Here is a 71,757-nt window from a genome sequence, read left to right on the forward strand (position 1 = left end):
GATGTTATTAATCAAAAACAAAAGATACAAACAAAAGATACACAAGAGTTCTTGGTGATCCCCAAGTGATGAGACCCACAAGAGAGAGTGCTAAGATTGGAGAGTACCAAGCATGTGATCTTCATGCAATTAAGATGCAAATGAGAGGAGATCGTAGGGGTAAAAGTTAGGGAATGACAGTGAGTACTTCATTGGTGAATCATTTTAAGCTCTCATTGGATTATTGTCTAAAGACAGGTGCAGAAGTTGGGCATATGTCAAAGGTCTCATATTTCAGTGTTGTTGGTTGTTTAATGTATGATATGGTCTGCACTAGACCAGATATGGCTCAAGTTTGTAAGTTTATGTCAAAATTAGGAAAATGTCATTGGAAAGCAGTCAAGTAGATTTTCAAATACTTGAAGGATACTTTGAATTATGGTATAATGTTTAACCGTGAATAGGGTGATTCTTCTGTTGTAGGAGATTGAGAGTATATTAATGATATGGATGATACTAGATCCTTCTATATTGACGAGTTTTCTAACACAAATATATAATATTACCTTCTCTCTTTTTTTCATTAATAAAAATTCGGTAGTTTTCCATGTGTTTTTGAAATTGGAATTTTGAAGAAAAAACAAAATTGAAATGAAAAACATATTTTAGCTACTCTACTTTTTATATTTTGATCGTACCTGATCAGAAGAATCGTCGCTGGCTGCTCAGAATTGGATCTTCGAGAAATGAGGAGGGGGTGTACCTGCAAGGTACTCCGATGCCAAAGTGAGAAGACGAGCAAAGGAGCGCAAGTACAAGCTAAAGTGAGTAAGAAGTGAATACCTGACCCTCTAGTAAAAGAGGGTATTTATAGCCCCCAGCGCTGGGCCATGATCTCGCTATTGGGTTGGACTTCCAAGCCCAACTAGGAGACTGCCAGGTTTCCTGAGCGGAAATATCGGAGGTGCGTGAGTGCCCTCTGTCCTGGTTAACCGCTCCGAAGTTTAAGGGAGATGCGGTCTTTTAGGGACCACGTGGACTCCGCATTATTCGGGGAGTTGGATGTGAAAGGACCCTCACGAGGAGCAGGGTCCTCGGCGGAGAGGGTGCTCGCGGAGAGCAGGGTCCTCGGCAGAGAGGATGCTCGCGGGGAGCATCTCTGCCGGGCGTCAGATGGCTCACGAGGAGGGTCATGCCGAGCATAATAGAGACGGGCATTCTAGACCCAGATGCGGGTCACAGAGGGATCTGGGCCTCTGAGGTTCAGTGGGCCGAAACCATGTTGGGCCTAGTCTTGGCCCAGTCCAGAACATATTTTAAACACAATTAAATTTAAAATAGCTTTTGAAAACAATTTTATAAAACATTCTAATCAAACAAGTTTTTAATTTTTTGAATTTTTAAATAGAGAAAACTGTTTTCAAAAACTAAATTGAAGTCATATTCCAATTCGAGAATACAAAAATGTCATCTACGTTTATTTCAGTCATATCATGCCACGAAATTCCGTGCAAGAAAATTCAATCACCATGCAACGTTAGAGTGAGCAAAACAAATAATTGAATTTCCCATACATATAAACTATATTATATTGCTTACTTTAATTATATAGTTTAATGAGTTTTGACCAAGTTGTAGTGCCTCTTAGACAGAACAGAACACAAGCTACCATGTTCAATAAATTATAATAAAAATAATAAATATGCCGTAGCAGAAATCTTGAGTAAGAAAGCAACAATGCAGATTCAGATTAATTTTAAGTTTTTTATCTCTATATAAACCACAAAGATCATTGCCTTCAATTCATACCAATTTACAATCCTCCCTCAAAACACACCTCAACTCAACAAAGCTTTCTTTGATAACAAAAAATGGTTTCTAACAACCAAAAACAATACATGTGTGTTTTGTTCCTCATCCTTGCACTTGGTATTACCAATGTAATGTCCCGAAATCTGCAATCATCTTCATTATTATCATCCTTAGAAAAAAGACACGAACAATGGATGACAGAATATGGCAAAGTGTATATAGATGATGCTGAGAAAGACAAACGTTTCATGATATTCAAGGACAATGTTGAGTTCATTGAATCATTCAATGCTGCCAACAACAAACCTTACAAACTAAGTGTTAATCACCTTGCTGATTTGACTCTTGAAGAATTTAAGGCTTCCCGTAATGGTTACAAAAAGAGGTCTACTACTACTCAGCTTACTTCAACATCATTCAAGTATGAAGATGTGACTTCTGTGCCATCATCTGTAGATTGGAGGGTAAAAGGTGCTGTGACTCCAATCAAGGACCAAGGTCAATGTGGTAAGTATAAGATACACAATGAACAATATTTTACCAATACATTTTACTTTAATCAAATAATTAATGTTTGTTTTGAAAATGAATCAAGGGAGCTGCTGGGCATTCTCAACTATTGCTGCAACAGAAGGTATCAACCAAATAACAACAGGCAAACTAGTATCTCTATCAGAACAAGAGCTAGTTGATTGTGACACAAAGGGAGAAGACCAAGGATGTGAAGGAGGACTAATGGAAGATGGTTTTGAGTTTATCATCAAAAATGGTGGAATCACAAGTGAGTCTAATTATCCTTATAAAGCAGCAGATGGCAGTTGTAACACTGCAACAATTGTTCCTGTTGCAAAGATTAAAGGATACGAGAAAGTTCCGGTCAATAGTGAGGATGCACTTCTCAAAGCTGTGGCTAATCAACCAATATCAGTTTCTATTGATGCGAGTGATTCAAGTTTCATGTTTTATTCACATGGAATATATACAGGAGAATGTGGAACTGAGCTAGATCATGGTGTTACAGCAGTTGGTTATGGAAGTGCAAATGGAAGTGATTATTGGTTGGTAAAGAATTCATGGGGAACAGTGTGGGGTGAGAAAGGATACATAACGATGCAAAGAGGTATAGCTGCTAAGGAAGGCTTGTGTGGCATTGCCATGGATTCTTCTTATCCAACTGCTTAATTCATTTCCAATTATGTATATATAGAATCTCAAGCATATGCTTGTATTTTCTTTTCTTTTACTTAAACAAACTTATATGGATATACATACATGTAAACTTATACTTTGTAGCATTAAACATATACAAAATCTATAAAGCCATGTTATTTAAAGTTTAAACAGTACCAGACACTCTATATACTCATCTCTATCTGTATTTTTTTACCTTTTTAATCTATTAATGTTTGTAGATAATTTAGGTTAAACGATCAGGATTAAGAGACTTTGACATTAGATATTCATCTAAATATTTAAGGCAATGGGTATACTGGTCATTTTTCTTATATATCTAGCATTTTCTCTATTTTTATCTGATGTGAGACTTTAACCACTCACATCTGAATCCAACAAGTTCCCTCACACTTATCCAACAAGTTCCCTCCCAAGTGTGAGTCATCCAAGCTTTGATTCAAACTAGAACTCCACTCCTGCTTCACAATTGAATCTAGCCAGAGCTTTAATACACTTGTTATAATTGCAACTAGCAGAAATGCTATTCTTACACCAAATCTTACAGCTACACCGTATGTACGGACGGTACTGTTCATGTACGGACGACACTGTTCATCTACAGATGAATACTATTCATGTACGGGTGAATACTATTCATGTACGGATATTTATTTTTAATACCTGGACGTGCATTAACCAACTTCATTACTGTATTAACCAAAATCTTACATTGCATTAACCAAGTTTGATGACTGCTAAAAAATATTTAATACGGATATTGCATTATCCAACTTTATTACTGAATTAACCAAGTTTTTACATTGCATTAACCAAGTTTGGTTACTGCTAAAAATTATTTTTAATACCTGAATGTTTCATTAACCAACTTCATTACTGCATTAACCAAATTCTTACACTGCATTAACCAAATACGATGAACAGTGTTTGGTGTAAGTATTTGGTGTAATAAATAGTGTAAGAATAGCATTACTCTTGCAACTAGTATAGTTTAACCACTCACATCAGAATCCAACAACTTTCCTCTCAAGTGTGAATCACCTAAGCTTTGATTCAAACTAAAACTCCACTCCTACTCCACCATTGAATCTAACCGGAGCTTTAATACCACTTGTTAGAATTGCAACTAATATAGAAGATTAAAAAAGTGAGGATCCAAAAATCATTAGGATCTAAAATCTTTAGCAGAGATCCCGTCTTGCAACCATACTTCGTAAACCATCAAATATCAAAACAGTTTATAAACTAAATGGAAACAACCAATGAAGAAAGAAAAAAATTAGAGAATTTCTTTGGCCACCTCCCAACCTTCTAGCTCACCTCTGGTGAAAAATCCAGAATACCCCTGACTTCGGAAATGAACTTCCGAAATGCAGGAAAAAGGTGTTTTCGGAGATGCATCTCCGAACGCGCCTTTTTTTATAAAAAAAATTTGACTTATTTCGGAAGTTCATTTCCGAAATACTGCGCGTTTTGCAGATTAAGCAAAACAGCCCCCTCCCCCTAATCATTTACCCTAATCTTCTTCCAAACTCACACCCCAAGAGATTTTTGTGCAAACCAGTTCCAAGCTACCTCAAAGGCTCCAACTACTTGCTCTATTACATTCAAAAGTCCTCAAATCCATTCAATCGGTAAGCATTTTGATTTTAAGATCTATGATTAAAATGTATATTAGGGTGTTTACAAATAGCAAAAAATGTATTAGGTTAGGTTTATACTGATATTTAGGATGTTTAGAATGTGTAGACATAGGTTTGATGTTTGGTTTTGGGGTCTGCCATGGGAGTTGCAGAAAACTCCATCGCAGGGGTGTTTCGGAAGTTCATTTCCGAAAACACCTCCATCCCAGTTTTCGGAAATGAACTTCCGAACTGTATCAGAATTTCAATTATTTTTGTTTCTTCTTTTGTCTCGCATATTAATCGATTTCAATTGTTTACAAGAACATGTCAGGCAACCAACCAGCACGCATCAGACAGGGGAGAGAGTCTCAGACTGCGTCGGCTAGACGCGAGCGGGCGGCGGCGCAGCTGGCGTCGACCCAGGGACGGGGGCAGGGCCGGGGACGCCGTGTGCGAGTTCCCGTGGACGTGGGAGAGGGTACATCTGCTTCAGGATCTAGGAGTCGGCTGGCTCGGGTATCTTCTTCCCGCCAGCGAGAGGAGGAGGAGGAGGAGGTACCAGTGTCATACTACGAGTCGGAGGGTGTACCGGATGTTGACCCTCCAGCCGGGGAGGAGGATGAGCAGGAGGATGGCTATCCGGGAGGGCCCTTTGACACTTCCGTGTTGATTCACTACCACGATCACGTCGCTCGGCAGATCTGGGAGGGAGAGGTATTTTTTTAATTTAACCGTTTATTTGTCACCATTTTTTATAATCTAACCGTTTATTTGTCGCTTATTTAATATATGTCCGCTTATTTAATATATGTCGCTTATTTGTTTTTTTTTGTAACAGGAGAGAGAGCCTCTGAAAATGGTCAACCACGCCCGCAAGATTTTCGGTCTGTTTAAACCAGCAGCTGAGTGGTTTAACGACCATGTGCGAGGTTCAGGGCTCAGCGGGCTCTGCATGACGGGGTACACCACGATCAGCACCGGCATGCAGGGGGCATTTGTGGAGCGCTGGCACAAGGAGACGTCCTCTTTCCACTTTCCGGTTGGGGAGATGACGATCACCTTGCACGACGTGCAGTGTCTTCTCCACCTGCCGATTAGGGGGCCGCTGTTGACCCACTCCAAGATCCAGAGGGTGGAGGCCATTGAGTGGATGACGCTCTACTTGGGCATGGAGCACGAGGTTGCTCACTTTGAGTGCGTCACGACTTCTGGGCCTCATGTCCGATTCACCACACTGAGCACTTATTTTGAGCATCATCTGGACGCGGCTGCCGAGGCTGAGGGTGCGGGTAACGAGCTGTTCACAGAGTATCACCGCGGCTGCGCTCTCCGGTGCTGGTACATGCATGTGGTAGGCGCTGCATGCTTTGTGGACAAGAGTGTCAGGTACGTCGATGTGACCTACCTCCGCTACTTCATGGACCTGGATACCGTTCACCAGTGGAACTGGGGGGCAGCTACTCTGGCATACCTCTACCAGAAGCTGAATGAGGCCTCCAACTGGAGGACGAGGCAGTTGGTCGGATCCTGCACACTGCTTACGGTACGTTTTATTTTAATACATTATCGTATTTATTTATTTATTTATGTTTCGTATTTATTTTTAATACATTATCGTGTTTCTGTTTCAGAGCTGGATCATCTCCTACTTCTCCCGCATCCACGGCTTTCACATCGATCCTGCGTACGTGGACGCCATGCCCAGGGCCGCCAGATACGCTCTCTAGAGGGGGAACGATGCGGTGGGACCATATCGTCTGTACTTGGACCGCACGATGCACGACGACGTCACCTGGAGGCCGTTCGTCGACTACGCTCAAATTGTCCCCTTTGACGGCATTGCTCTATATTCAGGCTGGTTGGCATGCGGGACCGGCATCATGGTCCGGTATCTCCCAGAGCGGTGCATGCGTCAGTTTGGATTCGTACAGCGGATACCCAGGTCACCGTCTGAGGCTGCTCCCGACACAGTGACCCGAGTGCAGCTCACTGCCATATGGGCGGAGTGGCAGCAGCATGTGGTACCGCAGGAGTACCGTCTCACTCGGGTCACACAGGACTGGCACAGTGAGGAGGGGTACGTCACATGGTTCTACCGGGTGTCTCATCCTCTACTGAGACCCGACTTTCCCGGCGCTCCTAGGCCAGCACATGAGGAGATCCTGGAGAACCAGCAGGCCGAGGATGACCACGCCATTGATCTCCTGCCGATCTGCCAGCGGATAGAGATGCTTGGGCGGGACGCCTTGGATCGGGGTGTCGTTCATCAGGGCGGTCCAGACGCAGTCGCCGTGATGGAGGCGATCGTCACTGATGCGGGCCGTGGCGGGGTACAGGCGGCAGAGGAGGACTCAGGGTGAGAGGGTTAGGCACACCCAGTAGTGGTCGGGTTTATTTATTTTTTGTTTTCGGATTGTATATTGCGCACACTATTACTATTTGGTTCGGCTTGTATATATTATTTGGATTTTATTTATCGTATTAGTATTTTCAGTTTATCTGTTGCTTATTTTATTTGGCGTTTGCGTTTAATTAAAATGCGAGACTGTTTAAGAAAAAATATAAAAAAAAAAAAAAAAAAAAAACATAGTTTCACCCCCCATGAGGTGTTTCCGAAAGTTCATCTCCGAAGACACCCCCCATGAGGTGTTTTCGAAGATGAACTTCGGAAGTTCATTTCCGAAGCAGGGGTATTTTTTGAAATTTTTGCTGGGGGTGACCCCCATAGGGAGGTGGCTAAAGAAATTTTCAAAAATTAAGAATACTGGTTAATAATAGAAAAGACGGGTGACAATTACATAAAAGAATAATAATTTATTAATGAATAATGCCAACATGTGTTTTATGTTAATAACTAAATAACAAAAATTATCTTAGAAATTATGTATTGAATTTATTACAAATATATAATTTTTGTTTCATTGACAAACTTCTTGCTGGGCGAGAAAAATTACGGCAATTATGACCAAAGCTGAAAACTCAACGTCTAACCAAGCACACTTTATCTATAGATTGTTATTCAGTTGGTTCTTTTTATCGGGGACCTTAAATGTAAACTATTTAGTATTTACTACCTGTTTCTCTCTATGCCCAGATGAGAAGCCAAGAAAATAAAGCAAATTGTAACTATTTTTTAACAAGGTTCAGAAACTCCCATACGAGAAGCCAAGAAAATAAAGCAAATTGTGACTTACTGTAACTGCATTCAGAAACTTGGAAGACATATTTAAATAGGGTAATAGTAAACTCATGTGCTTCATCATGAAATAACAGAAAATTCAAAATATCATAACAATCCATCAAAAATTTTAACAGAATTTAAGCCAGTATCCGAAAGACAACAAACTATAGATGCCAAAAACAGTAACCTAATACAAAATAACTCAGATCTGCTGAGACTTGTTAAGGATAACACCCTCATACTTCACTTGGAACCATTTCATCGCATCATCCTTGGTAACACGGTGTTGGATTCCGACACGGGCTTTGCATCTACGGCGACGACCCACGCGATAACCAGGACGCTCCAAAACAACAAAGAAGTCCATACCATAGATACCAGTAGATGGATCATATCTGAATTTGTCAAGTGTCAAAAAGCAATAATTAGTAAATAGTTTTAACAAAAATCAATCTAGCCTATAATTGTACTTAATTCAGGAAATGAAGTCTCTATCATAAATTAAGTCTAATTATCAATGTATAACTCTATGGAGTATCATGGAACTATAGGGTTGTCATATGCTTACTTGATTCCAAGATCAATATGCTCCTGAATTCCAAAGCCAAAGCATCCAGTGTCACTGAAGTTCCTCCTCAAAAGTTCATACTCTTTCACCTTCAGTCCACTCTCCAAAAGTTGCATTGCCTTGTCACCTCTAACAGTTACATAGCATGCAATCTTCTCATTTCTTCTAATACCAAAGGAACGGACAGTGTACCTTGCTGATAAAATCCAACAGAGAAAATAGAAATGAGACAACAGATAACCGTGTAAAATAGATTTCATATACGGACTCCATTTTTAACATGGAAAATAGACTTAATTGAACGGAAGCCAGACGAATCGAGTACATGAGAAGTAAAGCCCTTAACTATTGTATGTTTGGATTGCTAAATGTATTGTCAAAATCACAATGAGCTCCCAATTTTAGGAAAAGTTATACTATTATGGTTAAAGAGAAGAATTTACATTATAAAGCTGACACCAATCTGTTCTAACCAAGACTCATAAAGATAACAAACCCTACCAACACTTTAGTCACAAGTTCAAACTTCTTATCATTACAAATCACATCAAAAATCAAACTAAATTACTACCCTACTATCAAAGCTTTCACATTGTCATTAAAAAACAAAATACAATTAAACTTCTAATTGTTAACCCTAAAATAGATTGAACATAAAAACCAAGTTTTATTTAAAAAAGTTAAACTTACAAATAACAAACAATAGAATCCCAACAATGGTGATAAATTAATTAATAAAAAACGTATAAATTCACATATCCTTTAGATCCATAGAAAAAAAAAAAACTAACCTTTGGAGAAAACTGGGGTTTGTCCACTGAGTTGCTCTAGCACCTACAACACAAACAAAACATTATAAATAAATTGAAGAAAATTTTAAATCGAAAACGAAAAAAAGAAGTCGAACGAGAAAAGCACTGGGAACCTTGGCAGCTCTGGTGAGACGATCTCCACTCTCACCAACGGAGATGTTGAGGACAAGCTTCTGGACCTTGATATCCCTCATAGGGTTCGCCAATTTCGCCTCGGAAGCCTGAGTTCAGTTCATAAAAACACATCATAAAATTTAGGGAAATGAAGAGGAAATGAAAAGGAATTTCAGAATCTGAGAAGAACGGAAGAGAAGGTGAATAGTACATACCATTTGATCTGGTTTAAGTGTTGCGGCGGCAGCAGAAGTTAAAAAATGAAAGAATGAAACTCCAAGGCAGAACCTTGTATATACGTTAACCCTAGATATAACCAAATTTTTTTTATTTTTTTATAGGGTTTTAGGTATTTTGGTTTGGGCTTATCGTTCTTTTTTTTTATAAAAGGCCCTTTGTTTCTACAGAAAAAAAGTCCATTACAAATTAAGTTCGTGTAGTAATTTTATTTATTTTATTTTATTTATACTTTTATTTTTGCACAATTATTTATGCATTTTATAATTAATATGTATGCATCAGTATAAATAAGGTCATTTGAAAATTGTATAGTTAATAATTTTTTCACTTTTTTATTAGATCTTAAATTTTTTATTTTTCTCTAATAATTTACTAACTTTAACAATTTTATTTTATAATTAAATTAATATTTTAAATTTAATAAATTAAATATGACTTCAATATTAATATGTGAAGTAAATCTGTAAGATTCAATATAAATTCATTAAGTTATAATATTAGAGAAGAAATTGAATGAGCTGATTAAAGATGATGTGATTTAATGAAACTCATAAAATAATTTAAAGAATGGTTGCATCACTGGAAGTGTTCTTAATATTATGTTTTTGTGTGTGTTGTCAAGTATGAGTCATAAGATACTTTTGATAAGAATTTAGAGATTCGAGTGATATCGAGGTCATTGTTTTGATTTTTCCCTTCTGATAAAAATATAAAATTAGGTGTTAAATGATTATTACAATACAAAACAAACAAATATATGGTTTTAATATAGTTGATAAAATATGCCAGACTCCGGTTTTATTGGTCCATATTTATCTAGATCGAGTAAGACATAATTAATTTGAGTCTTAAATCAATACTTAAGGCCTAAAATATAAAGTTCAGAAGAGAAAGAGCACGTGGCTAACTATCGTTCACACTAAGTCTGGAATCTGAATTCAACTGACCTGCGACCATAACCCAAATAAGAAGAATACCATCGAAAGAGATCACCCAACTCAAAAAGCAAAGGAAATCACATCAACATCAAGACATAAAAGAGCCCGTGAACAACCAAACAAGAGGATTCATGCATGTTAGCAATCATAATGGAGCGGAATTACTTGTGCATATAATGACCCATTATGGAGAATAATTGGGATGTATCTGTAAATATTGGTTCATACAAGAACCCTGATTAAATATTTAGCAAGTTTAATAAGTTGTCAAGTAATAAAATTTAATTTCATATCCACAAAGATTGTTTCAATTGCAACCAATGTTTTAAAATTCGGATAGTTTCGGCCGGTCGGACCTGTTATACCATGAAGCGAAGGGTATAGCGGTATGATAAGGTTATCGGACCATAGTTACAATTGATCTGGTGAAAATCGGTGTGACACGACCGATTTAGTGGTCAGACTAGTAAATAGCAAACCATCAGCTAAGCTTTTCTCCAATGAGTTACTCATTTGAGAATAACCAAATTTGATTTTGATGCAGATTTAATTTGCTTTCCATCAAGGGATTTGATCTATATGCGAATTAAATCTCATTTGATTTGATCTGGTCTTGAACAATCATTTGAGCAAATATTCCTTAAAACATAATGCTAAAAGATACAACTCATAAACAACAAATCTCCTTGGAACCAACCAAAAATACGCTCAAATTTACTCATGGAATTTGGCTAACCTGAGGCCATATGATACACTCATGCTGGAACATCTTGTCTCACGTTATGCCTCTTTACATTTTACATCTTGTATTGCTGTTTACGGTGATTTCCGGTAAACAACCGCTAGTCTTCCAAACTATAATAAATATGATTTGGTTACTCGCAGGATCGACTAGATTGATCCTAGGACACATAGTCAAGAAGATTGTTATCAATGTTCATTCGAACCATATTCATGATTTGTCTTCTTCAATAAGCGTTGTTCGATTAAAGAACAAATAGTCTTGATAATCACTTTGTTATATATAAATGTGACTTCAACGAAAAGATAAGTAACATAACATATGAAATTAAAAGGACTATTAAAACGTAAAGAATCTTAAACTGCAGAAACGTTAAAGACTTTGAAAGTAAATAACATGAAAGTAATTCAAAAGTAAATAACATTAAAGTAAAGATACAGAAATGTAAATGGCAAGAAGTAAACGAAATGCAGTAATTCTGGAAGATATTTAAAAACAAAAGATAATACACATGTATTAAAGTGGTGGTGTCATACGTACATTTTCTCAGCGAACTCTTTCTCTTAACGCTTGATACTTGAGTAAATATGTGAGTGATTTGTACAAAATGAACACACAGAATCCTAACATTAAGACTCCTATTTATATAGTTTCGACCTTAACGGTCCTACACTAATCTGCTGCCACGTTTCTCATAAGAACTTCTAGCGACGCCATCTGTTACTTGGACAGTTACGAAACCGTCTTCGAATTTCAAATCTTCCCGCCTGAGTCCGTCTTCGACGCGTGGCAGTGTATTAAAACACTACGAAAACACGCTAAGTAGTAATACTTGAATATATTTATAAATTTTGTCTAAGTCCCCGAAGACACATACTTTTCACTAGCTTTCAGTATTCATTATCTTCATAGCGAACTTAGAAATCTTTATTCTCGAAGCATGACCATTAGTAGCCATTCTTTTATTTTTAAGGGATGGCTATCAGTAACCATCTTTCCTTCGATTTTCTACTTCTTCGAAGGACAAATACTACAAAACGAAATCTTCAGCTAACAAATTGCCCCCAATAAATGCCTGTTTCGAGAGTCAACAGAAATAGGCGTTTCTTGTCATTATAAGATTTCGTTCTTTATTGATCTTTGAAAGTTCCAAGACTGCTGACTAACGTCATAATCATTGATGACCCTGTTTCCGAAACGTCTTGTCATTTTCAAAGATGTCTTCTCATAACTTACATTCCCACGTTTTAGCCTTACTTCTTGATCATTACTCCTACATACTAGGAGTGAAGCTAACTTATTTGACCGCCGTTGGATTAAATCACCAGCCGCCACGTGTTCTTTGGATTTTACCCAAAAGATTTAAAAAGGGTTTCCATTAAACCTTTAAATACTTGGTCTTGTACTTCTACACAACCTTTCATTCCTATTTCTTCATCTTCTTCAACAAAAAACCAAACATCTTTAATTTCTTCAAAATCTCGCTCTCTTAATCAGACATTTCTCTATGGCTTCATCTTCAAATGTTCTTCAACCTGCTCTGAAGCTCCAATCAACAACACGGTCTGGGGAACAAGAGCACGTTCAAAACCCTAACACCGAAGAAATACGCGCTATTTACGCTTCCCAGGTAATCATTCCCTTTGAACTTTCTGGAAAATCTCTCGCTTTTATGGGTCCATTACCAGGTGAAAATATCCCATCTCTGAATAAATTCTTCCCTGCTTATTACAAGACTAGACCATTAGTTAGCAAAATTAGGATAGATGAAGATGGCTGTTCTCCCTCAGGAAAATCTGCTAACATGGAAGAAACTCCAACTGTAACTCCTTTAGCTTTAGCGAAAATTAGGTTAAACTATATGACCAACTCTGTAAAAGTGTTTAGGTCAATTCCTTTAGCCAAAGATCCTGATTTGTACTATGCCTGGTTAGAAAAAGTAGAGAAACAGAAAGAATCCTTCTGGAAATCGTTAGGAATATACGATTTGATTCAACTGTCAAAGACAGGTTTAGAATACAACCAACCCATGTTAGTAGCAGCGGTTCACTTTTGGGATGCTTCTCACAACACTTTCCATCTCCCCTGTGGAATGGTTACCCCTACTCTTTTCGATGTGGCTGCGATTACAGGACTTCGACCAACTGGCGAAACCTTCGATCCCAACGAAATGGATAATGATACTATTGGTTTTAATGACTCACAAGTCACTTATACTGCATTCATCCAGAAGCATCATATTACCACCGAAACGGCAGTATCCGATGAAGAGCATATTGCTTTCCTAGCGCTATGGCTTTCACGATGTGCCTTCTGCTCAAGATCTATTCAAGTTGCAAAGAGGTACCTTTGCATGGCTAATCAGTTGCATGCTGGAAAAAAGCTCAACCTCAGCCAACTGCTTTTAGGGTCTCTTTATGAAAACCTCAGCGAAGCTGCAACCCTTACCAAGAATTTCAAATCCGGTAGTTTACTTTATGCTGGCCCTTTCTGGCTATTACAACTGTGGCTTAATGCTACATTCGAAACTCATCTTCCCTTTCGAGGAAACGTCAATGAGGAGGATAGCAAAATCAAAAATCGAACTATAGAAGGGACCAGGTTAGCTTACCTAACTCCAAAAGAAGAAATTGGAAAGCTTCGTGAACACTTCTTGGCGTATTCAATGATGTTTGCCCGGCGTAACCAGTTCGATCCTTCTATGGCCCCATTTGTACACAGAACAATAGGTCCCGAATGGTTTACTCGAAAATTCCCATCAACATCTCAGGATCAACAAACTGAGTCTATGGAAATTTGGGAAGCCTTTCTGACTCCAAGGTTATTTTCCCATCGCCTTCGACCATCAAAAGGTCAATGTATTCTCATGTGCTATCAACCAAATTTGGTCTCGAGACAGTTTGGGTTGGTTCAAATAAAACCCAAGTGTTTATATGAGAAAAGGAACCATATGTGTTTCCATACCTTGTACTTGACTGAAGAAGAATGTAAAACAAAAATCAACAAATACGTTGGCACCACCAATCTTTCTCCTGTCCCTTTCGAACCTGCTTTTTATTCTACACCAGACTTTCATCAATGGTGGACGGATTATTATAGCTCCCAAATCTTTGATGCTGATAGCCTTGCTCAAGAACTAACTGCAGCTTTTACTGATGTGCAGGAGAATTTTCAAAAAGGTACTTCAACTCATATTAAAGAAATCCAAGCTTTTCAAAAATTCTTTGAAACTATCTACAGGCCTGATGATCTTAGTCGGACCGTTCGTGAGGCTGCAGTCATTTTGCGCGAAAAGTTTTCCGCCAAACTGGATAAGTTGAAATTGCCCTCGTATGTTCGACCAGAACTACGTTATGAAGTGGCTTTCAAACTTAATCCTCCAAAATTCCCTCCACTACCAAGTGCTGATTTTGGTGTGGCTCTAAGTCCTCCTTTCCCAGACTGGTTCGTGTGTGGGAATGCTCTCAAAATTCTTCGAGAGAGTACCAAAAAACGCGCTGAACGAGTGGTTCCGACTAAGCATACCTTGGATACTTTCAAAGGACATCTTCATATAGATCTTAAACATGTTCGTGTCCTGACCCCAATACCTGAAGGTTTGGATTAAGACAATCTTTTCGACTGACTTTTCTTTTCTTTGCTGATATACTGATTTCAGTTTCAACTACAGCTGTTGCACGAAGGAGGAAGATCAAGGAAGCTTCTGCCCAAAAAGATTCTGGGACATCTAAGAGCAACAAACCAAGTGAAAGTGATTCCATCGTCACTGGCAAGAAGCCCACGGTACATACTCATCTCATATTCTTGATTTTGTACAATCTGTGAGTAGTATCCATCTTACTTATCGTCTATTCGCCAGAGCTCGAAACCCCCAACAGGTTCGAAGCGGAAAGCTTCCTCGACAGCTGCCTCAGATGGCGAAGATAAATCCCCTCCCCAAACTAGACAAGGACACAAGAAGAGACAAAAAGCTGTTACCCCTTCAAGAAAAGGGAAAAGGATAAGTCCCTCTAAAGCTGCTTCTCCTGGCGATAAGGCGTCCTCTGAAGAGTCTCCTTTGAAAACTGCTAGTAATGCTTTCGTTGTGGAAAGTCATAATTCAAGTCCAGACAATATCCCAACCAAGGTATTTGGGTTCCACCCCACATATTATCTTGTGATTTTAACCAAATAATTAAACTGACATTTACCTTGTTATTGCAGGATGACGCTGGCACTGCCACTTCAGGTTTCAAGGACCATGGCTTTACCATTAATGTTGACAAACTTTACGGTAATTGTCAAACTTTAACTTTCGTCAACTAAACCCCTCAAAGGCTTATCTTTATGACTAACTTTGCTCCGTTTAACATAGGTACCTCTCAAAACCAAACTCATGTTCTCTCGCCAGTCTTCGAAGATGTTAGGCCAATTGCTACCATATTGCCTAATGAACCAGTCGAAGAAAGTCACTCCACTGACGAATCCCCACCTACTCATCAAGACAAAAATTTGGAAGAAGATCATCCATTCTCAGGCAGCGACAATGTGAACCCCCAAACACATGACAGCGAAGATACTGCGTCGGAGCAAGATGCTATGGAAGAGATTTCTCAACCAGAAAAACAAGATCCTCAAGGGACTTCGACTCTTGATACAAAAACCATTCCTGAGACAACTTCGACGCTTGCCCCTGCGAAGCCTACTCCTTCGGAGCTGGAAAAACTTAAGCAAACTGATCCTCTCAGTTTCTTAAAGGCTATCATGAATGCGAATACTTCTTCGCCTTCGGAACTTGATGTCTCTCCAGCTGTAATTGTAGCATCTAGTGATAAAGAAGATATTCCTAGCCTCCTCCGACAAATAAAAGAGAGATTCTTTGGGGTCAATCTTGTGGATGTTCTCAACCGGGAACCTATTAAGAGTCACAACTTAAATCAACTTCTAAAGAAGGTAGATTTGCTTCAAGTTTCCACAGAAGTTTCAGAGGTAATTGTTCTGCTAGGCTCTCTACTTGAGCAACTCCAGGCCAACATTCTTCGAAAGCAAAATGTCGAAAAAGAGCTATCTGAGATAATGGCCTCTCATGACTCTTCATGGAATTCTGCTGTGGACGCAACGAAGCAAGGTGAGGCCCTCAAGCTTAAACATTCAGAAAATCAGAAGGCCTTTGATGATTATGAGAAGAACATCAACTCCTGGAAACAAGAGATAAAGGCACTCGAGGACAAGATAAAAGAAGCTGAACGTTGTCAGGCAGCCATACAAAAATCTAACCAACAAGATTTGCTCGAAGTGGTGCAGTCGGGAATTAAACATTTCGAGACTGCACAGAAATTAGTGCCAGAGATCGAAAGATTGAAAAAACAACGGGCACTAATTGAGCTTCGTATGTCTTCGTGGGAGACTCAATACTTGAAGATCAAAACGGATCTCCCTGAGGATTTTAACTAGATGTTTTCAGTCCTGTTACTTGTTGCACCTTTGTTTTGTAATCGAAACTATTGTAGACCCATAATATTTGTATGCTTGACTCCCATTTATATCTATAATGTTTGCCAGCATTACTTTTAGCGAATCTAAACATTTCTGCCAAAATATATCTTTAGATTTTCTACAGTGCTTTTATTTAATGCAACATGTAGAACCTGAACATCTTTCGCAGCATCCTTGCCTCTAGACTTGACGTTTCCCCTTCTCTAGCCATAATCATTATTAAACAGTGACGTCACTTTCTCCAAAATGTCGGTTTAAGACGTGCGTGCATCAGTTTCATGATTACTTCTCAACTTCCAAGGGCGGGAAATGGCGGAAGCCATAACTTCTTTCTTTGGAAAACCAACCGCATTCCAATCACTCATTAACAATTTAAAACCACCCTTCAGTATTCCCAGTCTATATAAAGGGTCTAATATTGCCTTTATTTCTTCATTCATGCGCTTTCTTTCCAAACCAAACACAGAAAAAGAAAACACACAACTTCTTTCTCAAAACACCTTTCTTACCTTGCAATGGCTGAAACTCTCTCCTTTAACAACATCAAAGCCCTCATCAAAGGTGAGTTCAGACTCTCTGAGGATGAACTTACTCGTAACTTCATCAATATCGAAACCCTTTTCGTCAACCAAGAACTAAACTTCTATTTTGAAGAAGTCCTGGAGGGTGCTATCTACCCCAACATGGTGGCAGAATTTTGGATGAATGCGTCTTTACGCATAGATCCTGAAGGTAGGGCCACCATTGATTCAGCAATTCGACATGCTCACCTTAGCATCACTCCCACCACTATTGCTAACCTAATAAGATGCAATAATTCTGGGGCAACTTTTGATGACAACAGTTTCAGCATGACTACTCATCTCATGTTGAGAACTCTTATGGACAATGATCGCTTCAGCGCTAAAGTCATCAGGATCTGGCACCAGATGCTCGTGGGGAACTTCCAACCTCGGCGGATCGATGAAAACAACATCATGGTTGAAGACTTGGAGTTTATCCTCTGTGGTCTTCGAGGGATCTTTAAAGGACTTGTTAAAGCTGTCTCTATCGGTGTTGACCGTCGAGAGAGTGTGACCTGTCTTCCATACGGGAGACTCCTCAGTTACATTTTCCTTAAGAAAGGTGTAGTGAGGAGGATGCGTGATTCTGGAGCCAGGGATATGTTCGAAGCTGAACCCTCGCCTGTGCTGTCCTTGGAAGGTTTAGACCAAAGGATCAACTAGCTAGTATTTACCTTAGGTTTTTTATGCCTTTTTTTTTTTTGTAATCTCAGATCCTGTTCTTTGGATCTTTTTGTAATGCATGTACTTCTATGCTTTAAATGAAAAATATTTTGGTGTCTCCTTAGTTTCTTTTCCTTCCATTTAAAATTTATTCTGATCGCAAAGCCATTTTGATCAACGTGGCGTATATGTTTTGACACATGCCTGACCATTTTGGCTTTTCGTAGTACCCTGAGTATCTACGTTTTTGCAATCTTTACTTCGTACATACTTGGTTTATATCTGTTATACCCCAAAATTTGCCCACATCTTTTTTCAAGAAAACTCCAATCTGAAAATTAAGAGTCTCATATGATCATGGATTTTTATTTCAACAAATATCCTGACATATGAAATACTTAGTTTTTAGAATTTTTCTTATACAGTAATTTGGCCTGCAGTTGAATTTATTCTTACGCAAACGCCAAATACTGTTTATTACTTCACACATGCTATTTGTACTATATTCCATTATTTTCAAAAATCTTTTCAAATCTCTTTTTCAAAAATCAAATCTCTCTTTTTCCCAACACTATCTCCACTTTCTTTCAAATCTTACTTCCACTCAAATTTTCCTTTTGTACGGAATCACATCATTCCCCAACGTCTCTATCCTTCTTTCCATTCTATAAATACCTCTCATTTTCTCATAAAAATCTCACATCAAATTCTAATTCATCTCTCAAATTCCTACCTCATATCTATTTTCTCTTCTTCCCTGACAAGAATGGCAAAGTGGATAGAGACGTGTTTTCTTACAGTCATCACCATTGCTACGGTGATCATGACTTTCTTCTGCCTGCATAGTCCTGAAGAGTGTGGACCTGCAATGGTTGCACTCCCAATCATCTACATGTTATTGTTCATAGCATGGGTCATTAATCGTCATTCTTAAAATTTGCAGTATTTCTTATTTCTTAAATGTACCGTTTATTCGTCGTACTGTTCAATATAGTATGTAATATTTGTACTGTCAGTATTAAATGTTGTACTATTTGTCATAATATTGCTTAATTACTAAGATAATATTTTGTGTGTTTTCTGCCAGTCAAATATTCCTATTTCTGTGCATTAAATGATTTTCAGGGTTATTATCGGTAATTTTGCCCGCATACAGTAAATATTAGTTATTTATTATGTCTGTGTTTTTCTAACAAGTCATGAAAATAAACTTTCATTTTTCACATAAAACATAAAACAAAAAACAACAAAAAAGAAAATTAACTTTGACTGTTGATTTTTCACTCTAACTGCTACGTCAATACCTGAACAGTCAGTTGACAGCCAAACTGATGGCAGTACAATTCTCAGTGTTTTGTACCATCAATCAAATCAATCTTTCACAATTCAAAATTCCAAGATTTTTGTTCTAGAAGTCTTCTGAATATCACGCGATTAGCAGAGACTCAACACTGCACAAAAATCAGGTACGCTTAACTGTCTCCTACATAAACAGTCCCTGACTAGGGTTTTCTTGTTTTTACAGGAGAAACAAGTTTTTGAGAGCTCAAATGGATTTCATACACATCCATATATCTCAAAGTACCATCATACAAATTTTCAAACTTCAATTCACTCAGACGCACCGTCAGCAGCTCAAACAGTCAACAGACGACCCGTTTGACCAAAAAAGTCAACAGACAGTCAAAAATGAAATTTTTTGTCAAAGTCCATATTTTGTCAAAGGATTCATCATTTGATCATTGGATGATCATAATTCATCAAGGAAAGATCAAAAATCAACAAAACCCTAAGATTCAAAATTAGGGTTTTTGCCTGAAAAGTCAACTCAACTTTGACTGATCATAACTCTCTCATCCTTCATCCAAAAAATTCAAACCAAAGCTTGTTTTGAAGGAAATTCAATTATCTTTCAAATGCCATTGATCCCATGGTCATTGGATTCACCATTTGAAAAATATGATCAAAGACATTACAGGTCATTTTCAAAGTCAACAAAAAGACACTTTTTTCAAAAGGACACACAAGGAGCTTCAAAAATCATTTTGACATGAGACCAAAGGCATTGGTTAGAGGACTCTTTGAGGTTTCCAAAAAGTGCAAGATCTCCTTCATATGACAAAAATTGAGGGATTTACACCTTGTTGAAGTTGGCTAAATTTTGGGAAAATGCATGAAACCAACATTGCTCAAAAATGTATTTTTTCCAAATGGGGCCAAGTTTTCAGCATTCAAACATCTTTGCCATGTTATTATGGGCCTCCCACGACCAAGACAAGGCCCACACCTTTTTTATCCATTTTTGGCATGATTTTATCTTATTTTAAGATTAAAATTAAAAGGAAAATGGATGGATAAATGGTAGCTTAACTTCCAAGCATGACTCACCCAAGGAATCTTCATCTTTCTGCAGAGAATTGAAGAGCAAGGCAGATGCATTGAAGACAAGAGGACTTGGTCAATAATTCAAAGCTTTTTTAATATAAAAAATGCAAGAATTCCACAAAGGCAACTAGTTGCTTCTTAGCTTCAATTCTAAGCACTCAATGCTTATAAATAGGCTAGCATGCTTCAGTAACAGAAGGGACACGAATCAGAGACAAAGCCTTGCTCATATACACTTGTAATCACTTGAAAAAATTCAAAGAAAATTCAAATTCGAGTTTTTAATTTCAGTCCATTTCAATACAAACTAAGCACTCAAACATCATCTCTGAGCTTCACTGAAACAATTCCAATCATTTCCAAGTCTTAAACCTCATTGAATCGAGCTATATAGGCCACGGTTTGTTCAAACTAAAACCAACTTATATCTCATAACACACGCATATTTAACAAGATGTAGATGCATAATTGTGTTTGGTTTGAAGCTCTGGTCGTTTTTGGAGCTTCAATTGGATTTTAATGGCTGTTTGTAGCATATACCATTTTAGGGTTTTCTTAGCTCAAAATTAGGGTTCTTCATTAGGGCCAAAATTAAAACAAATTAAGGGCAGGGTTACATTCAGTGGAACAAGACGAATCCAATGGTACCATCGCGCCTGATTTCTATGTTTGTTTACCCCTATTCGTTATTTTGCAGATTTAGGGTTCATCAATTATAGCGCTTTTGCATAAAAGCGCTGTTAAAAGTGGTGTCTGGAGGTTGAAGACAAAGACGTGTCCTCCTCCTATTGGCCAGCCAGCGCGCGTACTTTTTAAATTTTCCACTAATTCTGTGCTTTGCAGGTGTACTGATCACCACGTGCCTCAGTTTCTGGACCATCTGATCTCATTTAATGAATCATCCAACGCGCCAGATCAAACAATCCTTATCATGGACCCTCAATCCAACCACACATGATCAGTATCCTTTTATTTTCTATTTTATTTTAATTTCTTTGTTAAATTAATTAAAAATAGTTTTAAAAATCCAAAAAATACACAAAAAATATTTTTAGACTTCTAAAATAATATATTATTTTCTGAAATAAAAATATTTTATTTTTCTTCAAAATTTCAATATTTTGCATAATTAATTAGTATATATTTATATATTTGCTTTTTAATTATTCTAACCAATCAAAAAATCATAAAAAAAATTGTTCTTTATGTTAAATATTGTTTATATATTATAAACTAATTTTGTACATATTTTGAATAATTTTCTCTTTAAGTTTTAATTATTTGTATAATTATTTGCATAATTATGTTTTAATTAACTTAAATCAATTTCAAATCAATTCCAAAAATTCCAAAAAAATTAGTTTTGTTTTAAAATTAATTAACAAATATTTTGTACATATTTTAAACTTAATTTCTAGGTTTAAATCTATTTTCATCTTTTTTCTTCATTTTAATTTAATTAATCATGCATTAATTATAATTAAAATAAACCAATCATAAAAAATCCAAAAACATGCCTTTTATTTTCTTGCAATTTAAATTCCTAGATAAATGTATAGGATGTCAAATTCATGTAAATAGGCTACTTTACATTTCCTGCACAATCGATGTAATAGCGTAGATTTACTTTCCGCACTTTACATTTCCGCATTTTAATTTCCCGCATATATAAACTGCGTATATGTCAAAGATAAAATTGAACCGTTAGATCACTAACTTCAAAGATAAAATATCTGAATACAAACACAATCACACTTGCACCTCTTAAGGTAAATCCCTTCTCATTCTTTTCAAAATCAAAGTCAAAATTCTACTGTTTCGAGTACAAAATCGAACCTTGCGTTTATATCCGGTGAAAGGATAGATTTTTAAAGGAAATAGGATAAAGACCTTACAACTCAGGGTAGACCTCCTAGTTTGCTTGCTCAAATCAAAACAAACAAAATTCTCATACACTGTTGTTTTTTCAAAACAAAACTTTCCAAAAAGACAATACTTTGTATACATCCAAACACGGATTATTACAAAGTTAACGTTCTTTTCAAAACATCTTTCGAAAGATAAACAAGCATTTTGTATACATCCACACACGGATCATTACAAAATTCAAATTACAAAGGTATTTGAAACCACATATGAGCAATTTCAGAGCAATTGAAAAGTGATCGAAAAACAAGTGAGCTAAGCAAACTTAAGAGCCCATGGATAACCATGGATACAAAGGGTGCTAACACCTTCCCTTTGTATAACCTACCCCCTTACCCAGAATTTCTTAAAGGTCTTTTTTCTGTTTCTTTTATAAACCTTTCCTTAATTGGATAAAATAAAAGGTCGGTGGCGACTCTGTGATTTTCAAAAATGCGAAAGCATTAAGCGATAAAAAAGAGTCAGTTCACGTATCTCTACAGAACAGAGGTATGGCCCGGGATTAAAAAATCGGAGGTCCACAATATCTCTTCAAATATTTCCCGTTTACTCTTAAGATCCTACAATCTTCTGCTAATTCTTCAATTTCGTAAGCATTGTTCGAGAATACTTTCAAGATTCGAAAGGGTCCTTCCCAATGTGGGGACCATTTACCAAGTGCCTGATTCTTTCGATCTACAGGTAAAATAACTTTCCAGACTAAGTCATTATTAACAAAAGTTTTACCTTTCACCTTTTTATTATATGCTCTAGACACTCTTTCCTTTTGCCTTTTTATCATTTCCAGTGCTCGAAGTCTGTCTTCGTCCAAATCTACTAACTCATTCATCATTAACTCCCAGTATACATTGGGAGGAATGTCTGCTTGTCTTTGTATTCTTACCGATTGCAAACATATCTCAATTGGGAGTACTGCATCATGTCCAAACGTCAACTGGAAAGGAGTTGTATTTGTAGCTTCTTTTGGAGATGTCCGACAAGCCCAGAGTGCTTGATCTAAAGTCTTATGCCAGCTCTTAGGTTTCTTTCCCACATGTTTCTTAATAAGGCCAATTATTATTTTGTTTGCTGCTTCAACCTGTCCATTTGCTTGAGCGTAGTAAGGTGTAGAAGTAAATAACTTGAAACCTATTTCTCTGGCAAAGTCTTGCATTTTTCGTCCAGTAAAGACTGATCCCTGATCAGTTGTTATACTTTCTGGGATTCCAAACCTATATATAATGTGTTTCTGAATAAACTCAATCACAGCCTCTTGATCCACATTTGCCAGTGGTATTGCTTCGACCCATTTTGTGAAATAGTCTATTCCTACCAAAATGTACCTTTGACCTTTAGATGACTTGGGGTGAATTTCTCCAATCAAATCTAATGCCCATCCCCTGAAAGGCCATGGTTTTACTATCGTACTTAATTCGTTTGCTGGAGCGTGTTGGATACCTGCATGTTCTTGGCACTCTTGGCACCCTTTCGCAAACTCTATGCAATCCTTTAACATCGAAGGCCAATACATCCCATAACGAAACAAGAGCCATTTCATTTTGTGCCCTTCTTGATGTGCACCACATGCCCCACTATGTACGTTCGACAGAGCCAAATATGCTTCTGCTTCACCCAAGCATTTCAACAATACCCCTTCAGGAGTTTTCTTGAACAATTCATTTCCCATCAGAAAATATGACAATGCTCTATACTTGATTTTCCTGTCTGTATCCGTCGAAGGGCTTTTTAGGTAGTTAATAATTGGACTCCTCCAATCTGTGTCTGCCAACGAGTCTATATTTAGTACTTCGAATTGTTCTTTGTTGGCATAACCCAATTGTGAGTTCTCTAGATCACTTGGCGAAAGTTTAGTAAACATTGCTCTTCCTCTTACTTCAATCAATTCTTCCAACTTTTCTTTTGATACTTTATATCCTGAAGCTAATTGTGCCAAGTCGTTTGCTTCCTGGTTATTCACCCTTGATACGTGTTTTAATTCCACATATTCGAATTTCTTGAGTAGCCTATTTGCGATGACAAAATACATGATCAAATTCTCTTTGATACACTTGTACTCCTTTGTCAATTGTTTGATGACCAATTCGGAGTCTCCTTTAATTTCGACTCTGGTTGCCCCCAATTCTAACAAAGCCTCAAGTCCAGCAATTAATGCTTCGTATTCAGCTTCATTGTTGGAGCATAATGGACCTTCGATTTTAAACTTGAGCTTTGTTGGAATTCCATCAGGAGAAATTATCAACATTCCAACCCCAGTACCCTCTCTATGCGTTGAACCATCGAAGTATAACTTCCAAGGTTTTAAGTCCACATAATGCTGATGATTCTCAACCACCGCATGGTCGACAATAAAGTCTGACACAATCTGACCTTTCATTGCCTTGAGAGGCTGAAATATTAATGAATATTCAGTAAGGGCCAAAGCCCACTTGCCAATTCGACTATGTAGTATTGGCTTAGATAACATGTGTTTAATAACATCACAATGAGATGAAACGTAAACATCAACTGGCTTTATATAATACTTAAGTTTGATACAGGAGAAATACAAACAAAGGCAGAGTTTTTCTATATCAGTATATCTAGTCTCTGCATCATTGAGTACTCTACTTAAGTAATAAATGGCTCTCTCGATGCCATTCTCATCTTCCTGGGCCAGCATGCTGCCTATTGTTTTATCTGACGCTGAAATGTATAGGCGCATGTGCTTCTTCCCATTTGGGGGAGCAAAATTGGTGGATAAGTCAAGTATTGCTTTATCTGATCGAAAGCTTCTTGATGTTCAGCACGCCATTCGAATTTTCCTTGCTTAAGCTGAAGTAGAGGTGAGAAAGCTTGCGTGCATCCACTCAAGTTAGAGATAAATCTCCTTAAGAAATTTATCTTACCCAATAATGATTGTAGTTCTTTCTTCGTGGATGGGGACTTGGTTTCCCTAATGGCTTTCGTCTTGTTCTGGTTAATTTCTATCCCTTTTTTGTGGACTACGAAACCCAAGAAATCACCTGCCTGCACAAAGAAAGCACATTTAAGGGGGTTCATCTTCAAGCCATATTTCCTCATTCTTTCGAATGATTGGCTCAGATGATCGAGATGACTCATACCCGAGGTAGATTTTACCACAATGTCATCTATATACACTTGCATGAATGTTTCTATAAAGTCATGAAATATAGAATTCATTGCTCTTTGATAAGTTGCCCCAGCGTTTTTCAAACCAAAAGGCATCACAACCCATTCGTAAGTGCCTATTGCCCCTGGGCAACGAAATGCTGTCTTGGATACATCATCTTCTGCTATAAAAATTTGATTGTATCCCGAATATCCATCCAACATGCTCAAATACTCAAAACCTGCGGCTGAGTCTACTAGCATTTCTGCTACAGGCATGGGATACTCGTCTTTAGGAGTAGCTGCATTAAGGTCACGAAAGTCTATGCATACTCTTAATGAGCCATTCTTTTTAATTACAGGTACTATATTAGCAATCCACTCAACATACCTTGTAGTTTGGATAAATTTGCAACGTAAGAGTCTTTCGACCTCTGCTTTAATCTTCGAGTGAATCTCTGGCGCGAATCTTCTGGGAGTTTGCTTTATGGGCTTCTTCCCTTCTTTTATTGGTAATTTTAGTTCGACTAAATCCCTTCCTAGACCAGGCATCTCATCATAGTCCCAAGCAAAACAATCTCTATTTTCTTTCAGCATTTTGATGACCGTTGCTTTCAATTCTGGTTCTAGTTTCGCGCTGATATATGTTATCCTTTTTTGATCATTGTCTCCAAGATTTACTTCTTCAAGTGGATCTTGGGCCAACATCTTTATGTTCGACGCCATTGGGTCTTTTTCGAATCCCAAAGGTTCCTCGTCGTATATTGCATCCAACCTTTGGTTTGGTTCTTCTCTTATGATCTCTTCGTCTGGAGCCGTGTGTTCAGGGAGTTCGAAACTCGTACGTATCTCCAATTCTGTTATTCCTTCTTTGGTTAGAACTGCATCTATCTTTGTATTTGATAGTTCGGCTTCGAGAGCCGCCTTCCTTTTGTTCTCGGCCACATAGGCCGAAATCTTTTCGAAGAACGAAGACTCAGACATGATTAATGTCATCGTCCCAGCCTGTTGGCCGTACTGTCGGATAATTCTCCAATGGTGCTGTATCTGGTGGACCATCCATGATCTCTCTATCCCATTGGAATCCATTTGGATGTAAAGTTAAATAGTACAATGCATTTTTATTTGGGGTATACATCTCTTCTGCAGCATGACAAGGGCCTATGTTTGCCAGGTTCCTATCGAAGTTGGTTTTGTTCACCTGGTTGACTTCAGCCATGTAGTAACTCTGATCACCTTCGATATTCTCCACTATACCATCTTCTCTCCAAATTGTCACCCTCTGATGCATTGTTGAGGGCACAGCTGCTACCCCATGAATCCATTCCCTACCAAGCAAAAGGTTGTAGTTTGCCTTTGCTGGTATAACCATGAACATGGTTGGCCTGGTAACTGAGCCTACTGTCAAATTGACTTGAACAACTCCCAGTGTTTGTCCTATTTTGCCTTCGTAGTTAGATAAAACCATGTTATGTGGCCTTATATCCGTATCGAACATACCAATTCTTTTTAGCATGTATTGAGGCATTAGGTTCACTGCTGCTCCCCCATCAACTAGGACTTTATTAATGCCAACGTTCTCAATCTTAGCCCTGATATAGAGTGGCTTCAAATGATTTCGCATACCCTCATCAGGCCTTTCGAAGAAAGCATTCTGTTCTTCTACTGCACCATTATTCAGCACATAGTAACACACAAGTCTGTGTTTTGTCATTTCTTCGATATCAGCCTCTTCACAGTCTTCCACTTCAGTTTCCTGATTAAACTCATGAGGGAGTACGGAAACAACATTGCAATTCAAGTTTATAGATGACACTCCATCAGAATCAAAATCATTTGTCATTCTATCCTCTTCTTTCCAGGAATTTGAACGCATCTTTTCTTCTTCATCCAAGAGTTTTTCAGCTTTGAATAATCTGCGTTCCACCGAAGGTTTGTTTGACTTTGCCCCCTGGTATGGGACTTGGTTGCTACTAGATTCTCCAGCTTCTCTTGGCCTGTATTCCTTCTGAGCCTTTTTTATTCTCTGATGCCTTCTCCACTGGGACCGAGACATAGGATTTTTTCCTTTATAATTCTCCAATCGATACGCCTCTCGATTTGGTCTTTGAAATTGTTTCCTATATGCCATTGCAGTTCTACCACCTTGGTCCCAACTTCGCCATTTGTTGGTTCTTGCATCAGCTTGCACCCACCTATCCCTTGGCGCATCTGCAGGGATTTTGAAAGTTACCCTTCGAGCTCTGGGGTGTGGGCTATCAGGCCTCTTTGTTGGAGTCCATATGTCGAAACCGTACAGGTTAGGACGCAACCCCTGAGTTTCTCGACTCATGTAGCAGTACACACGTTCGAATGATCGTGCTAGCATTTCATCATAGACTGCCCCACATCTTGGGCACAGAGCAACTTCAGTGTTTTCTTTGTGGCATCTGACCAAAAATCCTACCAAGCTTTCCTCCATCGTTGGGTACAGTTGTAGTAGGGGATTTGGCTCTCTTCCTGGGTGTTCCCATCTTTCGCGTCGAACCCTTTCGAAGTTGGCTTCGACCCTTCGATTCAGCATGATCGAACACCTTGGACACATCCATTGCTTACCACCATTTCTCTCGTGGCAATTCCAGAGATATTCTTTGAGGCTTTCGGTTCTTGGAGGAATTTCGATGCCCCCATTTTGCCTCGTCAGCCATGTCTCTAGTTCGCCAAATTCAGACACTGGTCGTCTGGCGCTGACCATGTTAACCGCTGCTGGAGGAACTTCAGAGATCTGGATTTTCTGGAGTTTCATCCTGAGGTCTTCAGTGGCCTCACTGTTTTCTTCCTTCGATGCTTCAGTTATTTCTGTCTTGGAAGATTCTTCAACAACAGTGTTGAAGACTATGTCACCTTTTAGGCTTTCAGTAGCCTGCTTTCCATTGAACATTGCTTTAGTTTCCACAACTTCAACTTCAGATGCCTCCACCATGTTGATATCTTCTACCTCACAGAGGCTAGCGTCAGCAATGTTCAGGGGATTGGTATCGACCCTCATATGACTCTTGGTCTTGTCAGCAAACTTCAACCTTCCATCATTGAGAGCATTTTGAATTAGATCCCTGAAAAGAAAACATTGAGAAGTTTTATGGCCTAAAAACCCATGATATTTACAAAAACCTCTTTTCTTCCGTTGTTCCAACGGAGGAATTTTTGAATTTGGAGGTAGTATCATTTGGCCATCCTTTACCAATAAATCAAATATTTCATCACACTTGGTAATGTCGAATGTATAAGTTTTCTTAGGGAACCTATCATTCTTATCGTTTTCTACTGGGTTTTTTCCATTTGCAGGATTTAGCAATTTGCAGGCGTAAGGTGGCGCTTCTTTCAATTCAGCCAAGTCTATTTCGACTTCTTCAGGGCTATATGAGTCATTGAAAGACTCATCATCAGCGTCCTCGGCTTCGACGTACGCTACTCTTTCTTTCTTATAACTTTTATTCGCCCTAACTTTTTCTGCCTTCAGGCGTTCGACTTGTCGAACCCTGTCTGCTAATTGGGCCATGTCCCTAAGGTATTGGGTATCTAGTTTCTTTCTTATTGAATAATCTAGACCACCTGCAGCCATTTCGACAAGTTCATGCTCTGGGACTGTTGTAAAACACCTTGATTTCAACAAACGGAACCTATTCAAATAATCATCAATTGTTTCTGTGAATTTTCTTTTAACACTGGCCAATTCTTTCAAACTTATCTTAGTTTGACCCATGTAGAATTGCTCATGGAAAAGCCTTTCCAAGTATGCCCATGCATCTATCGAATTTGGTGGCAAAGTAGTAAACCAAATGAAGGCATTCTTTGTCAGCGAACTAGGGAAATATTCGATCCTTAAATCCTCGTTTCCCGCTAAGTCTCCTGCTTCTGTCAAATATCTAGCAATATGTTCCACCGTTGACTCATTAGTTTCGCCTGAAAATTTTGTAAATTTGGGTACCTTAGTGCCCCTAGGCAATTCTGTCTGCATGATATAATCTGATATAGGGGATGTATAGTTTGGACGTCTAAGTCCAGTACTAAGGCCATTATTGGCCATAACCCTTTCTATCATGGCAATTAAGTTATTTTCTGTAGCCAGATTTTCTCTTCTGACTCTTTGAACAACCTCATCTGGGTGTTCGTTCCTACCCACAATCCTTAATCTGGGTCGCTCCTCCTCCGTTTCCTGTCGAACGGGGACGGCTCTTTGATTTGAAGCTTCTAAGTTAATTACTGGAGTTCCTTCGAACATCTCTGTTCTTCGTGAGGGGCCTACATCCCTAGTGGCTGTCCTAGATGACGGAACTATATCTTGTACACGTTCCAAAATGGGCCTCTCTTCTTGATTCGAAGGCTGTTTGTCTTTCCTTTTAGGTGGTGTTACTCCCATGAATTCCTCCATTCGATTCATTTGAGATGATATCTTTTGGAAAGTCTCCATGTTTTCTCTATTTGTAGTAGTAACATTTGCCATTAGTGGGCTTAAAACTGAAGTCAATTCTCTGGCCAAAACCCCTACCATATCATGGTTGCTTGCATCCATTTCTTGTCGAAATGCTGCTTGGTTATTTGTGGTAAAGTGGGGCACCTGGGTAGAAAAACTAGTGTTATGTGCACTTCGAACCACTGAACTAACATTCGGTGAAAATGTCGCATTGTTAGTTGGGGCATATATAGATCCTGCCCCTCGTACGTCTGTTCCATATGGGTATGGCATTCCATATGAACTATTTGGTCTCCATTCGAAAGCAGAATTCGTGCCTTGACCAGACAAATTATTTGCAGCATTTGTCGAGGCAAACAATACGTCCTCTGCGCTTGTGGATGAGGGTGCGGTTGTCGACACTGAAACTGGAATAGTCCCTGGAGGCCCTGTATTATTTTCAGGCAAAGCCTGGGAATTATCTGCAGGTCTCGATCCATTTGGACCCGTTGCATCTCGTGTTCCTTGAGTAGAAGTCGAATTTGCCGCTCCTGATCCTGAACCTTGTGGGGGATCTCGATCACCCCCTGCACTGGCCGTAACGACCATTTTCTTGTTGTACCTTCGTTTGGGAATCGGTTGTGCACTGTTCTTTAATTTACCGTTCCTAAGGTTCATACAAGATCTTGATATTGTCTAGACAAAAATAAAGCAATTGATTAAAACAATCTGTCTTTGACACTGTCCCACCGGGTGTGCCAATTTGTTTACGGTGATTTCTGGTAAACAACCGCTAGTCTTCCAAACTATAATAAATATGATTTGGTTACTCGCAGGATCGACTAGATTGATCCTAGGACACATAGTCAAGAAGATTGTTATCAATGTTCATTCGAACCATATTCATGATTTGTCTTCTTCAATAAGCGTTGTTCGATTAAAGAACAAATAGTCTTGATAATCACTTTGTTATATATAAATGTGACTTCAACGAAAAGATAAGTAACATAACATATGAAATTAAAAGGACTATTAAAACGTAAAGAATCTTAAACTGCAGAAACGTTAAAGACTTTGAAAGTAAATAACATGAAAGTAATTCAAAAGTAAATGACATTAAAGTAAAGATACAGAAATGTAAATGGCAAGAAGTAAACGAAATGCAGTAATTCTGGAAGATATTTAAAAACAAAAGATAATACACATGTATTAAAGTGGTGGTGTCATACGTACATTTTCTCAGCGAACTCTTTCTTTTAACGCTTGATACTTGAGTAAATATGTGAGTGATTTGTACAAAATGAACACACAGAATCCTAACATTAAGACTCCTATTTATACTAGTTTCGACCTTAACGGTCCTACACTAATCTGCTGCCACGTTTCTCATAAGAACTTCTAGCGACGCCATCTGTTACTTGGACAGTTACGAAACCGTCTTCGAATTTCAAATCTTCCCGCCTGAGTCCGTCTTCGACGCGTGGCAGTGTATTAAAACACTACAAAAACACGCTAAGTAGTAATACTTGAATATATTTATAAATTTTGTCTAAGTCCCCGAAGACACATACTTTTCACTAGCTTTCAGTATTCATTATCTTCATAGCGAACTTAGAAATCTTTATTCTCGAAGCATGACCATCAGTAGCCATTCTTTTATTTTTAAGGGATGGCTATCAGTAACCATCTTTCCTTCGATTTTCTACTTCTTCGAAGGACAAATACTACAAAACGAAATCTTCAGCTAACAATTGCCCATACTTTTTTACCTAAAGCGGACAATCAAAGGAACAACAACACCCATATTTTCCCAAAAACTAGTTTGGAAGTTTATCTCTGGACTCACATTTACAATGATTTTCCTCATTTAACATCTCAGTGACAAATACGAAAGTGTAGTTTTGGATTTATCAAGCGGGAATTTGAAGGGAAAAAAACCTTTCAACTCAATGACAATTTCAAAAGTGCATTCCAGGAAATGTCAAACAAGAAATTTAATAAAACACCACCTTGCATGTTTGCTTCACTCGTGATAAAAAACATCATTCTTATTCAAACCCTACCAAAACCTCCTTCCACACTCAATCATCTTTTCTACTTCAAAACAACATTTTTCTCTTTATTCACACCAGGTGGGAAATATATCTCGAGCGAAATTGAATTTTATTTTTCACGAAGCCAAATGAGCTGAGAAAGTAGGTTCCGATAGCTCAAAGTGTGGCTTTACACTTTGGAGGACGTGCAGTCTACCATGTGCTTGTTTAATTTTAAAGAAGTTCAAACTTGATAGCCCAATACAAATGGATGATGTTTGCACCCACTAGAAAAGGATTTGGTTTGATGACGGTGGTGTGATAAAAGATGGTAAATCAAATATATCTATCTTGACCGAATGGGAAGTGATTCAAAAGAGATTTTTGAAAGACGATGACAACATGAAACTCCACTTCAAAAAGCAACTGAGGAAGATTGCATATCTAGAAACCACAGATTTGAAACCACCACCGCATCCTATAATAACAAAGGATGCGCCTAAGAAGGTCAAACCAACATCAAGTGGTCATTCAACGATGCAGTCTTCTTCCTATTTCGAACATGTTCTCCAACTTCAAAATCTCAAAAAATTGTTTTCAAAGGTGCTCACATTAGCAAACAATCTTTTTCACCACCTTTACCCAAAATGAAACACATTGAATAATGTCGCTTTTATGCATAAATACATTAAACGAATTATAGATGTTATGGGTGACAGTAACTTGATTATCATGTTGTTGCAGCTTTGCTTGGTAAAGGAGAGGAGAATCATACACTTGTCCTTAAATAACTTATCAAAGTGTTGAAGGCACATAAAGAATCATACACACAACTATAAGGTAAAAAAATAATATTATAATGCAGTTCATAAGTCTCTTATTTTTTGTGTTAGTGGTTTGACATCAAAGGAAAAATGAATGTGCTTCCTTGAAATTGGTCATCTTATAGCAAATGTATATTTTTAAATCCTTGGATTTATAATTGTCAGTGATTTTTCTAAAACATGGTTCACAGCAAGATGTTGTGACAGATGTCTCGACATGTTGATAAGATATATCAGAAGACAGATGTTGTGACGGATGTCGTAACATGTTATACCACAACATCAGTAGAGTTCAGGATTTTAAATCTTTGAAGATTTGATTTTAAAATATGAGATTTTGAATGATTTAAGTTTTCATATGATTGCAACCAAGGAAGAATATTTTGGGAACATTGCGTATTTGATTTGGTTTCATAAAAAGGATCTTTGAGACTTTTCAGGAAACATGTGATTTTGTTCCTTATTTTAAGGAATTGTTTTGCATAAATTAGGCAAAAACCAGTTTGTGGATTTGCATTAGATTGATTATCCATGCCCATGGGCTTTTATGGCTATAAATAGAAGCATTCTAAACCTAAAGAATTCATGAACCACATAAGTAAAAGTGTCAATCATTATGATTTATTCTGGTCATTGTTGTTTGTTAGCCACTTTTGTATTGTTTGATACATGAGTTGGACTCTTTAGTTGAGTTGTAATTTGTGAATCATTCATAAGCTGTGAAGCAGTAGTCTGTTCTATTTAATTGGAAGTGTGTTATTCTGTTTTTGGTCTTTTGTTATGATAACTGAGATGATTGTGGGAAGTGAGATGAGGTTCTCATATCTAGGAGGTTCCTAGGTAGAAGTTGCATAAAATGATTAGGCGATAAGTTGTAAACTAGGATTGTTTATCTTTAAACTAATACTATCATATTGGATTTCCTTTTTGGTTTGGATGCCCCCAGATGTAGGTGATGTTTCACCAAATTAGGTTAACAATTGACATGTGTTATTTATTTCCTGTTATTTACTTCATATTGTTTATTATTCTGTCAGTAGGTACGATGTCGCAACATCTGGTTTGACATCTGATATCTTTGTACTGAAATTTCACATATAATAAGGTTTGCATTGATCTGACAAGATACAAGTTCTCGGAAATATTTTTCCACTTTGGAGTACCCCGCCTTAAAATCCAACAGATCGAATCATGTGTATTAAGTGACTTTCTAAATCAGTACATTTTGTTCAAGTTTATTTGGAATTGGGATGACCTATACAACTAACATCATTAGAGTGGACAAATCATTCAACAAAAGAAGCTGAAACTTGGTTAAATCATTTTTGGATAGGATGCAAGAATTCACCAAGTCGAGTGAGATTGAAAGAGAACTAAATAAACAAAAGTCATGAGCGAAACCACCCATAGATATAGATTTAGGTGGTGACACATGTTTTGATTCATTTTTGTTTTTCTCTAACAATGTATTTAGATGGTTATATATGTTTTGTATGTAATGTTGGATTGATATTAACAAAGTAAATTGTATATGTTTTCATACATTTTAATGTATATTTCAATTTTCCAAAATTTTCAACATTTATGTGTTTCATAACATGTTATGTTTCTATAACAGGTTTTTTGTAAACAGTTACAGGTGAATCTGGAAATACATTTCCGAACACATTCCAATTTTAAAAATGCTAATATGGGATTATTTGCAAATTCACTTACGGAGTCATCCTAATTTTAGTAAACGAAACAGGGTGTGTCCGAAAGTACATCTCCAAAATATCCTTTGAGACAGGATTTATTTTCTAAGATCCATATTGATCTAAGACTTGTATAAATATGGACACCACTGTACTTGTTAGCTTAAACACACACAAAAGGTCTTAATATGCATATCTCGCTTTTGTCTACTTCAATGACAAGAAGTCCCCTCTTGAATTTAGGTTCACAGAGACCACATGCCATGTTGATTTAAAATCAATACTAGAGAATTTATATCAAGACAATCAAATAGTTGTGAAATTCTATTATCTTTTGCCCTCGACTGATAATGAATGGAATATACATTTCAGCAAGTTTGAGATGAAGACGAATGGAGATTTAACTGTTATGTGAAACACATTTCAACGTTACGAAACAAAAGGTGTAATCGAGGTGGATGCGAAGATTGCGAGATCGACCAAAGATACTCTAAAGATATTGAAACACCCTATTTGATGATGAAATGTATTGTTAGATTTATGTTCACAATAATCTATATAATATTTCGTTTTTAATGAATGTCATAACAATGATGAATATTAGTTTATGTTACATTTTCTGCATTTGTTTCTAGATATGTTTCTAGTTTTTAAGAATAAGAATAACAGTTTTTGAAAATACATTTCCGAAGATTTTTGAGGTTGGATGCGTTCGAAAATGTATTTTCTTATTTTAGGAAAAATTTGAATTTTTCTTAAGGGTGTGGGAGTAACACTTAAGGTGGAAAAATAATGGTCTTTTAAAATTTAGTGCAAATAATTTATTAGGTTGATGAAATGATTCTTTAAAACCATTTGTAATATTTGAAGGCTCAAATTTATTTGTTAAATGTTAAAAGAGAATTAAATTGAACAACTTATCACGTTTGAAGACCCAAATTTTATATTTATTATAGTTTTATTACAAAAAATAGAATGGAAGTAACTTTTATATAATGATTTTTTTATAATGAAATTAATGGTCAACTAACCGAATAATCATTGCGATTTAATCGATAAACCAATCAAACCAAACCCAATCAAACAATAGTAAAATTCATTCAAAATTGGACCAGACAACTTCATCCACAACTTCATCCATTCGAAATTGAACAAAAAAACTAATGTATATTTTTATGCCGTTATATAAATCAAATAGAATTAAAATAACAAGCAGTGCATACTAAGCTATAGCAAATTATCATTGTCGCTCATAAATTAAACCCATCAAAATCAACACTATATCTGTTTCAGAAACAAAACCAAATCAGACGGTTCAATCCTTTAAACCTTGAACTAACATTAACTTCAGACGGTTCAATCCTTTCGTTATGGATTGAACGTTTAAGACGATTGAACCATGATCCAGAGAAGTCTCATTAGTTCAATATTCGGTTTGACTTTTATAACATTAATCCATGCCCTCTACTTGAAAAGCTTCTTCCATGGCCCTCAAAATTGACAAAAGCTCTCCAGAGATCATGCCATTGGGTTCCCAATTGGCAATGTCATTCCTATTTAAGGAAGATGAATTTCCCTTCACTTCCTCAAAAACCACAAACCTACACACAGGACACTGACCTTTGCTTGTTAACCAAGTTACAATACAATCCTCATGGAACATGTGGTTGCATGGAGTAAGCATCACTTCTTCTTTAGTCTCAAAATCTTCCAAGCAAATAGCACATTTCATACCATCTTCATTCTTTTCTTTCACACTCTCTTTCAAACCATTCGAAGCATTTCCTCTATAATATAAGCTCACTTTTCTAGCTAACTGCGTTGGCATAGGGTTATAGACTACTTTCCGTAACTTGCTTAAAATAGTTGATTTGGAATCTTCTACCACATGTGGAACTTGTGTGTTTGTTTGATGCGTTGATGTCGATCTTACAGGTGAATGCTGGAAAATTTGTCCGAGTCTCGATGGGTTGAAACCTCTTCTTCCCATTTCTTCATTAGGAACATAAGTTTGTTGTCTTCTATGAGTTTGTGCTGGAAAACTGCAATTTTTTGCCCAATAAACCATGTCTGAATTATTGATACAAACATGGACATCATTCACTATATTAACTCTTATAGTAAGTAAAAATAATAAAAATTATTAATTGGACACTAACACACATCTGACACTCATCTATAGTTAAATACTTAAGCAAACTTGAAATTTGGTCTTACTTTGATGCTCTATGATGTTCTGTAGGAGTTCTTCTGATTTCCCACAACCTTAATGGATCTTGTGCACCTAAACTCCTCTCATCCTATTAACAAGTACCAAATTACATACATACCAAGTTGTTATCATCAAACAATGGTTATACCAAGAATATCATGATATACTTACATTGGTCCTAGTAGAGTGACGAGATCGGTAAAACACAGGAACTTCATTGGATTGATGAGTATTACTGGAAGTGTGAGGAGCATCATCATAGGCTCTAGAACCTGTTCTCCAAAGCCCCGGCAAAGGCGTGAAATTGTTCATGTTGCGACTCATGGTTTCACCTTCCTCCTCAACTGATCATGTATATATTCTTTTCTTACTTTTCTTACTTAAGGGGTATGCAAATATTGCTTCATGTGTGAACATTAGAAATTAATGGCTATGTTCATTTTAGCTGTCTGATTAGAATATATGCTAAGTAATATGTAACGTTGTCACTTCTATGTATTCTTACTTTTGAGCTGTTTCCTATTCTGATTCAAAGCATGATGTTTACTCCAGGTTAAAACAAAAGATATCAACAAAGAATCATGTTCTTAATGCGTTAATAATAGATGCTTTGTTTATTAGTAATTTTTTATAGGGGATGGGAAAATTGCATCAACACTAGCTTAGAATTTGTATTATAGATATCATGAAAACTAGTAATGATTAATCAGTTGCAGTCTTAAGAGCTAACTTGCGTTGGATGATGGATTTAACAAAGGTCATCATAACTGCCATTAGCACAATAGAATTAACATAAAATTTAATTTTCAGTTTAATTGGGTTTGAGGGAATTTATTTATTTATATGGATCTGGTTATTTGTATTTTTAAAGAAAAAAAATTGTGTTACTATAAGAAAAAGAAAAAAATCACATCATAATAATAAGTTATTATAATAACATTAAGTTTACAAAAACATAAACTTTAAATGAATGTTACAAGATTATCATATAATAGAAAACAATAAAAATGGTAGGAATGCTTGTATACTATTGATAAAAATATAGAAACAGAAGCAGGGAAATATGTTCCTAACTATCCAGAGATTACAATGATCCATTCCAGAGATTAAAATCGCTGCATAAGTAACAGAAAATCATTGAAGACAGATAGCAAAACTTTTGGCATTTTACAACTTGACCTTCAAGAAGATCTTTATCCTTGATGCGTCGAGTCTTTCAAAGTGGCTCTGAGATTAGAAAATTGAATTTCTCATATTTTAGAATCCAAAAAATCACAAATAAATTTAGAAAGGTAACTAGCGTAATAGGTTCGCTATAACTCAAGTCATTCATATAAAGAACTAACAATAAGGATAGGATAAGATAAATAGCAAATAATTAATCAGTAAGAGCATGTCAATTCTTACCTGCAGCAGGGAGAATCCCAAAATTTGCAGCCTGAAAATATCGACAAAAATTAGACAAAGGCATTCTATGTGTTTCACCTAACAATGAAACAGCCACTAATAACTAGGAAGTGTTCACTATTATTGCCCTATTGTGAAAACAGTATGTGTTTTACTCACTTCATCCTCTTCAGATTCATCATCCTCATCAGATTCATCATCCTCGTCAGATTCATTATCAGAGACGTCATAGTAGCTGTGACTGAAACAGTGAAAACAAATATAAATCAATGACCAGCTCAACTAAATTCAGAATCAAGATCTCAAACCCCTTTATAATAACACACATCTTCCAAAATTTTCCACAACAACGAAAAGCAAATGAAAGGAAAATTTAGGTAAGACAAATCATTCCCAAGTAAAATTGAAAGAAAAGTTTGTGTTTAACATTTCATGTTTCTGTGAAACTTGTTCAAAGCACTCTGTAGCCTCCCCCAACAACCAATATCTAAGCAATTGGCCGGTGTCACGTTTAAGTATACTGCTATGGTCTTCACTAAGAATCACATAATCCTATATATTTATTTAGGCTTCACTAAGAACTCAATACCTTGCCTAACATACTATGGTCTAAAAATAGTTGGGATGTTTTAGTGTGTTGAGTGAAATGAACCAGTCTCCCAAAATTCAAAGAAAAAGCCAAGTGTAAGAAGTAATAGTGACCATTCTAAACACTTTGATGGTTCCATTTCTCAGCAAACATTCACCAACAACACAAAAAAGAGTTTGAACACTAAAATAAATTGATTCAGTTAACTAAGCGCATGCTCCACAAACTAGTTTTGGTAGTCTAACCAATGAAGCTATTCATTTCATTAACCACACTTTAATATTATGGAATGATGTTAAACTAGTATAATAAATCCCTCCAATGAGATAAAAAAGAAAGAGAAGAGAAGGAAAAAAAAGATTTACCGAAACTTGATGAAACAACTTTCCAGGCCAACATCTTCCAATTGGTTAAAGACATTAGTCAATTTCTCCATATCAGCAAATAACTGTCTCGAACAGTGTATATTGATCTCCACTAAATATGGGGCATTTTGTAAGATAAACCTAAGGAATTGGATTTCATATTCGTTTCCATAAAAATTTAATAAGCGTAAATGACTGAGAGAAGATTTGAAACAGCAAGGCAGTGAGTTCAATATCAAATCTTCACCATCCAAGTAGTTAAGTACCTAAATAAGAGCAACCAAACAAGTCAATTGATAGAAATAATATTATTCTTAGCCTTGATACACGGGCAAGTACAAGCACTGGTAATGAACATAAAACTTACCACCCCTGAAATCTCAAGAACTTCCAGTTTAGGGGTCTTTTGGAGAATGTCCATTAGTACCTCATTAGGGTTCTCAGGATTCCCAGAAAGCACTTTAAGATGTGTCAAATTGTGAAACATAGGAAGGAGATGAATAGTATCCTTTGAATGGTAAAGACACTAGTAATGGAAACAAAACTCCACTCAGTGTTGTAATACATAGAAAATATGCAAGGATTATACAAAACACGTCAATCTCATTAGATATTATTGCACACAATATTCATAAAAAATTAAGATGGTGAACAAATAGTCAAACATACCTCAAGAGTATTATTAAACAGTCTGAGAGACTTGACATTACTAAGTCCACTCAATAGATTAAACGCACACTGAGCAGCATATGGTTCATTTGGCGGATCTTCACATCCAAGATTAATAAATGCATCAACAATGGAGGTCAGGTTAACAGGAATAAATTCTATCGGTGGATTGCATGTGCAGCTTAAAGATAAAAGATTCACCGCATCAATCGTTAGTGTCATATCATGATCATAATTTACACTAAAAAAGTCAAAATCGATTTCCAACCTCCTTAATGTGGAAATTGCAACACTGATGTGGTTTAGGTTCTTCCAATAACAATTATAAAAATCCAACTCCTGTAAGACAGGGCACCCAGAGAAAAGTTGTTGAACTGAGTCCTCATTCGAAAAGTTAACATCTGAAACAACTAATTTCTTCAAGTTAGGGAAACAAACACCACTAGGAATATGTAGAGTGAACATGAGCTCTAAATGTAGTTCATTCAGTGACTCAAAAGCTGAGAAACTATGTGGTAACACAAACTTATCACTTCGATCACCTAGAGAAAGTTCAAGATATTGGACTCTATGCTTCCCAACAGAAGATATTAAAGAACTAACTTTGTCTGTATCAACCTTAGTTTCAAGTATTTGAACGCCGAGCCTTTCTACGTGATTAGATTTGTGAAGTAATCTTCCAACTAGATCTAAGAGACAATTTGCAGCGTTTTTCCGACGTTGATAGTTTGACTCATCTAGACCAGTATCAAAATGAAAGACAGTTAAGTAAGTCCACAAGTGCCTCCACTTGTTTGCTAATATGGAAGTTCTTATGGCATCTTTGGTAGGAAGTAAAGAAAGAATATGAAGAAGAATGCCCTCGGGTAAGTCGGTAATCATATCGGTGTTGCCGACATTATGCCGTTGGATCTTATGCATATTTGTTGATGAGATTGTAGCAGCCATGACATATACCTTCCTGCTGAGAATAATAATAAAAATGTAAAGCATGAGTGATATTGCAATTTAGGAATCAAGCTTTGAGGTTTATATTAGACAAAGCAAAGGGAATAGGGTTTACTCAAGTATGTAATAATACATTTCAAAATTTGTAGCGTAGATGATCACTCGTATGAGCAAGATTCTAAGATTGTGTTGTATGAAATAGGGATTCCCTTATAATTATAAAATAGTCAATGCTAAAAAGTAAAAACTTTCGTTCATTTCAAGTTCAATTCACAAAGCGAAAGTCTTCTAAGAAAAAAGATCCATTGATTTCAACTTCCGTACAGAATTCTGGTTCTGATTGGAATGCGTAAGCAAAGAGAGAGGAAGCAATTACCTTGACAATGAGGAGAGCGACGCTGGAGATGAAAGAGAAGGTGTGACGACGATACTGCCGCAGGTCACATTTGATACCTAATTTTGGGATCAGGATCCCCTGACATTGAAGCGGGAAAGTCAGAGTGATTTTAAAGAAATCTCAACGGTAAGATCAATCACGTGTATCATATCTTACCACGTATTTGGATGTATTGAATATAAAATTTTATTTATTACAAACTGATCAACGGAGAAGTTGGGTTGATTGGTGCGTCGTCATGTAACTAAGTTTTAATATGGTGGAGTGAGGCTGACCTAGAAGGTCAATACTCCAATATTCAAGTTAGTTGAGAGAGATGAATAGTGTAATCTCAATTAGGAGTGAAATTCATATATGAAAATAACGTGCTAATAGTAATCTCCTTTAATTATGAGATTTTGTTAGAAACTGAAATATGCAAATGATCACTGGATGGATTTGAGAGTGGGACATACGCTTCTGAATGAGATAACATGAGGATATTTGGCATTACATCTGTTTACTTTCATCGTTACTTTGCTTCCCTTGTATGTTAGGCTTTTACGCTCTATTGGACCCCTTTGCCCGACCTTGAACAGTTGCCTCAAGCTATTGTCTCTTGTTATGGACGAAAGGGGTTTTATAGTAAACGCCCTCAATTGCCTATGAAGTCGTCACAAAGAGATGCCTGATGGAACGTTTGTTATTTCTGGAACCAACAACCCTATGAAGACATCCATATGTGGTACTTTAAGGAGCGACAAATGTTTAACATATGCCCCTATATTCCAAGTAGTTATCATTCTGATTACATCGAGGATGCTATATTGTTATTCGAACAGTTCTATGGAGATATCGACCATTGGTAGTGGGAAATTACCGTGTGGCCTCTAATTTTTTGAAGGGATATACCAAATTACCAAAGGGACATTGTTACCTTTTGTTGACAGCTTATTAACTCTTTTCGAGAAATTCTGTAAACACACACTTCTTGTTTTAACATTTTGATTGATTTCCTCGAGTGACTAAGTGTTAGTCAGATTACTCAAGAAGTTATTGACAGATTGCCTTTGAGTTGTAATTTCCTTTAGGGACTACGACATATTTAGGATTCTTGAGAATTCTTTGAATGCGATTCATTGAGTTTGTAATCAAAGTTTTGATTAGTGGATTAGAACCTTAATGAGAAGGCGGAATCACCTTGGCGGGTGGATTGGACTAAACTAGTTAGAGGGGAACCAGAATAAAAATACTCGTGTTCTTTTATCATTGTTGCATTTGTGTTGTTTGTGTTTGGATGAACGAAAATTTTGAACATAGAAGAAACTCAATTCAAACCCTCCTTTTTTGTGTTTCTTTGCACCTTCAGGAATTATAGTTTGCAATACGTACTCAGATAAGGCAAAAACTAAATTTAGCCTATGAAGAACAACATTAACACCATTTTGGGCTAACTATATTGGCTATGTTATTTTGCCCCCTCCCCAAGAATTATTTTGTTGGACTCTCCTAACCACTTGATATGCACCTTGGTTCCTATTCACTAATATTACATATGGGTTGTTTTGACCTAAGTCTCCTTCGACTACTTTGGGTATAGGCTGCTCGATCTCCTGGGAAATAACTAGTTGTTGCACTTGATTATTAGGAATCTCTTCATTATTTGCAACTTCAGGATTTTGGATTGCCCAACTTCTTGGATTTGAGGAACTGATTGAATGGGGTTTGAGGAGCACCAAAAAAATCAGCAATTCAACCTATTTGATGTCCTAATTGCTGGTAACTATTATTAGTTTTTTGGATTAGAGGATTGAACACAATACCAATTTTCCGGGTAAGCATGTTAACCATATTAAGTTTATTGTCACCCATATGTTGTTGTAAAACCAAAAGAGAACTAGTAGTTAAAGGTGGTATCTCTAAACACTTGGTGGTTTAAGTATTTTTTTTAAATTAAAAAAATTAAAACGACGTCATTTTGATTATTTTAATGAAAAATTAAAATAAAGAAATAAAATAAAAATAATGCGGTTGATTTTGCTGCGGATGATTTTGATATTGAAGAAGGAGATCCCAACATTGAAACAATTTACCCTTCCTTGAAATTAAATTTAGTAGATAATGAAGTTATTTTGTTATAAGTTATTCAATTAGATTATGTTGCGATTAAACTTTGTTTGCAATTATACTTTGTAATTTTGTATTACTTTGTTATGTGTGATACCAATGTTTAAAACTTGAATTTAAATTATGAACTTGTGAATTTAGTTATGATATGATATTTTAAAAAAATTTAAGTGCTAGTTATATTTTGTAGAGACTGAATCATTCGGTTCGATAGATTTTATATTTTTTTTAGTTTTGTTATAACGACCGATCTATTCAACCAAGTTATTCAGTTTAATCCGATTTAGTGATGCAATTTGACCAATGACCAGTGGTTCGACCAATAAACCAGTGACTCAGTACTCTCACACTCTCTTTCAAATCTTTCGAAGCATTTTCTCTATAATATAAGCTCACTTTCTAGCTAACCGCGTTGGCATAGGGTTATAGACTATTTTTCGTAACTTGCTTAAAATAGTTAATTTGGTCTACCACATGCGGAACTTGTGTGTTTGTTTGAGGCGTTGATGTTGATCTTACAGGTCAATGCTGGAAATTTTGTCTGAGTCTGGATGGGTTGAAACCTCTTCTTCCCATTTCTTCATTGTGAACATAAGTTTGTTGTCTTCTATGAGGTTGGGCTGGAAAACTGCAATTTTTTCCCAATAAACCATGTCTGAATTATTGATACAAACATGGACATCATTCACTATATTAACACTTATAGTAAGTAAAAATAATAAAAATTATTAATTGTAGTCACATGTATCGATGCTGCGTTGGTGTTTGACACTAACACGCATCTGACACTTGATGCATCTATAGTTAAATACTTAAGCAAACTTAAAATTTGGTCTTACTTTGATGCTCTATGATGTTCTGTAGGAGTTCTTCTGATTTCCCACAACCTTAATGGATCTTGTGCACCTAAACTCCTCTCATCCTATTAACAAGTACCAAATTACATACATAACAAGTTGTTAGCATCAAACAATGGTTATACCAAGAATATCATGATATACTTACATTGGTCCTAGTAGAGTGACGAGATCGGTAAAACACAGGAACTTCATTGGATTGATGAGTATTACTGGAAGTGTGAGGAGCATCATCATAGGCTCTAGAACCTGTTCTCCAAAGCCCCGGCAAAGGCGTGAAATTGTTCATGTTGCGACTCATGGTTTCACCTTCATCCTCAACTGATCATGCATTTATTCTTTTCTTACTTTTCTTACTTAAGGGGTATGCAAATATTGCTTCATGTGTGAACATTAGAAATTAATGGCTATGTTCATTTTAGCTGTCTGATTAGAATATATGCTAAGTAATATGTAACGTTGTCACTTCTATGTATTTTTACTTTTGAGCTGTTTTCTATTCTGATTCAAAGCATGATGTTTACTCCAGGTTAAAACAAAAGACATCAACAAAGAATCATGTTCTTAGTATGTCAATAATGGATGCTTTGTTTATTAATTTTTTATAGGGGATGGGAAAAATTGCATCAACACTGGTAGAGAATTTGTATTAGATTATGAAAACAAGAGATGATTTAACATAGGTCATCATAAGTTCATAACTGCGTTTAGCACAATAAAATTTACACAAAATTTAATTTTCAGTTTAATTGCGTTTGAGGGAATTTATTTATTTATATGGATCTGGTTATTTGTATTTTTAAAGAAAAAATTGTGTTACTATAAGAAAAAGAAAAAAAAATCACATCTTAATGATAAGTTATTATAATAACATTAAGTTTACAAAAACATAAACTTTAAATAAAAGTTACATGATTATCATATAACAGAAAACAATAAAAATGGTAGGAATGCTGGTATATTATTGATAAAAATATAGAAACAGAAGCAGGGAAATCTCTTCCTAACTATCCAGAGATTACAATGATCCATTCCAGAGCTTAAAATCGCTGCATAAGTAGCAGAAAATCATTGAAGACAGATAGCAAAACTTTTGGCTTTTTACAACTTGACCTTCAAGAAGATCTTCATCCTTGATGCGTTGAGTCTTTCAAAGTGCCTCTGAGATTAGAAAAATGAATTTCAAATATGTTAGAATCCAAAAAATCACAAATAAATTTAGAAAGGGAATTAGCGTAATAGGTTCACTATAACTCAAGTCATTCATATAAAGAACTACTAACAATAAGGATAGGATAAGATAAATAGCAAATAATTAATCAGTCAGAACATGTCAATTCTTACCTGCAGCAGGGAGAATCCCAGAATTTGCAGCCTGAAAACATCGACAAAAGTTAGACAAAGGCATTCTATGTGTTCCACCTAACAATGAAACAACCACTAATAACTAGGAAGTGTTCACTATTATTTGCCCTATTATGAAAACTGTGTGTGTTTTACTCACTTCATCCTCATCAGATTCATCATTAGAGTCAGATTCACAATCAGAGTCTTCATAGTAGCTGTGACTGAAACAGTGAAAAACAAATATAAATCAATGAGCATCGAGCAGCTCAACTAAATTCAGAATCAAGATCTCAAATCCCTCTATATAATAACACACACATCTTCCAAATTCCACAAAACATCCCAACTAAGAAAAGCAAATGAAAGGAAAATTTAGACAAGACAAATCATTCCCAAGTAAAATTGAAAGAAAAGTTTGTGTTTAACATTTCATGTTTCTGTGAAACTTGTTCAAAACATTCTGTAGCCTCATCCAACAACCAATATTTAAGCAATTGGTCGGAGTCACAATTAAGTATTAAGTATACTGCTGAAACCTATAAGTTTCCTCTCATACTGTACATTATCCCAAAGACCTAACCAAGCACTCTAAATCACTTAATCATATGTATTTATTTAGGCTTCACTAAGAACTCAATACTTTGCCTAACGTACTATGGTCTAAAAAAAGTTAGGATGTTTTAGTGTGTTAGTGCAATGAACCAGTCTCTCAAAATTCAAAGAAAAAGTCCAAGTGTAAGAAGTAATAGTGACCATTCTAAACACTTTGACAGTTCCATTTCTCAGCAAACATTCACCAACAACACAAAACAGAGTTTGAACATTAAAATAAATTGATTCAGTTAACTAAGGGCATGCTCCACAAACTAGTCTAGGTTGTCTAACCAATGAAGCTATTCATTTCATTAACCATACTAAAATATTACGGAATGATGTTAAACTAGTATATTAAATCCCTCCGATAAGATAAAAAATAAAAAGAAGACAAGGAAAAAAGATTTACAGAAACTTGATGAAACAACTTTCCAGGCCAACATCTTCCAATTGGTTACAGACATTGGTCAACTTCTCCGTATCAGCAAATAACTGTCTTGAACAGTGTATCTTGATCTCCACTAAATATGGGGCATTTTGTAAGATAAACGTAAGGAATTGGATTTCATATTCATTTCCATAAAAATTTAATAAGCATAAACGACTAAGAGAAGACTTGAAACAGCAAGGCACTGAGTTCAAATAGTCACCATCCAAGTAGTTAAGTACCTAAATAAGAAGCCGTAAACAAGTCAATTGACAGAAATAACATTGTTGTTAGCCTTGAAACATGGCAAATACAAGCACTGGTAATGAACATAAGACTTACCACCCCAGGAATCTCAAGAACTTCCAGTTTAGGGGTCTTTTGCAGAATGTCCATTAGTACCTCATTAGGGTTCTCAGGATTCCCAGAAAACACTTCAAGAATTGTCAAATTGTGAAATATAGGAAGGAGATGAATAGTATCCTTTGAATGGTAAAGACACTAGTAATGGAAACAAAACTACACTCAGTGTTGTAATACATATAAAATATGCAAGGATTATACAAAACACGTCAATCTCATTAGGTATTATCGCATACAATATTCATAAAAAAAATTAAGATAATGAACAAATAGTCAAACATACCTCAAGTGTATTATTATATAGTCTGAGAGACTTCACACTACTAACTCCACTCAATAGATCAAACGCACACTGAGCAGCATATGGTTCATTAGGTGGATCTTCACATCCAAGATCAATAAAAGCATCAACAATGGAGGTCAGGTTAACAGGGATAAATTCTATCGGTGGATTGCATATGCAGCTTAAAGATAAAAGATTCACAGCATCAATCGTTAATGTCATATCATGATCATAATCTACACTAAAAAGGTCAAAATCGATTTCCAACCTCCTTAATGTGGAAATTGCAACACTGATATGGTTTAGGTTCTTCCAATAACAATTATATAAGTCCAACTCCTGTAACACAGGGCACCCAGAGAAAAGTTGTTGAACTGAGCTCTCATTTAAAAAGGTAACATTTAAAACTACTAATTTCTCCAATTTAGGGAAACAAACACCACTAGGAATATGTAGAGTGAACATGAGCTCTAAATGTAGTTCATTCAATGACTCAAAAGCTGAGAAACTATGTGGTAACATAAACTTATCACTTTGATCACCTAGAGAAAGTTCGAGATATTGGAGTCTATGCTTCGCAGCAGAAGATACTAAAGAACTAACTTTCTCAGTATCAACCTTAGTTTCCAGTATTCGAACGCCGAGCCTTTCTACGTGATTAGATTTGTGAAGTAGTCTTCCAACTAGATCTAAGAGAGAATTTGCAGTGTTTTTCGGATTATGATGATGTGACTCATCTAGACCAGTTCTAAAATGAAAGACAGTTAAGTAAGTCCACAAGTGCCTCCACTTGTTTGCTAATATGGAAGTTCTTACGGCATCTTTGGTAGGAAGAAAAGAAAGAATATGAAGAAGAATGCCCTCGGGCAAGTCGGAAATCATATCGATGTTGCCGACATTATGCCGTTGGATCTTATTCATATTTATTGATGAGATTGTGGCAGCCATGACATATGCCTCCCTGCTCAGAATAATAATAAAAATGTAAAGCATGAGTGATATTGCAATTTAGGAATCAAGCTTTGAGGTTGATATTAGACAAAGAAAAGGGAATAGGGTTTACTCAAGTATGTAATAATACATTTCAAAATTTGTACCCTAGATGATCACTCGTATGAGCAAGATTCTAATAATTGGGATTGTGTTGTATGAAATAAGGATTCCCTTATAATTATAAAATTAGTTAATGCTAAAAACTTTCGTTCATTTCAATTACAATTCACAAAGCGAAAATCTTTTAAGAAAAAAAATCCATTGATTTCAACATCCGTACAGAATTCTGGTTCTGATTGGAATGGGTAAGCAAAGAGAGAGGGGGAAGAGGAAGCAATTACCTGACAATAAGGAGAGCGACGCTGGAGATGAAAGAGAGGGTGTGACAACGATACTGCAGCAGGTCACATTTGATACCTAATTTTGGGAACAGGTCCCTTGACATTATAGCGGGAAAGGCAGGGTGATTTTGAAGAAATCTCAAACGTAAGATCAATCAAGTGTACCATTTTCTGCCACGTATTTGGATATATTGAATATAAAATTTTATTTATTACATCAATTATGTAATCATGATGAACGGAGAAGTTAGGTTGATTGTTGCGTCGTGATGGAACTAACTTCTGATGTGGTGGGGTGAAGCTGATTTATTGGCAAGGTCAATACTCCAACGCTCAAATTAGAGAGAGAGGGAGAGAGAGATAGAGATGAATAGTGTAATCTCAATGAGGAGTGAAATTCACATATAAAAATGGCGTGTTAATAGTTAGAAATTGAAATATGAAAATGAGCATGAAATACAAATGACCACTAGATGGATTTGACAGTGGGACATACGTTTCCGAATGAGGTAGCATGAGGATGTTTGACATTACATTTGTTTACTTTCATCATTACTTCGCTTCTTTTGTATGTTAGGCTTTTGCGCTCTATTGGACCCCTTTGGTCGACCTTGAACATTTGCCTCAAGCTTTTGTCTCTTGTTATGGAGGAAAGGGGTTTTGTAGTAAACGCCCCCACCTGTCTATGAAGTCATCACAAGGAGATGCCCAATGGGACATTTTTCGTTTCTGGAATCAACGACCCTATGAAGACATCAACATGTGGTACTTTAAGGAGCAAAAAATGATTAACATATGCCCCATATTCCAAGTAGCCATCACTCTGATTACATCAAGGGTATTAAATTGTCATTCGAACAATTCTATGGAGATCTCAGTCGTTGATAGTGGGAAATGATCGTGTGGCCTTTAATCTTTTGAAGGGATACACCAAATTATTGAAGGGACATTGTTACCTTTTGTTGACTGCTTATTAACTCTTTTCGAGAAATATTATAAACACACAGTTCTTGTTTTAAGCTTCTGGTTGATTTCCTCGAGTGACTAAGTGTTAGTCAAATTACTCAAGAAGTCATTGACAAATTGTCTTTGAGTTGTAAATTCCTTGAGGTACTAGGACATAGTCAGGATCCTTGAGAAGTCTTTGACCGTGTGTCATTAAGTTTGTAATCAAAATTTTGATTAGTGGATTAAGACCTTATTGAGAAGGTGAAATCACCTTGGCGGGTGGATTGGACTAACCTAGTTAGAGGGAACCAGGATAAAAATACTTGTATTCTTTTATCATTGTTGTATTTGTGTTGTTTGTGTTTGGGTGAACGAAAAGTTTGAACATAGAAAGTCAATGTATACCCCCTCTTTCTTGTGTTTCTTTGCACCTTCAGGAAGTTTAGTTTGCAATACGTACTCAGATAAGGAAAAGAAAACAAAATTTGGCCTATGAAGAGTAACATTAACATCATTTTGGGCTAACGATATTGGCTATGTTATCCCCCCCCCCCCAAAAAAAATTATTTTGTTGGACTCTCCTAACCACTTGATATGCATCTTGGTTCCTATTCACCAATATTTATGGGTCGTTTCAACCTAAGTCTCCTTCGACTACTTTGGGTATAAGCTACTCGATCGCCTGGGAAATAACTAGTTGCTGCACTTGATTATTTGAAATCCCTTCATTATTTGCAACTCCTAGATTTTGGATTGCCCCAACTTCTTGGATTTGAGGAACTGGATGAATGGGGGTTTAAGTAGCAAAAAAAACCAGCAATTCAACCCATTTAATGTCATAATTGTTGGTAACTATTATTAGTATTTTGGATTAGAGGATTGAACACGGTACCAATTTGTTGGGTAAACATGTTAACCATATTATTTTTACTGTCATCCATCTGTTGCCGTAAAACCAAAAGAACTAGTATTTAAAGGTGGTATAACTTGATGGATATATCCTAATCCTCCCTGAGGTTGACTGATTTGGCTAGGACTTCTTATGGTAGATTTCGATGCCATGTATTGATTAATAAAAGAGGCAACAACCATTCCATTTTTTGCATACATAGACACGTTAGTTTGTAGGCATGCCATCAATGTTGTTCGCATGCCATACATATACTTCTTACTACTACTGGGGGAATGTGAAACCTAGAAGGAATGAAGGCCTGGTGTGTCCTATATTGGTTTGTGTAAGCCTGGGAGTAATCGGAAAATTGGTTAGTTATGGTGGGGGTACCACCGTCTCCGGTGTCGTAGTCAAAACTAGCGTTTGACTTATTGCAGGAGCAGTTACTCCAACAGTTATTGAAATGCTTGTACCACCAATCATCGCTCTGATTGATTGTTCTTCTGCATTTGGAGCGTCGTTCTGAAAATGGATGAATTCTTTGATTATTGACAAGACATCTTAACAATTTTGCCCCTCCTCAGATGCATAAACACTCAACGATTGAAACCATTTGCATGTGTGAAGAACGTAAAACAAAAATAAAAGCACATACACTCTTATACAAAAGTTTAGTTTTGCACAAAAACAGTCCCACCGAGTGTGCCAATATGTTTACTGGTACTTTTAGTAAGCAATCATGAATTTTAGTTCACTTGTAGGATCAAACTTGAAAATCCTAGACAATACATTGTGTAAAACATTTTGACAGAATGTAATAATGGTAGAAGAATTTCTAATGCAAACAACAAAAGAAATAAAGGAAATGTGCTTAATTTAACAAAAAAACAAGTAAAGAAGTAAACAATAAAATGAAATCGAAATGCTTGCATATTAGCCTACTTAAAAGTCTATTTTATTTGAACATTTACGAATAAGAAATTTAACTAATACTTAAATAGACTAACACATTAAAAGATCAATGAGACTAAATATTTATTTTACTGACTTATTCAAATTTACCTATTAACACAAATTAGCTAATACTATTTGTTTAAGAGAACCTATGAAACAACTTATGACATTATTCATAAGGTTTTTTCAACTTATTTTCACAGTTTTTTTAAGATAATTTTTGTGTATTTTAATTTAAAGTATAAATAGAATATAATAATGATATTAAATTTATCGATATTTATTTAAATAAATCGGTCTGATAGACTTAAAAGAAATACTTTTTTCGTGGCATGCGACATAACTTTTTTAACTAAATAAGCTTATAAAAAACATAGACTTTTTTTTTTTTTGCTTTATAGCACCGGTTTAGTCCGGTTCGGGGGCGAGTTCTGGCATCAAGTGGTTCCATCCCCCTCCCGATCGCAGTTGCGGGGGATCGAACCGTGGTTCTCCCTACCAAGTCCAGCGCCAATCACCATTGGACCAACTAACTATTTTAAAAAAAGTCTGATCTGACCTGAGTCAGTGTAAGCTAACCTGTAAACCCTTGTTAGTTGATCTAACATATTACTCATAGTATCCATCATATTCGTCGTCTCCCCCCCCATAACTCCATAACTCTATGCAACAACCCTACTAGATCTTTCGCTCAATCTCCAAGTGATTTTACCATCTCTTACTCTCGTCTCACTAAAAACAAAAAATTAAAAAAAAAATTACTCTCGTCTAACTAAAAACATAAAATTAAAAAAAAAAATTAGCCTACCTGACTTTTTTAAAATTTGATGACTCCATTACATTGCCGCATTTAAAAAAAACAGTACAAAATACATCTTTTAAACCAATCATATATCTTTTGTAAAAATTCGGTAGAAGAAACCATACATTTATACCAGATATTATAAAAATTTGGTATTCTTTTAAGGGTCATGCTAACATGTGCTCTTAGGACACATGTTAAGGATACTATAATTAGAAAAAATTAAATGTAATTAAATGTAATAAAGTCATATTTAAAATTTCGATACATTGAATGCACGCGTTTCAAGAAAATAATTCTATAAATATCTCATTATCGTGTGCCCTTGGGGCACATTTACCAGTCTTTTTAAAAAGCCTTAAAAATGCTTCAAACGGATGCATGTATACCCTATATTACAAAATATTCAGTAAAAATCAAATAATTTGATACCAAGCTTTCCAAGTGTTCGGTAAAAATGAAAAAAAAAATTATAAAAAGAAACACTTGTAAAATATCTGGCCTATTTCAAGAAAAATCCGAAACAATATCAGATTTTTTGAAAATAAAAAAGAAATGTATGGTTTTGCTTTTGATAGAAATTTGAAACAGTGGAATGAATTTGATGTTCATAAACAACTAGACCATCTAGTGTGAAGAAACTTTCACAACTCTTTCACAGGCTCCAAAAAAGCAAGAATCACAATATAGTCAAGGGGGATACCAACTTTTCCTAAAAGCTAATTCGATAGCAAACATGGCTCTCCAATAAACTATGCATTGAAAGCTATATTGATGGAAACCAGAAAATCAAGTAATGAGTAACAGAAAACAATAAAAATGGCAGGAATGCTATTTCGTGTTTCTGAACAATGATACTTCTTTGAGATAACTTGGCAACAACCTCTTTTAGTATTTTTGACCTAGATATACAACAATATAAACACTAAAACTTAGCAGATGTTCTTAAAGAACTAAAAAACGTTTTTCAGCCCATTGTAAAACAAAACAAAAGAGAAATCAGAAGACTAAATAAGTAGCAGAAAATCACTGAAGACAGATAGCATAAATACTGGGTTTTCACAACTTGTCCTTCAAGAAGATATTCATCCTTGATGCGCCGAGTCGAGTCTTTCAAAGTGCCTAGTTATTCACTTCATCCTCGTCAGATTCATTATCAGAGTCTTCATAGAAGCTTGGACTGAAACAGTGAAAACAAACAAATCAATGAGAAGCTCAACATAAATTCAGAATCAAGTAAAATTTAGGCAAAACAAATCATTCCAAAGTAAAGTTTGTATTTAACACTGTTCATGTTTATGTGAAACTTGTTCAAAACACTCTGTAGCCTCACCCAACAACCAAATCTGAAAGAACTAAATTAGGCTCAAATCATGAAATGATCATAGTAAAAAACCTAATTTACATACTAAAAATATAATTATTATAAAAAACATCAGCTAAATCCTCTTAACTTCAACGTAATACAAAGAAAATAATACAAAAGTCTGTATTATTTATATATATTTAGGCTTAACTAAGAACTCAATAACATATTATGGTCTAAAAAAAGTTGGGATGTTATAGTGTGTGGGTGGGGGGCAATGAACCAGTCTACCAAACTTCAAAGAAAAAATCCAAGTGTAAGAAGTAAAAATTGACCATTCTAAACACTTTGACAGTTCCATTTCTCAGCAAACCTTCACCAACAACACAAAACAGAGTTTGTATACTATAATAAATTGATTCAGTTCACAAAGGGCATGGTCCACAAACTGGTCATGGTAGTCTAATCAATGAAGCTATTTATTTCATTAACTACACTTTAATATTTCGGAATGATGCTAAACTATTAAATCCTTCCAATCAGATAAAAAAGAAAGAGAAGAGAAGGAAAAAAAGATTTACAGAAACTTGATGAAACAACTTTCCGGGCCAACATTTTCCAATTGGGTTTTGACATTGGTCAACTTCTCCATATCAGCAAATAAATGTCTTGAACAGTGTATATTGATCTCCACTAAATACGGGGCATTTTTTAAGATAAACGTAAGGAACTGGATTTCACATTCATTTCCATAAAAATTTAAAAAGCTTAAACAACTGAGAGAAGATTTGAAACAGCAAGGTACTGAGTTCAAATAGTCACCATCCAAGTAGTTATGTACCTAAATAAGAACCAGTAAACAAGTCAATTGACAGAAGTAATATTATTGTTAGCCTTGAGACATAACAAATACAAGCACTGGTGTAGAATAAAAAGCATACCACCCCAGGTATCTCGAGAAATTCTAGTTTAGGAGTCTTTCGGAGAATGTCCATTAATACTTCATTAGTATACTCAGGACTCACAGAATACGCGTCAAGATGTACCAAATTGTGAAATGTAGGAAGGAGATGGAGAGTATCCTTTGTATGGTAAAGACACTGGTAATGCAAACAAAACTACACTCAGTATTGCAATACAGAGAAAATATGCAACAATTATAAGAAACACGTCAATCTCACTAGGTATTATCGCATACAATATTCATAAGAAATTAAGATGGCGAACAAATAGTTAAACATACCTCAAGAGTATTATTATATAGCTTGAGAGACTTGACATTACTAAGTCCACTCAATAGATCAAACGCACACTGAGCAGCATATGGTTTATTAGGAGGATCGTCATATCCAAGATCAATAAGTGCAATAACAACGGAGGTGAGGTTAACAGGGATGAATTCTATTGCTAGATTGCATGTGCAGCTTAAACATAAAAGATTCACAGCATCAATTTTGAGTGTCATATCATGAACATAATTTGCACTAAAAAGGTCAAAATGGATTCTCAACTTCCTTAATGTGGAAATTGCAACATTGATATGCATTATGTTCTCCCAATAACAATTACGTAAGTCCAACTCCTGTAAGTCAGAGCACCCAGATAAAAGTTGTTGAAATGAGTTCTCATTCGAAAAGGTAACATTTGAAACTACTAATTTCTTCAAGTTAGGGAAACGAATACCATTAGGAACATGTAGAGTGAACTTGAGCCCTAAACGTAGTTCATTCAACGACTCAAAAGTTGAGAAACTATGTGGTAACACAAAGTTATCATTTGGATGACCTAGAGAAAGTTCAAGACATTGGACTCTACGCTTCGCAGCAGAAGATATTAAAGAAGTAACTTTGTCTGTATCAATCATAGTTTTAAATATTTGAACGCGGAGCCTTTCTACACAATTAGATTTGTGCAGTAGTCTTCCAACTAGATCTAAGAGAGAATTTGCAGTGTTTTTCGGATTTTGATGACGTGACTCATCTAGACCAGTTCTAAAATGAAAGGCAGTTAAGTAAGTCCACAAGTGCCTCCACTTGTTTGCCAATATGGAAGTTCTTACGGCATCTTTGGTAGGAAGTAAAGAAAGAATATGAAGAAGAATGCCCTCCGGTAAGTCGGTAATCATATCGGTGTTGCCGACATTATGTCGTTGGATCTTATGCACATCAGTTGATGAGATTGTAGCAGCCATTACATATGCCTCCCTGCTCAGAATAATAATCAAAATGTAAAGCATCAGTGACATGCAATTTAGGAATCAAGTTTTTAGGTTGATATTAGACAAAGCAAAAGGCATAGGGTTTAGTCATTTAGCAAGATTCTAACACTTGGGACTGTGATGTATGAAATGGTGATTCCCTTATAATTACAAAATTAGTCGGTGGAAGAAACTTTTATTAATTTCAATTTCAATTCCCTGCAGAACTTACATAATAAAGCGAAAATCTTAAAAGAAAAACATTGATTTCAACATCCACAGAGAATTCTGGTTCAGATTGGAATGAGTAAGCAAAGAGAGAGGGGGAAGAGGAAGCAATTACCTTGAGTTGATAATGAAGAGAGCAACGCAAGAGGTGAAAGAAGGGGTGTCACGATACTGCAGCGTGTCGGACCTTTAGAATTAAATGACACTAATATTATCCCAAGCTCTCTATTGACGTGTTATCTTGATTCTCGATAGTAATCTACTAATCTTTGAGCAATTCTTACATGGACACGAATTTAAATCCACATTCTTAGACACAATTAATAAGAAAAAGTCTTTTTTAAATTTATTTTAATTTTAATTTTGGTTTTAATTGAATTCATGAGGTGATTGAGATTATGAAGGAGAGAGAAAAATCAATATTTATTTTTTTAATTAATTAAAATTTTGTGATTGATTGTGTGTAAAACAATTTTTTAGGTACGTGTCCACCTAAGAATTTTCCCTAATCTTTATCCAACTCTAACTCCATTTGCTTTTTCTTTTTTTTTTCAATTTATTTTACAAATTTTTATATTTAAAAAATAACTTATTTTAATTAAATATAAAAAATGAAATAAAAATATCCTTATATATAAAAATATATAAATAATTTGTATATAACTAATATATAATAACGAAGAAATAAAAAGTATAAATATAATTTAAATATATATATTTATCATTTCTTTAATCTCAGTTAAAAAATCTCTCATTTATATTTCAAATTTAAATTATAAGTTAAATGTTAAACTTAATATAATTCAGGTTGGAATTAAACCTAAAACTTTGAGTAATTTCTTATCGCTACACAATGATAATGAAAGAAATAAGAAAGAAAATTTGGGAAGAAAAGGTGAATTAGAGTTTAAAAGAATAAGAGGAGGAAAAAAATTCTATAGAGTTTCTTTCCGCTCACAAACTGTAGAAAATCTTATTCACTTGCAGCTGCAAATTTTGTGAAAATACTCAACTTGTTACAAAATAAGGGTTACTTCCTCTATTTATAGTTTTAAGTTTGCTTTCTCCTTAAGCAAAAGCCTAAAACATAAAAGCCCAAAATACCTATTTTAGATCTAAATTGAAACTGTGTGAAGCTAACTACTTCGACACTTCAACATCTAACACAACTCGACACACTATTTGTTTCGGCACATCCTTGTTCTATCGAGCAACATGCTGCTTCGACACAAGGGATTAAAATTTAACACACCATATAATTTATTGTGTCTAAGCTATCTACATTCATCATAACTCTTAGTCTTCTAAATACTTCAACCTGCACACCCTTTATCATAATACATGCAATCTGAATCTCAGTTATGTAGTGTTCTAGATTCATCTTTCCTTTAGCTACATGCTCTCGAAGATTATGAAACTTCATTTCAATGTGCTTGCTTCGACCATGTGCTATCGGGTTCTTCGTCAAATTGATAGCTGACATGTTGTCAATCTTCATAGTAATTACTCTATAAACTTTTCCCGTAATCTTTTTAACTAGATTCACCATCCATGTTGCTTGACATGCACAGAGGGATGCAGTTATGTACTATACTTTACATGATGATAGTGCCACTAGTGGTTCTTTTCTCGAACTTTAAGCAACTGGTGCACCACCTAGCATAAATACATACCCAGCAATGGATTTTCAATCTTCAACATCACTACACCAACTTGAGTTGGTGTAACCTACTAACTTGCATTTTTTTTCTTTTATCAACTACAGAAAATAAAATACCATAGTCGAGAGTTCCTTTCAGATACCTTAGTATCCTCTTCGTCGCTGCTAGATGTGATACATTTGGCTTCTGCATGAATATAATCATCATACCTACACTATATGCTAAATTAGGCCTTGTGTGACAAAGGTATCGTAATGACCTAATAAGTTTTCTGTACTGGGTTGGGTCGACATCATCTTGATTTGATTCTTTCGATAGTTGTAGCCTTGGATCTACAAGTGTCAAAATCGAGTTGCATTCTTCCATTATCTCTTGAGAATTTCACTTGTATATCTTCTTTGATGCATCATCAAGCCTCTACTACTCTTATCGAATTCAATACCAAGGAAATATGAAATGTCGCTTAGATCATACATTTCGTATTCTTTGCTAAGATCACCTTTGAGTCTTCGATCTCTTTCTTGCAGCTACCTGTTATTAACAAGTCGTCGACATAGAGACAAAGTATAAGCAATTCACTATTGCTTCTTCTTTGCGCCCGATTACTCGAGGATCAACCAAATATCCATCCGACACGTCCCATTTTAATTCAAACTAAGGGGTGGGGCAACCTGACCCCATAAAATTATAGATCACTTGATATGAGCCTTGAAGTCGTTAAGGTATTTGAAGTGGGTCGCCCTATTGGGCTTTACGCACTTGAAAGGTTATTAATTATCCACATTCCAACAAACATAGGAGGTGATGTGTCTTAATGGTGGCAAAACGGGCCGTGGGTAGCCGGGCCGACCCGCGCACCCGCCAAAAAATGGCGGGTTGGGTTGGGATTTTAGGCCCGCCGCTCGCTAAAATCCGCCGTCCCCCAAATCCCGCCCCTCCTCCAAAACTCACTATTTTTTTAGTTAATTCTAGTAATTGTTAGTTAATTCTAGTAATTGCAATTCTTGATGGTTTATTTTATACATTTATTTATAAATATATGTAATGTTTTTTTAAGTAAATTTGTTAAAAAGTTGCTTTTATAAAAAAATATTTTAAAAAATAAGTGAAGAGTTTAATTAAAAGGTAAAAAAAGCCTATTAATCTATTAAAAAAATATAAATAAAAATAGGCGGGTAAACCTGCCGCCCGCCATCTTGGCGGGGCGGGCATGACTTTTATGCCCATTTTATTTGGCGGGCATGCCCGCCCGCTCGTTTTTTGGCGGACATAAGACGGGGCAGGCGACCCGTTTTGCCACCCTTAATGTGTCCCACTATAAGAAAATCAAAGAGAAAGGTCAAAGAACTAACCACTTCTTCCACGATCTAAGCAAAAAATACTTGTTCCTCCCACTTATCTAACACTGGACACCACTCCTTAATCCAAGACTAAAATAGTCTCTATAAATGCCTCAACTTTAAGATTGAAGGAGGAACTCCAACTTTTTCTAGAAATTATGCACATAGCTTATCCCACTCTACGTGAGCTTTCCCTATGCATCACCAAAATCTTTTAAAGGTATGGACAACCTTACTCAACCAGGGGTTATCCACCATTGTACTTTTTAGCAAGTACAAAAACAATTTTCCAAGCATGCCAAATTGTATATCAATTTTGGTGGGAGAGAGGAATATCACGTAAATATTAATCATGTTAAAGATAAAGGGATTAATGGTAGTTTATAGAACTCGTTATGGTTTATCCCACTGCATTATGCATTAAACCTTCATATATGTTCAATTTGTGACTTGTCATCTTTCTCCAAAAAGGTAGAGAAGTGAGAAGCCTTATACCCTACCTATGGGCAGAGACATCAATATGTTCATCCATTTTGGATATGGCTTCCTATACCTAAGCATATCCACGAGTTTTAGTTGTATTCCAAAATACTTTTTGATTGTATTTTATCGACTTGAGGTACATATCCTACAACTGTTTTCCAAAAGGTTTCACCTTGGCTACAATTGGTTGATGTCACACATTGTCTGGGGAATTATGGAAACTTTGTTGAAATTGAACATTGTTGAAGTTGGTATTTGTGTTTGTTAGAGTTTGTTTGAAGTCCCACATTGCTTAGGTTTCCAGACTGTTGGGTGTATAAATATGTGAGGGCAACCTCACCCCTTTGAACCAACTTTTGGGGTTGAGATCCAGGCATATTTATCATGGTATCAGAATCGGGTTAAAGACTGCAATGCGGACATGTTGAAGTTGGTATTTATGTTTCTTAGAGTTTGTTTGAAGTTCCACATTAAGTTTAGGTTCCCGCATAGTTGGGTGTATAAATATGTGAGGACAACTGTTGAAGCAGGCATAGCGAATTGAATGAGAAAAAAGTAAACAAAGATATAGACAGGAAAAGAATAAACACATTCTTAGAAGAGAAAGAACTTATCAGGAATGTAAATATATTCACTCTTCACAAACATACACTTACCAACCCGTTATACTCAACCTACGATACTCATCTATGTCATCGCGTATCTCTCACATAAGCGTCCATCTCTGGAGCACAAACGAGATCATCTCACAACTAAGGTTATCTCTAATGCAAAGTCGCGAGAACAACCGTATTCTCGCATTGACGATCTCTTGCGCACCGCTCAAACACGAAAGCGTTAAGTACAGATACCCACAGTGAATGCTAGCTCTAAATCTATCTCTAGAGTTCAAAAACTAACAGATAATCATCCTAGATAAGGATTCAAGAAGTTTATCTCTAAAGCACCCCAAATCCCCAGCATAGAGCAAAAATCTAGAACAACATCAACACAGATTTGTAAAGCAAGTTAAACATAACATTATAATCGGTAAATATACATAAGATTCAAGTAAATATATAAACAAAACCCAACCAAAGAGAAATACACAAAGAAGAAGAGAAATGAACCGAAAATCTCCCGGTTTGTCAGCTCCGTTCGACGCTCAATCCACCCCCGATCATCCGTATGCACCCTCCGAAGTTGTTTTCTAAGCTAATTTTGATCTAAGAATGAAAATGATGGAGTTGGGACTAAAACTTTCCCAAAACCATAACCCTAAAGTGTCTTAAATGAAGAAATATAAAGAAAATCCTGCGCAGGTCCGCTCAGCGGACCCCCTCCGCTCAGTGGACTCAAAATTGCATCCAGACTCTGATTTTCTCCGCTGGAGCTCCGCTCAGCGGATGACAGCAAAAGTGAAATCTTGTTTTCGCCATAAGTTAAGAACCGTAACTCCGAATTGCGCCCGGTTCGAAGTGTTGGAAAGCTTATTCAATGCTCTATCCAATAATGAATGAATGGAAACCAAAATGATGATTTTGGTCATCCTTATTTTGAACCTATGAAAGTCCGCTTGACGGTGGCTAAGCGGGTTGCACCAAAACTGCGAAATCGAAGCCGTGCCTTTGACACTTTATTCCTCAAGGCTCCAATAAGCATGAATACCTATAGAAACAAAGGAAAAACTATCAAATGGTATAAAAGTATATGAAAATACAACTATTCACAAAGTATACATATTTATACACAAAACGAGGAATTATTCAAACGGTATTAACAAAAGTATCGATAAGTGTCACTATTTACATACACAAAATAAGTACATTTTGGCACTTATCAACAACCTCACCTCTTTAGATTTTCGTACAGTTGGGTGTATAAATATGTGAGGACAACCTCACTAAGCATGAGGTGGAGTATTTCCATGCATATCAAATAAATCGAAAGCCAACACTAGTCATAGTATACAAAATAACACATTCTACCTAATTAATCTTGTTTTGCAAATTATGTTGGTAGTGTGTGATTTTCTATGCTACTAAAGGTACATAATGCTCCACATTCTAAGTGTTCTTTCCTCTATCCCAATCACAATATTTCTTATTTCTCTAATCTATGTGTATCAATATCCTCGTAATGTGGCTTGTAACACCCCTTTTTATACCCCAAAGTATTTAACATATAATCAGAGAATAACATGCATATAATTCAAAAGGGCGTCACATCGAGGCTTTTAGAAGAACTAAAAACCTTAAAAAAAAACTGACAGCATTTAACTACACATCACAATACTCCTGGTCATTTAATAACACTCAATATCAAATCACAATTTAACCTGGATATGCATTCACAGCAGAAAATATGATACTCATGTGATTTATAATGATTCATGTCCCATACCATGATCATACATCGACTAATAGTCTCAATTCAACATAAAACATAATCAAAAGGTTTGGCTTGTAAGCCTCTCAAAAGACATGTAACCAATAAATAAGTTCACAAGTCATAGCATAATACATACGCAAATATAACATGAGTTCAATACACCTAGTCTACCCAGTGTTACATGACCAGAGCATTGACTCACTACCTAGTCACCAATAACTAAGGAAGAACCTCCGACTAGGTCACACGCGGCTACTAAACTCCAGAACCTGCATGTCGCCAAACGAGGGCAACATTAAAACAGAAGGGTGAGAATATAAGCCATTGTGAAGAAAGTATAATAGAATACAATGGTTAAATCAATACTTCAAGTAATTATTCATACTATGTATAACCATGTAGATAATAGTAATCAATCCATATTTTACATGTTATCAAGTGTACAATAAGCTTCAATAGTATAATATTACAAGTCTACTATTATATTCTCAATTACTTACACAATCATAGTTATCATATATTCACACATTTTATCAAATATGTGTCCAAACTTCACTCGTTTTCAATTATCAACTCATACACATATCACAACTACATCAATTTCACATACTCAATTATTGCATAATTTAATGTGACTCGATGCAAGATATGTGACGCTATGCATGTGGTACCAAATTGTGAACCCAAGGTTTCACCGCTTTCCGATTCAATATCTAGAATCCAAGCCACGCTTCCGATCCGGACAAGACCAAAGCCCACCAAAATGTAAACATATAGTCTACCGCTTCCGATTCACCATAGAATCTAAGCCTCGCTTTTGTTTCAAAGCAAAGCAGCTTTGTTTCAAGGCACACCATGGTATGAATGCATGTACAATGTTAACAAACATATGCAATTAAGATCATCTCTACCATCTTAATATTTAGCATATCACAATAATTCACTCTATGAATTATCCACAATATTGTACAAAACATTCTCATCACATAAGCATTATTCACATATAATAGTCAACAGACAATTGTCAATCCACCATTCCAATTAACATTAGCAATTAATACTATTACATACTAACTCATAAATTATCAATTATATATAATTTACTCTTTTCATAATAAACTAAGAGTCATTAGAAGGGTATCATTTAACTACTCATAGAAGTTCAATCCAAAGAAATAATCAAAGAATATATCCATGTATGAATTAATATTTATATGCATCACTCTTTAATGGCAAGGGAGTTCACATTTTTCTTATTTCTTGACAAAACCGAAAATAGACATAAAACAATGTTGTTCATCTTTTTCTTTTCTCCTAAAAAGCTATTCAAAAAAAGTGTATTCTATCCGTAAAATATGTTAGTGACTCATGTTCCCACTATGTAATGCGCTACAGGGGGAAAATTACACAAGCAAATAATATTCCATTCGCTGGTGGTACATGGGGAGTCCACTTTTGTTTTCATTCCATAGTATATATTATAATTCCCATTTATGAATTGTAATAGTATTTCACATTTTCATTGACAAGGGGTTAAACAAGTAAATAAAATGGAACAGAGCACCTATTTACCACTACAAACAGCAAGGCATATATGTAGTAAAATGAAACATATGGTCTACAATGAGTAGCATGACTTGTTTCATTGATTATAATTATACAGAACATTTTTCTGCGGTCCAAATCAATAGCTACAGTAGCATTAAGGAAATAACTACACACGTTTCATTATTAACACCTAGTATATGTAGCTTCCTTCTTTTCTTTTCTTTTTAATAATGACATGAACCGAATGGCTACAGTGGAAAGAGTATTACAAGTGGTATATTCATTTAGTAAATATTAGTATGGCCCACGCCTTAGTTGGCCAAGAGGGAACATCCACATGCCAAATCTTGACTAAAAGAAACAAGGAAAATTGGAATACGGTGTATTCCCAGCATAGATGCGATATACATTATCGCCTACAGACACCGCCATTGGTCATCATCACCACGTGTGATGTCATCCCGGTGACCTATGCTTCTTTTCTTTTTTTTTTGTTTCGTTTCCATGGTTAAGTGAACACAGGAGTGTTCAATATTAATTTTGGTCTAAAATCCCAATTTCTCTACTAACTAGATCTATGGCCCGTGCGTTGCACGGGTATAATTAAAATATGTCTTTAAAATATTTTATAAATTTTAAAACATCAATTTAAGTAAATATAAACTTACAAAAAAAATATTTTAAACATAAAACTGAGTTCATATTTAATATTAATTTATTATAGAAAATAAAATTTTATATCATTTATAGGTATTAAAATTATAGAAATTTTTTGAATATAGTGGTTTAGTGATAAACTTTATAATGTTAAAGATATTGAGTTTAATTTTTTTTCTTCAATTACTAAAAGAGACATTTTTAAAATTTTTAAAATAAATAAAAGTAAAAATAATTTAAGATGGTTTTATAGTATTCAATCAATTTTAAATATGATATCATATTTTATTTTAATAGTGCTATCAAGATGATATTTTATTCGCATATGATTGGATATTTTTATATCATTTATATTTATTTTTTGTTATATAGGATTTGTAGATAACAACTTATTTATATTATAATATTTTTTATTACACACTTATCCCATAATACATAGGTTTTTAAGTTTAAAATATAGTCATTCGATTATATTTTCACTAATATTCTCTTTATCAAATTTTAAGTTTATCAAATATAGTTTAAGTTTCACTCTCAGGACTATTGTGGCTAAATAAATTATTGTGAATTTTTAATGGTCTCTATTCAAATGTACCATCAACAGACATAGAAATTAGTTAAAATATTTAGTTTTGATATCTAAATCAATTATAATATTAATAATTTAGAAGTTAAAAATTTACAAAATATTAATTTATTAATCACTCAAGTGTACAAAAAAATCAATTATAAATAAAAAATTGAGAGAAACTTAAGGTTAAGATTTTTTTTATATATTAGTTAAATGTTTATTTTAAACTAAGATAAATTTTTCATTTAAGTTTATTTTATTTACAATAATTTTATTTATGCTCAATAAAAAATATAAAACTATTCAACTTATTGTATTCGTTAATAGATAATATTATTTAATAATATTTAAATATTATAATTCATTTTCAAATATTTTAATTGTTCAAATCACTTGCAAGATGTAATTAAAATGATGAATAAAAAAAAGACAATAAATTAAATTTTTAAAATTGTATACCTTTTTTTATTTTTCCAATAAATTATAGGTAAGAGAAAGTAAAATAAAGTAATATAGTAATTGTTCAAATCACATAATAAGAATGGAAAATAGAGAAAAAGGAAACTTTTTTAAAATTATATTCCTTTCTTGTTCTTCCGAAATAAAATTCTTAACAATATAAAGATAAAATTCTTAAGTAAAATTTTATAATTTCAAATTTAGTTGATGCAATTAAAATGGTGAGAAGGTTATTTGTCATCGATTTCTTGAACACTAAAGATGCAATTGAAATAACAATATAAAGATAAGATCAAGTTACTTGAGTTAGTATCATACAACATTAACTAATGAATACTCAAGATAATCTAAAAATTAAGAAGGATAAAAAAAATTATAATAATACAAAATTAAAATTTTGCTACAAAATTAATGCTAAAAAGGGATTACAAATAAAAATCAAACATTAACTAATAAATAATCAAGATAATAGAAAAATTAAGAAAGATAAAAAAATAACAATACAAAATTAAAAAGTTGCTAAAAAATTGCAGCTTTTATAAAGTGATTACAAATCAAAATCAAAACCAACATCTATATTCAACATTCAACATTTAGTATATATACATGATTTGATGCATATTTCTTGAAATAGACAATCTAGAGAACAAATTTAAAAAGAGAAATGAAAAAAATTGAAATTGAAGGCTATTTTTTGAAGTATTTATAATGAATGCATAGAATTCAAAGAGACAGTAATTGAAAAGTAAAAAAATTGTAACGTATATTCAATAAAAAAGATAATTATTTTTTTTTGGAATAAGTTAAAATGTAGAAGATGGAAAGTTTTTATTCTCTCTTTAGAATTATTTAATTCATTATTATTGTACTTAATAAAATTAAAAAATCATAAAAAATATTTAACAGTTATATTTAAATTCATTCTTTATAAATGTTTTTGTAGAATTCATTTTTATTAAAATTCTATGCGAGTGTTAAATGTTAGAATATTTTATTAAAGATTATTATCTTTTTTTCGTTACAATTTTATTAAAGACCATTATATTAAAGACTATTGTAACGTATATTCTAACTGTTAAATGCTAAATTTTTATAATTGCAATAAATTTTTCATAACCTCCACTTTTATAATTATGTGAGTGTTACATTATCTTGACTGTTGCATAATTTTTAGAATTGAATTCTGTTTAGAATCTGAATTGAATAAAAACATAATTATTGCAACGTATAATCTTTAAAATTATGTGAGTGTCACGTAGCTAGAATTGAATTGCAATAAATTTTTTATAATCTCCACTTTTACAATCTTTAGAATTGCATAATCTTTAATAAAAAAACATGTAACTGTTGCATTAATTTTTTTATGTATTACAATAAAATTCTCCACTTTTATAATCTTTTATTGCAATCCGAATAAATTAAAAGAAAGTTTAATAAAACATATAAAAAAGTTACAGTTTTATAATTTTTATAATCTTCTAAGTACAATAAGAATGAATTATAAAAATGATTTTTTTTTTTAAGAATATAGAACATATAGAAATAAAAGTTTAATAAATATCATTTTTAATTCAACTTTATGAGATGTAAATATTGTAACTTAATAATTCTTAATAGAAAATGTGTAACAATTCTAATAATAATAACATGAAAATACATACATATAAAAGTTAAAAATATACACATATAAAAGTTTTTTATCTAATATTTTTATACTTTATAATTAGAATATATTTGAGAGTTATAAAATATTAAATAATAAAATACTATTAAAAATATAAACATTAAAATACATACATATAAAAGTTTTTCATCTAATATTTTTATACTTTATAATTGAAATATATTTGATAGTTACAAAACATTAAATAATATAATATTGTTATTATCATTATATGAGTAATTTGGAAGAATTTGAGTTAATGTAAAATTTAAATTTTTGTCCATTAAAAATTAAATATAATTCTTATTATTATTATATTTAATTGGTAGAATTTAAATAATAAAATTTTATTAAAAATATAAAACATAAAAATACATACATATAAAAGTTAAAAAGTATATACATATAAACGTATTTTTATCTAATATTTTTATACTTTATAATTAGAATATATTTAAGAGTTACAAAATATTAAATTAAAATATTATTAAAAATATAAACATAAAAATACATATATATATATATATATATATATATATATATATATATATATATATATATATATATATATAAAACTTATATTTGAGAGTTATAAAATATTAAATAATAAAATATTATTAAAAGTATAAATATTAAAATACATACATATAAAAGTTTTTTATTTAATATTTTTATACTTTATAATTGAAATATATTTGAGAGTTACAAAATATTAAATAATAAAATATTGTTAGTAATTTGGAAGATTTTGAGTTAATTTAAAAATTAATTTGTTGTCCATTAAAAATTAAATATAATTCTTATTATTATTATTATTTTATTATTATATTTAATTGGTATAAATTTGGGAGGTAGAATTTTGTGGAGATGACACATAAGCATGAGGCTATGTGAAGATGTGACACATAAGCAAATGCTAGGGTTTTTGTCTAGGGTTGTCATCATGACAACCTTACATTTATATTAAGTAGATTTCCAGTATGCTAATAGAGATTAAATACATATCCTATGAGACTCACTATGAACAAATATAACTATATGACTCTACCAATCACCCCATTATACTAGCCTACAATGATTAGGGATTCTCCCCCTTACCTCTTGATTCTCCTCCAAAACCCTAGCTTTTCTCCTCTTGCTCCTCTCCTCCACTTCTATTTCTTCAAAACCAGTAAAATGAACTAATGGTGCTTCTACCCCTTATTTCCTCTTTTACTATCTTTATTTAGTATATTGGGCTTTAAAGTTAATAACACCCCCTAATTGCTTATCACTCTAATAAATAGGCCCAATTAATCTAACTCTCTAATAACTTAATTAATTTTATTAAACACAGATGCACTCAAGTTTAATTAATTAAATTAATAATTAAATCTCATAACTATTAAATAATTAATTTAACACACCAAAAGTATAAAATAATATAATAAAATAAATACTATAAAAAAAACGGGTTGTTACAACTCTCCCCAACTTAAAAGATTTTCGGCCTCGAAAATTACCTCAAACAAACAACTCCGGATACGATTCCTTCATCTTATCCTCGAGTTCCCAAGTGATGTTGCCATCGGCGACTCCGCCCCATATTACTTTCACCAAAGCGATCTCCTTACCACGAAGCTTCTTCACCTCACGATCTTCAATTCGCATAGGTGCTGTATCAACCGTCAAATTATCTCTCACTTGAATATCGTCCAACTGAACAACATGTGATGGATCTGCAATATATCTTCCCAATTGAGACACATGGAACACATCATGGAGATTAGAGAGAGACGGTGGCAACGCAATCCGATAAGCCACTTCACCCACCCTTTCCGAAATTTGGTAAGGACCAATAAAACGTGGTGTTAACTTACGTGACTTCAACGCTCTACCAACTCCCGTTATTGGCGTAACATGAAGAAACACATGATCATCCTTCTCAAATTCAAGAGCCTTCCTTCTCTTATCATGGTAACTCTTTTGGCGACTTTGAGAAGCCTTCATCTTCTCTTGAATCATCTTAATCTTATCCGTAGTCTCTTGAATCAATTCGGGTCCAACCACAACACTCTCTCCCGACTCATACCAACACAAAGGAGTTCTACACCTCCTACCATAAAGCGCTTCGAAAGGTGCCATCCCAATACTAGAATGAAAACTGTTGTTATAAGTAAACTCGATCAAAGGCAAGAAACTATCCCAATTTCCTCCTTGTTCCAAAACACAAGACCTTAAGAGGTCCTCAAGTGACTGAATAGTCCTCTCCGTTTGACCATCAGTTTGCGGATGATACGCTGAACTCAAACGCAACTTCGTACCCAATGCGCTTTGCAAACCTTCCCAAAATCTCGAAGTGAACCTCAGATCTCTATCCGAAATAATACTCGACGGAATACCATGCAAGCACACAATTCTCTCGATGTATAACTTAGCAAGTGTCTCCATTGAATAAACCACCCTCATCGGAATAAAATGGGCACATTTAGTCAACCGATCTACAATTACCCAAATTGCCTCACAATTACTCGATGTCCTCGGCAAACCTGAAACAAAATCCATAGAGATACTATCCCACTTCCACTCGGGAATAGATAACGGTTGCATCAAACCAGACGGTTTTTGATGTTCAATCTTTGACTTTTGACAAGTCAAACAAGAATACACATATTCTGCTATGTCCTTCTTCATACCTTGCCACCAAAACATTTTCCTCAGATCTTGATACATTTTAGTAGCGCCCGGATGAATACTCAAACCACTTCTATGTCCTTCCTCAATAATCCTCTTTCTCAAGTCCGCAACATCTGGAACACAAACTCGATCACGACACTTCATAATACCATTCTCATCAATCCGAAAGTCACCACCTCTTCCTTGATTAATCAATGTGAATCGATCAACCAAACCTAAATCAGATTTCTGTCCTTCTCGAATCTCATCCAAAATACCACTAGTAAGCTTCAACATACCAAGCTTCACACCACTAGAAGTCTCTTCGCATAACAAACTCAAGTATCTAAAATTGTTCCAACAATTCAAACTCTCGAACCATCAACATAGACATGTGTTATGACTTCCGACTCAAAGCATCGGCTACAACATTCGCTTTACCAGGATGGTAGTTTAAACCAACATCGTAGTCCTTCAAGAATTCCAACCATCTTCTTTGTCTCATAATCAACTCTTTCTGATCGAACAAGTACTTCAAGCTCTTGTGATCACTAAACACATCAAACCTTGATCCGAACAAATAATGCCTCCAAAGCTTTAACACAAACACCACAGCTGCTAACTCCAAATCATGTGTAGGATAATTCCTCTCATGAACCTTGAGTTGCCTTGAAGCATAAGCTACAAATTGTCCTCTTTGCATTAGAACACCTCCCAATCCCAACAAAGAAGCATCACAGTAAACCACAAAAGGTTCTAACGGGTCCGGTATAATCAAAATGGGAGCAGAAGTCAATCTTCTCTTAAGTTCTTGGAAATTCTCTTCACATTGCGAAGTCCAAATAAAGGCTTGACCCTTTCTAGTCAACTGCGTCAACGGTAACGACAACTTCGAAAACCCCTCAATGAACTTCCTGTAATAACCAGCCAAACCAAGAAAACTTCTAATCTCAGCAACAGACTTAGGTGCCTCCCATTGGGATACAACCTCAATCTTCGAAGGATCAACAGAAATACCTCCACTTGAAATCACATGCCCGAGAAAGCTTACTTCACTTAACCAAAACTCACATTTAGATAGCTTAGCAAACAACTTTTTCTCTTTCAACACGGACAAAACAACCCTCAAATGCTCAGCATGCTCCTCCTCACTCTTAGAGTAAATCAATATGTCATCAATGAATACCACAACAAACTTATCCAGGTAGTCATGAAAGATCCTATTCATATATTCCATGAACACACCAGGTGCATTAGTTACACCAAACGGCATCACAGAATATTCGTAATGACCATACCTCGTCTGAAAAGTAGTTTTCTGAATATCCTCAGCTCTAACGCGAATCTGATGATAACCAGACCTCAAGTCAATCTTGCTAAACACACATGCTCCAACCAACTGATCCATCAAGTCATCAATTCTCGGAAGTTGATATCGGTTCTTAATTGTCACTTTGTTCAATTGTCTATAATCAACACATAATCTCATCGAACCTTCTTTCTTCTTGACCAATAGAACAGGTGCACCCCACGACGATACACTAGGACGAATAAATCTCTTCTCAAGCAACTCTTCAAGTTGACTCTTCAACTCTTTCAACTCAGAAGCAGACATCCTATATGGAGCCATCGATACAGGACTAGTTCCAGGAACTAAGTCAATCGAACACTCAACTTCCCGTTCTGGTGGTAAATCAATTATATCATCAAGAAATACCTCCGCAAATTCACAAACTATAGGCAATTCCTCAATGGTTCTCTTCTCGCGCACATCTAAGGTTGCTAACAACATAAACAATTCAGCTCCACCATGAATCGATTCGTTGACTTGCTTAGCGGATAAGAATGAATCTTCTTTAATACAATTCTCAGGAAAGATGACCGTCTTATCAAAACAGTTGATATACACACGATTAAATTCCAACCAATTCATACCCAAAATCACATCAAGTTGTTCTAAAGGAAGACAAACTAAATCGATCCCAAAACCTCTACCAAAGATACTCAATGGACAATTCAGACATACATAAGAAGTAGAAACAGAACCCATAGCAGGTGTATCAATAACCATACTTCTACGCATGTCAGATAATACAGGATTTAATCTTCTAGCACAATCCAAAGAAATGAAAGAATGTGTCGCACCGGTATCAATAATAGCAATCAAAGGTGTACCATTAATGAAGCACGTACCTTGAATTAGCCTCTCATTAGTAGTGGCTCCCGCACCAGACAATGCGATCACTTTTCCTTTTGCTTGCTCCTTCTTTGGCTTGTCACATTTTGTACTAACGTGACCTTTCTCTCCACAGTTGAAACAAGTCACATTCGAACCACCTCTACAATTAGTAGCTATGTGACCATACTTGCCACACTTGAAACAAGTAGTAACCTCTTTCTTGCACTCAGCAGCTTTATGACCTTCAATACCACATTTGAAACACTTAAGTGGAGTAGAAGATCCTCCCCAACTTGGCTTCTTGCCAAAACCAACTTGTTTCCTCTTTGAAGGATAGAAAAACACTTAGAAAGGGGGGGATTGAATAAGTGTGACTTTAAAAACTTGGGCGATAAAAATAAATTGCACAATTATTTTTATCCTGGTTCGCTGTTAACGAAGCTACTCCAGTCCACCCCCGCAGAGATGATTTACCTCAACTGAGGATTTAATCCACTAATCACACGGATTACAATGGTTTTCCACTTAGCCGCAACTAAGTCTTCCAGAGTCTTCTGATCACAACCTGATCACTCCAGGAACAACTGCTTAGTTCACTCCTAAGACTTTTTCTAGAGTCTACTGATCAACACGATCACTCT

The 71,757-nt window shown here is 35.2% G+C and overlaps 6 protein-coding genes across 16 annotated transcripts; 1 reads left to right on the forward strand and 5 right to left on the reverse strand.

The window, feature by feature from the left end:
* The first annotated feature begins 1,827 nt into the window (after window positions 1-1,827).
* LOC131607275 (senescence-specific cysteine protease SAG39-like) lies at window positions 1,828-2,988 on the forward strand. Its single transcript, XM_058879290.1, has 2 exons — window positions 1,828-2,298; window positions 2,387-2,988. Exons 1-2 carry the CDS (start codon window positions 1,851-1,853, stop codon window positions 2,971-2,973), a joined length of 1,035 nt encoding a protein of 344 aa, XP_058735273.1. The 5' UTR covers window positions 1,828-1,850; the 3' UTR covers window positions 2,974-2,988.
* Window positions 2,989-7,874: 4,886 nt separating this feature from the next.
* Window positions 7,875-9,612, reverse strand: LOC131607276 (large ribosomal subunit protein uL5-like). Its single transcript, XM_058879291.1, has 5 exons — window positions 9,498-9,612; window positions 9,282-9,389; window positions 9,148-9,190; window positions 8,357-8,552; window positions 7,875-8,183 (listed from the first exon to the last, which is right to left on the reverse strand). Exons 1-5 carry the CDS (start codon window positions 9,498-9,500, stop codon window positions 7,991-7,993), a joined length of 543 nt encoding a protein of 180 aa, XP_058735274.1. The 5' UTR covers window positions 9,501-9,612; the 3' UTR covers window positions 7,875-7,990.
* A 25,793-nt stretch (window positions 9,613-35,405) lies between these two features.
* Window positions 35,406-37,407, reverse strand: LOC131602392 (probable E3 ubiquitin-protein ligase ZFP1). The gene is made up of 3 exons (XM_058874484.1): window positions 36,689-37,407; window positions 36,523-36,605; window positions 35,406-36,347 (listed from the first exon to the last, which is right to left on the reverse strand). Exons 1-3 carry the CDS (start codon window positions 36,839-36,841, stop codon window positions 35,756-35,758), a joined length of 828 nt encoding a protein of 275 aa, XP_058730467.1. The 5' UTR covers window positions 36,842-37,407; the 3' UTR covers window positions 35,406-35,755.
* A 118-nt stretch (window positions 37,408-37,525) lies between these two features.
* Window positions 37,526-41,016, reverse strand: LOC131602391 (F-box protein At4g22280-like). 4 transcript variants are annotated; one of them, XM_058874483.1, is made up of 8 exons: window positions 40,872-41,013; window positions 40,090-40,508; window positions 39,548-39,948; window positions 39,246-39,404; window positions 38,879-39,144; window positions 38,084-38,165; window positions 37,925-37,955; window positions 37,526-37,744 (listed from the first exon to the last, which is right to left on the reverse strand). In XM_058874483.1, the coding sequence occupies exons 2-8, from the start codon at window positions 40,493-40,495 to the stop codon at window positions 37,734-37,736; spliced, it is 1,356 nt and encodes a 451-aa protein (XP_058730466.1). In that variant the 5' UTR covers window positions 40,496-40,508; window positions 40,872-41,013; the 3' UTR covers window positions 37,526-37,733. The 4 variants fall into 4 exon arrangements, with proteins under 4 accessions (XP_058730466.1, XP_058730465.1, XP_058730464.1 ...); XM_058874482.1 differs by having other exon boundaries at window positions 39,548-39,728; window positions 39,816-40,508; XM_058874481.1 differs by having other exon boundaries at window positions 39,548-40,511; window positions 40,872-41,016.
* Window positions 41,017-41,530: 514 nt separating this feature from the next.
* Window positions 41,531-44,382, reverse strand: LOC131607277 (uncharacterized). 2 transcript variants are annotated; one of them, XM_058879292.1, is made up of 3 exons: window positions 44,004-44,382; window positions 43,838-43,920; window positions 41,531-43,653 (listed from the first exon to the last, which is right to left on the reverse strand). In XM_058879292.1, exons 1-3 carry the CDS (start codon window positions 44,154-44,156, stop codon window positions 43,521-43,523), a joined length of 369 nt encoding a protein of 122 aa, XP_058735275.1. In that variant the 5' UTR covers window positions 44,157-44,382; the 3' UTR covers window positions 41,531-43,520. The 2 variants fall into 2 exon arrangements, with proteins under 2 accessions (XP_058735275.1, XP_058735276.1); XM_058879293.1 differs by having other exon boundaries at window positions 41,536-43,626; window positions 44,004-44,378.
* Window positions 44,383-44,696: 314 nt separating this feature from the next.
* Window positions 44,697-55,781, reverse strand: LOC131602393 (F-box/LRR-repeat protein At4g14103-like). Of its 7 annotated transcripts, none has more exons than XM_058874488.1 (7): window positions 55,646-55,781; window positions 54,349-55,309; window positions 46,566-46,724; window positions 46,206-46,465; window positions 45,360-45,423; window positions 45,200-45,230; window positions 44,697-45,016 (listed from the first exon to the last, which is right to left on the reverse strand). In XM_058874488.1, the coding sequence occupies exons 2-7, from the start codon at window positions 55,294-55,296 to the stop codon at window positions 45,006-45,008; spliced, it is 1,473 nt and encodes a 490-aa protein (XP_058730471.1). In that variant the 5' UTR covers window positions 55,297-55,309; window positions 55,646-55,781; the 3' UTR covers window positions 44,697-45,005. The 7 variants fall into 7 exon arrangements, with proteins under 7 accessions (XP_058730471.1, XP_058730469.1, XP_058730474.1 ...); XM_058874486.1 differs by lacking the exon at window positions 55,646-55,781 and adding an exon at window positions 55,535-55,640; XM_058874491.1 differs by lacking the exon at window positions 55,646-55,781 and having other exon boundaries at window positions 54,349-54,687; window positions 54,789-54,937.
* Between the last annotated feature and the right edge of the window lie 15,976 nt (window positions 55,782-71,757).

Source organism: Vicia villosa, linkage group LG5, assembly GCF_029867415.1.
Source record: "Vicia villosa cultivar HV-30 ecotype Madison, WI linkage group LG5, Vvil1.0, whole genome shotgun sequence".
Taxonomy (NCBI): Eukaryota; Viridiplantae; Streptophyta; class Magnoliopsida; order Fabales; family Fabaceae; genus Vicia; species Vicia villosa.

Bases quoted from the DNA above. Each gene is read 5' to 3' on its own strand.
- LOC131607275 (XM_058879290.1), top strand. From the start codon at position 1,851: ATGGTTTCTAACAACCAAAAACAATACATGTGTGTTTTGTTCCTCATC. The intron at 2,299-2,386 runs GTAAGTATAAGA...AAATGAATCAAG, and splicing joins CAAGGACCAAGGTCAATGTG to GGAGCTGCTGGGCATTCTCA.
- LOC131607276 (XM_058879291.1), bottom strand. The intron at 9,191-9,281 runs GTTCCCAGTGCT...TTTGTGTTGTAG, and splicing joins GTCTCACCAGAGCTGCCAAG to GTGCTAGAGCAACTCAGTGG. The intron at 8,184-8,356 runs GTAAGCATATGA...TGACAAATTCAG, and splicing joins CATATTGATCTTGGAATCAA to ATATGATCCATCTACTGGTA.
- LOC131602392 (XM_058874484.1), bottom strand. From the start codon at position 36,841: ATGAGTCGCAACATGAACAATTTCACGCCTTTGCCGGGGCTTTGGAGA. The intron at 36,606-36,688 runs GTAAGTATATCA...ACTTGTTAATAG, and splicing joins GTCACTCTACTAGGACCAAT to GATGAGAGGAGTTTAGGTGC. The intron at 36,348-36,522 runs GTAAGACCAAAT...AAAAAATTGCAG, and splicing joins GAACATCATAGAGCATCAAA to TTTTCCAGCACAAACTCATA.
- LOC131602391 (XM_058874481.1), bottom strand. From the start codon at position 40,495: ATGGCTGCTACAATCTCATCAACAAATATGCATAAGATCCAACGGCAT. The intron at 39,405-39,547 runs GTATGTTTGACT...TTCCATTACTAG, and splicing joins TGTTTAATAATACTCTTGAG to TGTCTTTACCATTCAAAGGA. The intron at 39,145-39,245 runs GTAAGTTTTATG...GCTCTTATTTAG, and splicing joins TTCTTGAGATTTCAGGGGTG to GTACTTAACTACTTGGATGG.
- LOC131607277 (XM_058879292.1), bottom strand. From the start codon at position 44,156: ATGAGTCGCAACATGAACAATTTCACGCCTTTGCCGGGGCTTTGGAGA. The intron at 43,921-44,003 runs GTAAGTATATCA...ACTTGTTAATAG, and splicing joins GTCACTCTACTAGGACCAAT to GATGAGAGGAGTTTAGGTGC. The intron at 43,654-43,837 runs GTAAGACCAAAT...TCAATAATTCAG, and splicing joins GAACATCATAGAGCATCAAA to ACATGGTTTATTGGGAAAAA.
- LOC131602393 (XM_058874485.1), bottom strand. From the start codon at position 48,307: ATGTCAAGGGACCTGTTCCCAAAATTAGGTATCAAATGTGACCTGCTG. The intron at 46,466-46,565 runs GTAAGTCTTATG...CTTCTTATTTAG, and splicing joins TTCTTGAGATTCCTGGGGTG to GTACTTAACTACTTGGATGG. The intron at 45,231-45,359 runs GTGAGTAAAACA...CGATGTTTTCAG, and splicing joins ATGAATCTGATGAGGATGAA to GCTGCAAATTCTGGGATTCT.